At 44.1% G+C, this 72089-nt stretch overlaps 1 protein-coding gene across 1 annotated transcript; it reads left to right on the forward strand.

The window, feature by feature from the left end:
• Positions 1 to 26137: 26137 nt before the first annotated feature.
• LOC125457455 (phospholipid scramblase 1-like) lies at positions 26138 to 58843 on the forward strand. Its single transcript, XM_048541651.2, has 6 exons — positions 26138 to 26221; positions 28101 to 28143; positions 31016 to 31236; positions 34525 to 34686; positions 52887 to 53048; positions 58814 to 58843. The coding sequence occupies exons 1-6, from the start codon at positions 26171 to 26173 to the stop codon at positions 58841 to 58843; spliced, it is 669 nt and encodes a 222-aa protein (XP_048397608.1). The 5' UTR covers positions 26138 to 26170.
• Positions 58844 to 72089: the final 13246 nt, after the last annotated feature.

A 72089-nucleotide genomic window follows, 5' to 3' on the forward strand; every position in this document is an offset into this window, starting at 1 on the left:
GAATTCAAATTCCACCATCTGCTGTAGTGGGATTTGAACCTGGGCCCCCTGAAGATTAACTAGGTCTCTGGATTAACAGTAAACAGTAAACTGGGTGCTCCGGTTTCCTCCCACAGTCCAAAGATGTGCAGGCTAGGTGGATTGGCCGTGCTAAATTACCCATAGTGTTCAGGGGTGTGTGGGTTATAGGGGGATGGGTCTGGGTGGGATACTCCAAGGGGCGGTGTGGACTTGTTGGGCTGAATAGCCTGTGGCTACACTGTAGGGAATCTAATCTAATCTATAATACCACTAAGCTATTGTCTCCCTAATTCACTCCACGTGATATCAGGAAATGGTTGGAGACACTGGATACTACAAAGGCTATGGGCCCTGACTACATTCCGGCAATAGTAGTGAAAGCTTGCGCTCCAGAACTTGCCGCTCCCCTAGCCAAGCTGTTCCGGCACAGTTACAACACTGGTATCTACCCGGCAATGTGGAAAATTGCCCAAGTACGTTCTGTATACAATGAGCAAGACAAATCCAAACCAGCCAATTAACCCCCGCCCCCCCATCAGTCTAATCCCGATCATCAGGAAAGTGATGGAAGGTGTCAGTAACAGTACTATCAAGCAGCTCCTACTCAGCAATAACCTGCCCAGTGACGCCCAGTTTGGGTTCCGCCAGGGCCTCTCAGCTCCTGACCTCATGGTTCAAACATCGACAAAAGAGCTAAACTTCAGAGGTGAGGGAAGAGTGACAGCCCTTGACACCAAGGCTGGCACTGACTGAATATGTCAGCGAGGAGACAGAGTAAAACCGGCCTCAATGGGCATGAGGGTGAAAGCTCCCCACAGGTTGGAGTCTCCTTTCACAATTACTGCCGGACCTGCTGAGCTTTTCCAACACTACCTGTTTTAATTTCGGGTTAGCGTGTCTGACCCGCTAACGCTGGAGTCAAACCTGTGATAGGAATCTCTGGAGTTACTGTCTTGAGTGTTGAACTGAGAGAGAATTTGCTGAGTGAAAAGAATATGCAAACTTAGGCCACTAGAGGGAGTTCATTCCTCAAACTTTTTTGGGCTCAGTGTTCGGAGTCGCGACAAGTTGTTCAAGAGTAAGTGACCAAGTTAAACTTAGATTTAATGTAATAATACTTTGTAAGTGACATTCTGTTACATGAGTTTACCTTTATATATTCTGTACAAAACCCTCAAAGCACAATGATGCTCGAATGTGGAAGGCAAAATAAAACTGAGGATAAAGCCAAGATAATGAAATGTGAGGCTGGATGAACACAGCCGGCCCAGCAGCATCCCAGGAGCACAAAAGCTGACGTTTCGGGCCCAGACCCTTCATCAGAGACAGGGATGGGGTGAGGGTTCTGGAATAAATAGGGAGAGAGGAGGAGGCGGACCGAAGATGGAGAGAAAAGAAGATAGGTGGAGAGGAGAGTATAGGTGGGGAGATGGGGAGGGGATAGGTCAGTCCAGGGAAGACGGACAGGTGAGGGAGGTGGGATGAGGTTAGTAGGTAGGAGATGGAGGTACGGCTTTGGGTGGGAGGAAGGGATAGGTGAGAGGAAGAACAGGTTAGGGAGGCACCCACCCAGCCCTTCCTCCCTAACCAGTTCTTCCTCTCACCTATCCCTTCCTCCCACCCAAAGCCGTACCTCCATCTCCTACCTACTAACCTCATCCCACCTCCCTCACCTGTCCGTCTTCCCTGGACTGACCTATCCCCTCCCTACCTCCCCACCTACACTCTCTCCACCTATCTTCTTTTCTCTCCATCTTCGGTCCGCCTCCCCCTCTCTCCCTATTTATTCCAGAACCCTCTCTCCATCCCCCTCTCTGATGAAGGGTCTAGGCCCGAAACGTCAGCTTTTGTGCTCCTGAGATGCTGCTTGGCCTGCTGTGTTCATCCAGCCTCACGTTTTATTATCTTGGATTCTCCAGCATCTGCAGTTCCCATTATCTCTGAGGATAAAGCCAATTGTTAATGGATTATCCAGTCATCATCATCGCCATTATTTCTCCACTTAATTGTTTTTGATTGACCTTTCATGACAGGCAGTCCCTGGGTTGTGAATGTGACTGTTCTGCGATTTGTTCACAGGCCCTTTTTAACACAATTGGAACTCAATGCAGGGCAATGTAGAGCAACTGTTCAAAAGCATAGCAACTATTTATATAAGAGATAATGGGAACTGCAGGCGCTGGAGAATCCGAGATAACAAAGTGTGGAGCTGGATGAACACAGCAGGCCAAGCAGCACCTTAGGAGCACAAAAGCTGACGTTTCAGTCCTAGACCGGCCTCCCCCTCTCTCCCTATTTATTTCAGAATCTTCTCCCCCTCCCCCATTTCTGTTGAAGGGTCTTGGCCCGAAATGTCAACTTTTGTGCTCCTAAGATACTGCTTGGCCTGCTGTGTTCAGCCAGCTCTACACTTTGTTATCTCAACTGTTTATATGTCAGACCTTTAACCTTACACCTCTTTCATAAGTATGAGCGTTTGTCGGTCAGACATTTGTAAATTGGCGAGATCCTGCATTGCGATTCCTTTTCTTGAACGTAACTATGTCTTAGAGCAGTACTGTTACAGATCCAATCTCTTAGATAAGCCCTGACATTGAGGCAATGTCTGTGATCTCTGAATGCAAGGAGTCGTTAATTTTAACAAGAATTCTGTGCGAGTGATTGTAATAAGCCTTGGTTTGAACTCCCATCCCTTGAGACCAAACTTCGTGCGTCAGAAAACAAATTGTCAGAAAGTACAAAGCATTGAAACAGGAAGTAAACATTGCTAAGAGACAAAGAAAGGAAAGCTCCGGCAGCTTGCACTTGTCAGAATTAAGATGCAAGAAATCAGATTTAGGAAAAAGAGACAGCAATTTGTACAACATGCAGAACATAGCAACAGAAGCAGGCCATTCAGCCCTTTGAGCCTGTTCTACCAACCAATAAGATCATGGCTGATCTGTGGCCTAAATCCATGTACCTGCCTTTGGCCTATTTCCCTGAATACCTTTGCTGAACAAAAGTTAATCAAATTAACCACAGTCCCAGCATCCACTGTTGTTTGTGGAAGACAGTTAGATGAAGGGTCTAGGCCCGAAACATCAGCTTTTGTGCTCCTGAGATGCTGCTGGGCCTGCTGAGTTCATCCAGCCTCACATTTTATTATCTTGCGTTCTCCAACATCTGCAGTTCCCATTATCTCCAAACCTCTCCTGCTTTTTCTGTATCGAAATGCTTCTTAACATCTGTCCTGAATGGTCTGGCCTATTTCTCAGATCATTCCCTCTAGTTCCAGAATCTTCAACCAGTGGAAATATTTTATCTTTATCTGCCATAACAAGACCATAACGCTATTAGAAAAGAGGCCAGAATTGGCCATTCAGCCACTTTGAGGCTGCTCTGCTATTTTACCAGGCTTTGACTGCTCTGACGCTGCTCACATTCACTTACCTGCCCTTTGTCTTGACTCCCGGGCTGATCAACAATCTATCTCAGCCTTAAACACACACAACAACTCTGCCCCCTCAGCTCTCTGTGGTAAGGAGTTCCAAAGGCTCACAACCCTCTCACAAAAGAAATTCCTCCTTATCTCAGTCTTGCATTGGCACCTCTTTAGTCTGAGACTATGGCTTTTGGTCCTGGACTCTCCAACAAGGGGAAACATCACCTCAGCATTTACACTGCCAACCCCTTTACAAATCGTGTATGCTTCGATGAGATCCCTCTCATTCCTCTGAATCCCAGTGAGTACAGTCTCAATCAACGCAGCATGGAGTTGGAGGAACACAGCAGGTCAGGCAGCATCAGAAGAGCAGGAAAGTCGATGTTTCAGGTTCACGCCATTCATCAGGACTAAACACTGAAGGGTGTAAACCTGAAACGTCAGCTTTCCTGCTCCTCTGATGCTGCCTGGCCTGCTGTGTTCATCCAGCTCCACACTGTGTTATCTCTGACTCCAGCATTGGCAGTTCCTGCTATCTCCTTGTGCAATCCCAACCTGTTTAACAGAAATTGCTGGAAAAGTTTGCAGCATCAGTGAAGAGAAATCGGAGTTTCGGTCCAGTGACCCTTCCTCAGAACCCGAGTTCTGGGCCCTAAATGTTAACTCTGATATTTTTCTTCACAGATGCTGCCAGACCTGATGAGCTTTTCCAGGAATCTCTGTTTTTATTTCTGATTGACAGCAGCTGTAGTTCTTTCTATGTTTATTTAGGACCAAACTGTTCTTAAGAAAATCCCTCCAGAGCAGGGGTCACCCTAATGAACCTTTATTGTGCTGCCCCCAATGAAATATTCTACTCTGTCTTTTCCTGTTATTACCTTGAAGACCATGATCAGACCACCCAATAACTTTGTTTAAACAATAAAGAAAAAAGGCCTGATCTTTAAAATCTCTCCTTATCACTTATCCCCATGAAATCCAGGTATCACTCTTGTCAACAAAGCAGTGCCCACCAACAGAGGGTGGCACCTGCATGGAATGAGCTGCCAGAGGAAGTGGTGGAGGCTGGTACAATTACAACATTTAAATGGCATCTGGATGGGTGCATGCATTGGAAACGTTCAGAGGATATGGGCCAAAGCGGGCAAATAGGGCTACTTCAATTCAGGCCATTTGGTCGGTATGGATGAGTTGGGCCGAAGAGTCTCTATTCATGCTGAATGACTCTATGAATCTAAGACTGCTTGGTCTTCAGCCTGCAGATATTGCAAGAACAATTAGCTGTCAATCACAGGTCTCAGGCTCAGAGATAGTAGGAACTGCAGACGCTGGAGAATCTGAGATAACGAGGTGTGGAGCTGGATGAACACAGCAGGCCAAGCAGCATCAGAGGAGCAGGAAGGCTGACATTTCGGGCCTAGACCCTTCTTTAGGGTCTGAAGAAGGGTCGAAGCCTGAAACATCAGCTTCCCTGCTCCTCTGATGCTGCTTCGCCTGCTGTGTTCATCCAGCTCTATACCTTGTTAGCTCAAGTCTCAGACTATTCAGCTCAGTCAGGGTGTTGCCTTGAAAATGCAACCGAGATGGGCAGTCTCCACGACACCCACCTTTTATTTCACCACCAGCTCCTTGTCATCAGGCAGCAGCAGTTTACAAGTTGCAGGGTTTTCGCAGAGGAGATGCTGCTAATTGCAACAGATACTCTGCCTGATTCTCTCTGACTGGACAGGCTGCATTTGCCTGATTGAGAGCAACTGGTGAGAAATGAGGTTCAGCTGTTGTCAAGGGAAATGAAGATTCATTTCACTGCGCAGAGCACAGTGTTAGCAGATCTAAAGTGACTGGTAGACAGAGTGAATGACACACCGTGCATTCCCAGGGAGCAGTGAGTGAGAGAACTGTCTTTAGTATTCTGCCATGCTAAAGGAATCTGATTTAAAACATGTCAGTGGAGCAGAGACATATGGGCCTGGAGAGTATTTTGATCCTACTGCAATATGTAAGCAGCTGATATTAAAAAGGAAAAACAACCAGGCCCACATGAGCAGCGGCTGCAGGGAACCTCTCTGTTTTCATCTCTCTTGAGACAATAACAAGCAAGCATTCTATCTGAACGCATTTCACAATGGCAGATGCAACTAAATATTTGTTTCAGTGAAACTGGCAGATGATGAGGGGCTTCATTCAGTTCCTGGTCATGGAGCTATTGGGTCAGTTCAAATACAGGACAGTCACCCAAGGGTAGAATTGAGCCCAAGCCCCTGGCACTGTGAGGCCGCTGTACTAACCACTGTGCTGCCCTTTTGTGCCTAGAATCCTGAATGAAAAGCTTTCACCTCATCTCTACTCTAACCAGGTGATTCCTGATTTTAAGACAGTGTCCTTTATCCCAGATTCTCTGCATATCGACCCTGTCAACAAATACTTTCACAAGGCAAAGTTACCTTGCACATACTGGACCACAGGGCTACTCTCTCTCAATAGAGAGTGATGACCAGTGGTGGCTTGACCTGAGGGTCACCATGCCTCAGGTGAGGGGAAAGCTCGAGAAGGAGAGCCTTTCATGGTAACCTCAGCCAGTGTGAAGATTGAACCCACACTGTCAGCATCAGGCTACCTTGTTGTCCAGCTTCGCTGAACCAACTGACCCTAACACTGCAGCAACTCCTTTGACAGCACCTTCCAAATCCATGACCACTACTGTCCCCAATGGACAAGAGCAGCAGGCATTAGGGAACATTTGTGACCAAATTGAACTCTACCTCACCTTGAAACTGTGGAACCAATACTTCACTGTTGCTGTGACAACATTGTTGAATTCCCTTCCTTACAGCACCATGGTTACCTAGACCACACAGACTGAAGTAGCTCAGTAAAACAGCCTGTCACCACCTCCACAAGGCCCATTAAGTAAATGCAACCAGTGTCAGCATCAATGATGATGCTCACATCCTGTTATGGACCAGACTAGACCCCCTCAAAATATATTAAGAAGGTAGCCTGGACCCTAACTTTTTCTGATTTTAAAGGCAAATTGAAAGGACTGTGTTACAGATACAATTATATGTGGTCAAACTACTCAACGTTAAGCTAAACACAACTTATTCAAATACTATACTTAAAATACAACAAAGAAATAAGAACTCAGAATAACAACTCTATTGGAAAACTTAACTGAACAGTAGGTAGAGTGCCTATTAATCATTAATTGTTCCAATATAGTAAAATTCAATAAACAAACTCCTTGGCAAAAAGACAAATTCCCCTCTCTGATGAAGGGTCTGGGCCCGAAACGTCAGCTTTTGTGCTCCTGAGATGCTGCTTGGCCTGCTGCGTTCATCCAGCTCCACACTTTGTTATCTTGCATTCTCCAGCATCTGCAGTTCCCATTATCACTAATCCAGTGATCAGGTCTTCTCACAAGCAATGCCGAAAGTAGGAAGAGAAGCCCCAAATTCTACGTGTAACCAAGAGAGGAGAAAAAAAATCAGCTCGACTTCTTTAAAACTCTAGCAGCTTCGGGTTAATCTAAAAGCTTAAAATGAACTAGAAATCTTGGCCTGGGAGAGCTGGCCACACCCATTCAAACTGTCCCTACTGTTCCAACTTAAAAAAAACCCAAAGCCTCAGAAGATGAGTGTGTATAACCACACACTACTCAGTACCTCCCACTCAATCTCTCCCTTAAATGAAACCGGGACAAAATACACTTCTTAAAGCCACAACATCATCATTCCTCACCCTTTAAAGAAAAATGAGCCAGCAATATACAAAGGATGAAGGGTCTAGGCTCGAAACGTCAGCTTTTGTGCTCCTGAGATGCTGCTGGGCCTGCTGTGTTCATCCAGCCTCACATTTTATTATCTAATATACAAAGGTGGCTTCATTTTAAAAGCTTTAATCGTACTCTACTAGTGTACTACAATGCATATACAATACGTTGCTTCTAAGCATGCAAACGTTCATTACTATGGTCTATTTCAGTCTGTTTATTCCCGCCACTAAACGCCTCCATCTTTCAACATCAAAGTTGCGGTAATGTTTCGGTAATTACGTTTTCTCATGCCACCTTGTGTAAAATTTTCAAATTGAATGGCTGCAGTAATAAATTCCACCTAAACAGGCTGGCATTTTTGTCCTTACATTTCTCCAAAAACTTTAAGGGGTTATGATCAGCATGTACGATTGTCTCAGATGCGTTATTGGCAATATAAATGTTGTAATGTTGTAACGTCAACACCAAACTAAAGGTTTCCATTGATTATCATTCAATTTTCTGTAAAAATTCCTAATGGGTCCTTCTAAGTTCTTGTCTTCTTCTTATAAGAGAATAGCACTGACACCCACATCACTCAATTCAAAAGCCACCTTAAATGCCTTGCATAATTTAGTGTGGTTAACACTGGGCATTGGTTTTCAGGCTGTCAAATGCCTTCTGACATTCCTCTGTACACTGAAAATTTCTGCACTTCTTCAATAAGTCAGTCATTGGAGCAACCACATTGCTTTAATTCAGTACAAGCTTTCAATAAAACCTATACAGCCCCAGAATCGTAGTCCTGCCCTCGTCATTGTTGGTAGGGGATACTCCCCAATAACTTTTGTTTTCACATCCCATGGTGTCATTCATGCCTTATAACATGGCCCAGGAACATGACTTGAGTTTTTTCTCTTAGCCAGGCTTATCTGCCTCCCAAAGTCGATCAAAGAATTCCGATAGATGGTTTAAAAAATGTTCCTACCATGTGTAAAAATGCCAGGCTATCAAAGTGCACCGTACAATTGGATAATCCAAAAATGACTTTATTTGTTAGCCTTTAAAATGTGGCGAACATATTTTTCATACCAAATGGCTTGACTTTAAACTGGTACATCATTCGACGTAACGAAAGCCAAAACTGTCTTTGCTCTTTCAGATAAAGGTAGCTGCCAGTATCCTCTGAGTAAGCCTAATTTAGAAATTTAAGTTGGTTGTCCCACCTTCTCAATACAGGCTTCCAAATGTGGAATGGGATAGGAATCATACTTTGTAACTGCATTGACTTTAAATAGTTCACACATAATCATTGCGTACCATCTGGTTTTGGTACCATTACTATAGGTGAGCTCCAGTCGCTACAACTTCAATTATCATAGAATCCCTACAGTGTGGAAATAGGCCATTCAGCCCATCGGTCCATACTGATCCTCCAAAGACCATCCCACAAGGATCCACCCCTTGCCCTAACCCTGCATTTCCCACCCTGGACACTATGGGTAACTTAGCATGGCCAATCCAGCCCAACCTGCACATCTTTAGACTGTGGGCAGAAACCAGAGCACCTGGAGGAAAGCCACACTATTCTTGTAAGCGAATAGCACTGACACCCACAGGGAAAGGGTGAAAACTCCATACAGATAGTCACCCAAGGGTGGCCCCTGGCGCTGTGAGGCAGCACTGCACACCACTGAGACATCATGCTGCCCTAATTGTGGGGTTGTCATTGAGCATGGGTTCGATCTCTTTTTGAACCTATGACCACTTTAGAGGGTTAAGTCTGTAAGGACATTGCTTAATGGAATGCCATTCCTATAGCCACATCAAATTTCCTTTGGAAGGTAACACAATAATTTATCCCAATATTTGAGCACTTCCTCATTCTCCAACTTAATTTGAGGAATGTCCAATTCAGAATCACATGAACTTGGCTCTTCGCTCTGTGTTGTAACCTGTAACACATTTCTCCTTTTGCTTTCTTTCCCTATCAAAATATTGTTTGAGCATATTCTCATGAAACATACTGTGAGATTTCTTTACATCACCATTTCTTATCAAATAATTCACGTTTCAATTTGATAAGGGCCACTAAACCCTGCTTTTAAAGGTTCATCTATCATTGGTCATGAGCCTAACACTTTATTTTCATTAGCAAAATTGTGAATTTTTGATTTTTGTGGCAGCTTCCTTTTTCGTCGTATGCTGTGTTACTTTTAAATGATGTCTAGCCACCTCACCCGCTTTATTTAATTTTTCCCTAAGATGTGACATATAGCCCAATTAGGTGGTCTCTGAATTCTGACTCGTCAGTTTATCATTAATTAATTTCAGTGGTCCTCTCAATTCATGCCCAAAAACTAATTAAAATGAACCGAATTTGATAGATTCATTTGGTGCATCCTTATTGCAAGAGGCACAGATGAAATTCCTTTATCTCAATCCTCTGGATACTCTTGTTTATAAGCCCTCAGCATGGGTTTTTGATGCCACCATTCTAATGCTCCCTGCAATTCTGGACAGTACACAGTGAATTTGAATTATTTTATTCCTAAGCAATCCATAAATTCATTGAATAATTTTGACATAAAATATGATGCTTCGTTTGATTGTAGTCCATATCTAGTAAAAAACTTAAGTAACACTGTGTGGGGCTGGAGGAACACAGCAGGCCAGGCAGCATCAGAGGAGCAGGAAGACTGACATTTCAGTCGGGACCCTTCTTCAGAAGTGGGGAAGGGGACGGGGGCTCTAAAATAAATAGAGAGCCGGGGGTCAGACTGGGGAAGGTAGGTGGGATGGTGATAGGTGAGTGCAGGTAGGCAGTGGTGGGGATTGGTCAGTGAGGTGGGAGGGCGGATAGGTGGGAGCGAAGACAGACAGGTCAAGGAGGTGGGGATGAGAGGGACGGTTGGTCATGGGAGGAGGCCGGAGGTAGGGAGATCTTGAAACTCGTAAAGTCCACATTGAGACATTGAGATTGTAGGCTCCTAAGGCAGAATATTAGGTGCTGCTCCTCCAGTTCCTGGGTGGCTCATAAATAGAGAGGGGTGGGGTTGCCTCCCGAATATCTGAAGAAGGGCGCTGACCCGAAATGTCACCTTTCTTGCTCCTCCGATGCTGCCAGACCTGTTGCGTTCATCCAGCTCAACATCTTGTTATCTCTGACTCCAGCATCTGCAGTTCTTACTGTCTCTGAAAAAAAATTAAGTTAGTCTTCTGCAATCCTTTTAGCCCTGAAACTGTGTCATAGAATGGCCTCTGGAAATTTAGAGGACACATCCACTATTTTCAACAAATACTGATTCCCACTTTTTGTTTTAGGTACTGATTATGCAATTAATTAAGATCCTTGTGAAAGGTTCTTCAAATACAAAAAACGGATATTAAGAGTTCTGGTTTTATTGCTGCCAAAGGTTTTCCAATTACTTGACACAGACATCATGGGGCAGCACGGTGCCTCAGCGGTTAGCACTGCTGCATCACAGCACCAGGGACCCAGGTTTGATTCCAGCCTCAGGTGTCTGTCTGTGTGGAGTTTGCACGTTCTCCCCGTGTCTGTGCGGGTTTCCTACCACAGTCCAAAAATGCCATGTTAAATTACCCATAGTGTTCAGGGATGTATGGATTAGGTGTGTTATGTTGAGATGGGTTTGGGTGGGACGCACTAAGTTTCAGTGTGGACTTGTTGGGCCAAAGGGCCTGTTTCCACACTGTCGGGATTCTATGATTCTTTGACATGTCTGGCAAAATTCAAACACAATTTAACCAGGGTGGCACAGTGGTTAACACTGCTGCATCGCAACACCAGGACACTGGTGTTTGATTCCACCCTCAAGCAACTGTCAGTGTGGAGTTTGCACACCCTCCCCATGTCTGCATGGGTTTCCTCCCACAGTCGATGTGCAGGCTAGGTGGGTAGGCCATGCTTGATTGACCAGTGTCCAGGGATGAGCAGGCTAGGTGGAATTAGCCATGAAAAACTGCAGGGTTGCGGGGATAGGAAAGGGGAGTGACTGTGCGTGGGATGCTCTTCAGAGAATCAGTGTGACCCGATGGATGAATGGTCTGTTTTCTCACTGTAGGGATTCTATGATCCTTATGCAGTTTAGGCCAGTAAAAACATTTCTGTATTTTGGCTTGAGTTTTTCTTAGTGCTGGATGACCTCTTACTAATAATTCATGTACTACCTGCAGCACCTCCTTTCTATAACCCAATGGTAATCCAACTTGATGAACTTCTGTTGATTTCTCACCCACCTGAACAAGTACTAACTTTGAGGTCAGTTTAATCAGCACTAACCAGCTTTCAAACTGTGAGCTAACAAAATGTGAAGCTGGATGAACACAGCAGGCCAAGCAGCGTCTCAGGAGCACAAAAGCTGATGTTTCGGGCCTAGACCCTTCATCTCTTCAAACTGTGAGCTACTGGCTTGGCATTACAGCCACTGCTGCATTTACCCATAATGGACATTACTGATATCAAAGTTCCATTGGGAGATATATTCCAGATCAATCATAGGTTCAAATGGTTCCATGTAAGAATTCTTTCTGAGACAGTTAAACTGCCATTCAGGCAATGCTGAATGTCAATACGTTTGTAAGTTCCCCATCAGTCATATTTTGATTTTATTGTTATTCATTTACCAAACTGCCTACTTCTTACTTTCACCAATATTTAACTTCCTCAGTTAACACTTGTACCTTATCTCTAAACTGGCTCAGGTATTTGAACAGAGAATGTTGCTTTTGTTTGATGGTTATTTTCATTTTAGCTCTGTAATTTGCGAGTGGTGGTGAAGGTCTAGTCGTAACAATCCTGAGATCAGGAACAGTAATCTGAGGTCCATTTCAAGTAATGTTATAAAAGGCAGAACACTGCAGATGTGAGAAATCTGAAACAGAAACAGAAAATGCGGGGAAAATTTCAGATATCAGTCATAGCAAAAGATACAGAGGCATGAATTTAATCAGAAACGGGCTAAGTGATCATGTTTCATACAGAGTTTCTCTCTGTGAGCACCAGCATGGTTTCTCATGTTAGACACTGCAGTTTGTTTCATTAGATACACTCCTCACCGCTACAGTGACCCATTCATGCTGTCTTACTCCCTGCGATGGTATAAGTATTTACCACCAGCAGGTCTTCCTGGGATTCCCAGAACCATTTCTAAAGCCCCCTGTGCACCTGTTCTAGCACTACCGGCCAGGAGCTGTCCTTCATGGTGACCGTCGTAAGAGGGGATCAGCCAAGAATCGGTTCTCTGGGCCGTTGTGGTACAAGTGACATTTCATTGCAAATTACAAGTGCACGTTCATAAATGTGTTGCTTTTTTAAGAACTGACTTGCACACGTTACTTGTACGTCACATCATAAGACCATAAGAAGTAAGAGCACAAAGAGGTCAGTTTGACCCTGGACCCTGCTCAGCCATTCTATAGGATTATGGTGGTCCGATATTCCTCATGCCCACTTTCCTGCCCTTTTCTGTATAGTTTGATTTTCTCACTGATCGCGAACCTACTTCTGCCCTGTCTGTTCAGAACTCAACATTGGCCCTATGCAACAGGCATTCCCCCAGGGCCCTGAGCTATCTCAGGGAAATCCTCCCCGTGCCCTTTGGAATGGCACAGAGGGATTTCCTGTACGGGCTAATGCTACACACTCTCCAATCCCCCAGCTTTGTCTGCTGCTCGGGTACACCTTAGTGTGACGTTTTACCCTCCAGTGATGGAGATCCTCAATGGGCTGTCCATTGCAAATGCGTATTCCTCCTCCTCTCCATCAGGGACCAGGAGTGGAGAGTGGTGCACATGGGGATAATGTCCAGGCAACTTTACTTTCAATGTAAAAGTCTGGAAGAGCAAGCATCAAGCTGGAATCACGAGGACCTTCTCAGAATTCCATGCCAGGTTTTGTTGCTGTCCCATTTCTCACTGATACACGGGAGGATAAGGAAAAATACATCAGTGATGTGAGATTTGATACTAACGTCATGCAAATTGGGTTCTCACTGCTCGTTGCTTGGTAGTATTGTTACTAGAACAAAGAACAAAAGAAAATTACAGCACGGGAACAGGACCCTTCAGCCCTCCAAGCTGTGCCGATGCAATTCTTCTATCTAAGCCTGTTGCCTATTTTCCAAGGATCTGTATCCCTCTGCTCCCTGCCCATTCATATATCCATTGAGATACATTTTAAATGACGCTTTCATGCCTGCCTCTACCACCTCCGCTGGCAACGTGTTCCAGGCACCTACCACCCTCTGTGTAAAGAACTCTCCACACATATCTCCCTTAAACTTTCCTCCTCTCACTTTGAACTCATGACCCCTAGTAATTGAGATCCCACTCCGGGAAAAAACTTTGTGCTATCAGGCCTGTCTATATCCCTCATGATTTTGTAGACCTCAATCAGGTACCCCCTCAACCTCCGTCTTTCCAACATAAATAATTCTAATCTACTCAACCTGTCTTCATAGCTAGCACCCTCCATAGCAGGCAGCATCCTGGTGAACCTCCTCTGCACCATCTCCATCCACATCCTTTTGATAATGTGGTGACCAGAACTGTACGCAGTATTCCAAATGTGGTCAAACCAAAGTCCTATACAACTGCAATATGACCTGCCAACTCTTGTACTCAATACCCCGTCCGATGAATGAAAGCATGCCATATGCCTTCTTGGCCACTCTATCGACCTGCGTTGCTACTTTCAGGATACAATGGACCTGAACACCCAGATCTCTAGTCTCTTAAACTAGAAGCTCAGCTCTTGTTCTGGGGACCATTCAATTTGTACCCTGCCTCCGAGGTGGAACCTTATCGAACGCCTTGCTGTAATCCATATACACCACATCAACCAGTTTACTCTCATCTACCTGTTTGGTCACCTTCTCAAAGAACTCAATAAGGTTTGTGAGGCACGACCTTCCCTTCACAAAACCGTGCTGACTATCCCTAATCAATTTATTCTTTTCTAGATGATTATAAACCCTATCCCTTGTAACCTTTTCCAACACTTTACCAACAACTCAGGTAAGGCTCGCTGGTCTAGAATTACCAGGGTTGTCTCTACTCCCCTTCTTGAACAGGGGAACCACATTTGCTATCCTCCAGTCATCTGGCACTCTTCCTGTAGACAATGACGAGTTAAAGATCAATGCCAAAGGCTCGGAAATCTCCTCCCTGGCTTCCCAAAGGATCCGAGGATAAATCCCATCCGGCCCAGGGGACTTATCTATCTTCACCCTCTGAAGGATTTCTAATACCTCTTCCGTGTGAACCTCAATCCCACCTAGTCTAGTAGCCTGTATCTCAGTATTCTTCTCGACAACATTGCCATTTTCTAGAGTGAATACTGTTGAAAAATATTCATTTAGCGCTTCCCCTATCTCATCTGGCTCCACACACAACTTACCACTAATATCCTTGATTGGGCCTAATCTTACTTTTGTCATTCTTTTATTCCTTAAATACCTATAGAAAGCCTTAGGGTTTACCCTGATCCTATCCGCCAACAACTTCTCATGTCTCCTCCTGGCTCTTCTGAGCTCTCTCTTTAGGTCTTTCCTGGCTACCTCGTAGCCCTCAAGTGCCCTAACTGAGCCTTCACATCTCATCCTAACATAAGCCTTCTTCTTCCTCTTGACCAGAGATTCCACCTCCTTTGTCAACCCTGGCTCCCGCACTCTACATCTTCCTCCCTGCCTGACAGGTACATACTTATCGAGGGCACACAGGAGCTTTTCCTTGAATAAGCTCCACATTTCTAATGTGCCCATCCCCTGTTGTTTCCTTCCCTATCCTATGCTCCCTAAATCTTGCCTAATCTCATCATAATTGCCTTTCTCCCTGCTATAACTCTTGCCCAGTGGTATATACCTATCCCTTTCCATCACTAAAGTAAACATAACAGAATTGTGATCGCTATCACCAAAGTGCTCACCTACTTCCAAATCTAACACCTGGCCAGGCTCAGGCTGATGTTTCAGGTCTTCATTTCTGAAGAAGGGTCCCGACCCAAAATGTCAACTCTCCTCCTTCTCAGATGCTGCCTGGCCTGCTGCTTTCATTCAGCTCCACATCTTTACCTGGCCTGGCCTTTATGTGACTCCAGACAGATAACAATGTGGTTGACTCTTAACTGTCCTCTGGGCAATTAGGAACGGGCAATAAATTTTGGGCCTGGCCAGTGACAATTGCATCCCACGTGCGAATAAAAAGAATTATTAAGCTACTTGTCACACCAATCAAAACTTGCTTTCAGAACTTTTTCCCAATGCTTTTGCCTCAAGAATTGATTCACTGCTGATTATGCCATATTTAGCCAAACCGACTCAACAGTGCCCATGTCTTTGAAGGTCTGGCAGATTCAACTTTACAGCTGGCAACAAACTATCACCAAAGCTGGCTCTATATAAATATCCACAAAGCTTGGTCAATATGATAAAATCGTGCCTGGTTCACCAGTGTCCTTTTGAGGGGAAATCTCATGGACCCCCACCTGATTTGCTTTTAGTGTAATTCAAGTTCCATGACCATGCAATAGACCATTAATTGCCGTCTGAAGAAGAGTTGGGTGGACCAACTACTCAGTGGAGTGTGGGTGATTAGCTGTTGAAGGTCAGCCTTGTCAGCGACCTAATATCTCGAGAATGACAGTCTCAAAATATTTCAGCAGGCCACTTTTGGAATACTGTGTTCAACACTGGGGTCTTCCTGCTGTAGGAAAGATGTTGTGAAACTTGAAAGGGCTCAGAAAAGACTTACAAGGATGTTGCTGGGGTTAGAAGTATAGGGAAAAGTTGAATAGGCTGGTGTTCAGATTAGGTTCTTACAGTGTGGAAACAGGCCCTTTGGCCCAACAAGTCCACACCGCCCCTTGGAGCATCCCCCCAGACCCATCCCCCTATAACCCACGCACCTCCTGAGCACTATGCGCAATTTAGCATGGCCAAACCAGCTAGCCTGCACATCTTTGGACTGTGGGAGGAAGCCGGAGCACCTGGAGGAAAGCCACGCAGACATGGGCAGAACGTGCAAATTCCGCACAGTTATCCGAGGCTGGAATCAAACCCGGGTCCCCAGTGCTGTGAGGCTGCAGTGCTAACCACTGAGCCACCGTGCCGCCCCTGTTATTTCGTTATTTTCCCTGGAATGTCGGAGCAGAGGGTTGAACCTATAGAGGTTTATAAAATCATGAGGGGCATGGGTAGGGTGAATGGCCAAGGGAGGTTCGGTGTGGACTTGTTGAGCCGTAGGGCCTATTTCTACACTCTATGATTCTATGATCTTTTCCCCAGGGTAGGGGCATCTAAAACTAGAGGACATAGGTGAGAGAGGAAATATTTGAAAGGGACCTAAGGGGCAACATTTTCACACAGAGGATGTGCGTGTATGGAATGAGCTATGAGAGGAGGTGGCGGAGGCTGGTACAATCACAACATTTAAAAGGCATCTGGATGGGTATGTGAATAGGAAGGGTTTAGCAGGATATACCGCCAAATGCTGGCAAATGGGGCCAGATTAATTGAGGACATCTTGTTGTCATGAACAATTTGGGCCGTAGGGTCTGTTTCTAAGCTGTATGTCTATATGACTCTATGAGATAAATCTTACTTGATCAGGCTAGAAGCTGTAATTTCTGTTCAGTAACCAATGGGCCAAAAGCATGGGATGTTGTGAGATAGATGGGCTCAAATTGCCACCCAGACTGGAAGACAGTAATTCCTACTGCTTAATTTGCGAACCTTTTCCAACACTGCACTAAACCCACAGCTACAGACCTTGAGTAGGGATAACTATTCAATTTGCTTTGAATCAAACAGAAGTCAGTTGGAATGGTTGATTTAAACAAAAAAAGGGTTCACTTAAAAAGCATCTCCCATGGCCTCAGAATGTTTCAATGGGCTTTGCAAGTCATCAGCCATCTGCAAATAATTTGTGGCAATGATGTCACTTACAGTTATAGCTTTCCTTGGTTTCTATGCCTGTGGTTAGTACCAGCTAACGTGCTGCACACATCACCATGGCCAACATTTTCATTGCATGATAGTGAACCCCAATAATTCCGTTCAAGATTATTTTCGTGCAAAAGGTTCTGACTTGGCATCAAAGAGCTGTCAAAAATCTCTGCCATTGTCACACAGCCACACACAGGATAGATAATTATTGTGTTGTTGAATAAGCTGATTGTCGGGGACATGGACGCAAATATTCCAGCCTCTGGCTAGATAAAGAGTGGAGATAGCTGAGTATATGTGGGCCAGGATCCTGCAGAGGTCAGCGTGCAAGACCTCGATAGGAATGTTCCAGAGATTTGATTTCAGATCGGTAATTCCCTAGGACTCTCTGAAATAGCCTCAGCTCTGAGTTGAAGTTGGATACTTTGCTGGGTAGTGAACCAGCAAGTGTGAGTCAGAAAACATTTAGTGTAACACCTGGGTAACGATACGACTGACTCCTAATCACTTACACTGACTATACTGGCCACTGTACACCACTTGTCCAGACTGCCTTAAAATACCTCCTCGACATGCCGATTGCCCCCGTTAACATCCATCTCTCCCTCACCTGTCCCAAGTCACCTCACCAACTAACCTCAACCCAACCTGGACCCCTATCCAATCCTGACCAGCTACTGATCCAGCTGCATAGCACAACATTAGCAAGCACGGTCAGGTCTGTTCACCAATGCTCATGTCCCAGAAGAGGTTTTTTTTAATATATTGCATTGATTCAACAGTAATTTACAGATTACATATTAACAATAAAGAATAATGAGTTCTGTCCCCTGACATCACTTCTCCTCTACACCATGACTTCACTTCATTCACAAGGAAACTATTAGGTCTCAGCTACCATTTGTATTAGTTGCATTGGGTGCTATCTCTGCATTGTTTTTTAATGAAAAAGTCAAAGTTGTAGATTTCATTGAAATTTCTTTAGAATAGAATTCCCTACAGTGGGGAAACAGGCCCTTTGGCCCAACAAGTCCACACTGACCCTTAGAGCATCCCACCTTGACCCATGCCCTATAATTCACCGAATGCACACATCCCTGAACACTATGAGGCAATTTAGCATGGCCAATCCACCTAGCCTGCATATCTTTGGACTGTGGGAGGAAACCAGAGCACCCGTAGGAAACCTACACAGACACAGGGAGAATGTGAAAACTCCACATAGAGAGCTGCCCAAGGGTGGAATTGAACTTACGTCCCTGGCACTGTGAGGCAGCAGTGCTAACCACTGATCCCCACTTTTTTCACCAACCTAACAGATTTAATTATTCTTCCACAAACAAGCACAGAAGTTGCTGGAAAAACTCAGCAGGCCTGGCAGCGTCTGCAGAGAGAAAGCAGAGTTAAATTCCAATTTTTCTCTACAAATGCTGCCAGAGCCAATGAGCTATTGTCAGCAATTTCTGTTTTGGTTTGTGAATTCCAGCACCTGCAGTCCTTTCAGTTTTTATTTGGGCTTTAATAATTCTTTCCTTTTGCTGACCTGAATTCTCCTGTACTTGCGTGTTTCACATTTTGCGTGTCGCTGTGACACATCTTGAGCAAAGGCGTCATGTTTTCCTATTCTTTTGATGCCTTTTGGTTTTCCAATCTCTTAGTTGACCTTGAACATCTTCACAAAACGAAGCCACTTCCTGGGCCCTACAAAGAACAAGGTGACAGCCACCAATCATCGGTACTGCTCTACAATTGTCTCACTGTATATTCATACTGGAGGGGGTTAGTGAGCTCATTGGGCCTGACATATAATACTTGCTTCAATGCAGCAACAAAAAAAAATCACCCTGCACTGAAAGCAGAAGGCAAGCCCTCATGGTCAAAAGCATACACAGCCAGGACAACAAGAACAGGAGAAAGCATTGGCAGAGAATGAGTCAGTTTTGCTGTTACCCTGAAATTTTCAATGAAAAACGTCATTTTTGGGATGTGAGTGAGAATTGTTACTGTTTATTTGTTGAAGACCCACTGGAATTGAAACTTTAACTCTTTTTGCCTCTCCATTGATGTTACCAAACCTGCAATTATGCTCATGTTCCAGATTATCAGCGTGTGTAGTTCTTTGTTTAATTCATCTCTCATCCCTAATTGCCCTGGAGATGGAGATGGTGAGGGGCTTCATGAACGACTCTGGTCCTGGTGTTCGAGGTGGCCAGACAGTAATTCCAATCTCCTTTAGGCAGAAATGTAGGGGAGGATTGGGAGTCGGATGGTGATTGAAGATTTGAATGTGAATCCCACGATTTAAATTTAAGTAACAAACCTAGAACAAAACGCTTGCCTCTTTGATAGCAACCATTCAGATGATAATACTAGTATGCTGTTTTCACTCTTATTTAATTCCTGGATTTGTTTAATAACCTATACAGTCATAGAAATCCACTTAGAGGATGATGCAGATCAGTTCCTGATGATTGTACATCAATATAAGAGCCCTACACCATTTCCCAAGTACCAATATTCATCAATTGTCAATGTCTAAAGCCCAGCAAAAACTGGGTGTCGCTATGTGCCAGTCTGTGAGCCTGCGTAAGGTGAAAGCATATCAAGTTTATTATCCACTTACTTAACCTATCAACATCTCTCTGTAAGTAGTACATATCCCCTTTGCAACTCACCTTTCCAGTTATTTTTGTCTTTTCTACAAATTTGAGTACAGTACATTCACTTCATTCCTCTAAGTCATGAACATATATTGCAAATAGCATTGATTCCTCTAGAACCCCAATGGCCGCACGTAACCAAACTTGCAAAGAATCCCTTATCCCCCTAGCTGGCCATCGGCCAATTCTCCATTTACACCAATATGCTGCCTTCAACACCCTGGCCTCTTATGACTTACCCTTTTGTCCCTTGCCAAATGCCTTCTGAAAGCCCAAACACACACATCTACAGGTTATCTGCATCCACTCTGGTTGAGGCTTCCTGAAAAAAAACTCAAACGAATTTCATGGAATCCCTAATGCGCAAGAACAAGCCCTTCAGCCCAATAAATCTACACCAACCCTCAGAGCATCCCACCCAGTCCCATCTCCTTAATCTACTCATCCCTGAACAGCACAGTACAGGCAATTCAGCATGGCCAATTCACCTAGCCTGCACATCTTTGAACTGTGTAAAGAAACCAGAGCACCCGAAAGAAACTCACGCAGACACAGAATGTGCAAACTCCACACAGACAGTTGCCCAAGGGTGGAATTGACCCCAGGTTCCTGGTGCTGTGAGGCAGCAGGGCTAAACACTGAGCCACCCTGCTGCCATGCTATTCAGACATGATTTGCATTCATGAAGCTGATTGAATAGATTATGATTTTCCAAATGTCCGGCTCTTATGTCCTTGACAATTGATTCCAACATTTTTCCAACAATAGATGATGGGCTAATTGGCCTATAGTTAGCTGCTTTTTCCCTCCCTCCCTTTTTGAATAACGGTGTCACATTGGCAGTTTTCCAATCCACCGGTACACCTCAAGAATCCAATGATGCTTGGAAAACTGTCACCAATGCATCTACCATCTCTGTAGCTATTTAAGAACATAGAACTATACAGCATGGAAACAAGGTGTAGAGCTGGATGAATGCAGCAGGCTAAGCAGTATCAGAGGAGCAGGAAAGCTGATGTTTTGGGTTTAGACCCTTCTTCAGAAATGGAAACAGCATGGAAGCAGACCCTTCAGCTCAACACATTCATGCTAAACAAGTTTCCTAAACTAAACTAGCTCCACTTGCCTGAGTTTGGTCCATATCCCCTTTAAATTGTTTCTATTCACGTCCGCTGTGTATTTTGTATGTGGAATGAATTGTAAGAGGAAGTGGCAAATGATGGTACTGCTTTTAGGATCCTAAGATGCAAGCCACGAAGCCTGGGGAACTTATCAGACTTAGCCCCATTAGTTTGTCTGATACTACTTCTCTAGTAATGGCAAAGATACTTAATTTCTAGCCCCCACACCCCTTCCCAAGTCTTCCTTATTATTAATAAGATCTTCAAAGTATCTTTCATCATAAAGAGTGATGCAAAATATCTGCTTAATTTCTCTGTCATTTCCTTGTTCCCCAAAATCATCTCCCCAGATTCATTTTCTTACAGACCTTTGTTCACTTTGACCTCTCCTTTCAGTTTTATAAGTTTAAGGAAGCTCCTAGCGTCAGATTTTATATTCCTCATTCGTTTGCCCTCATAGCTCATTTTCTCGCTCTTTATTAACTTTTCAGACCTCCTTTGCTGGATTCATCCTTTTGGGCTATCACTGACCTTTGTCTCCTTATAAGGGGTTTTGTTTCAACTTTACACTCTCCCTAACTTCTTTGATTGTCCATAGTTAATTTATGACCCTCTTAGAATATTTCCTTTTTACCAAGTGTTTTTCTTCTGTCGAGAGTCAAGGATTATCTCCTTAAATGTCTGTCGCTGCTTGCTAACTGTGTTTCCTGTTAACCTATCTCCTCAGCCCAAACTCTGCCCATTTCATTGTAATTCCCTTTATTTCTGCAAAACCCAGATGTTTCTAACCCAAACAAAAACCCAAAGAACTGCAGATGTTAGAAATCAGAGACAAAAACAGAAACCACAGGAGAAACTCAGCAGGCCTGAGAGGATCTATGTATAGAAAGCAGGGTTATTGTTTCTGGCTCAGTGACCTTTCTTCAAAACTGATCATAGCTTGGAAATATTTTGGTACATATGCTTAGGACAATGGGATGAGAGGAAGGGGAGGAATAAAAAATAGATGGAGTTGGAGTCCAGAGAGACAGAAACAATAGTTGGACAAGCAAAAGAATGAGTAAAGGTGAGCGTGGGAAAATGAATAGTTGCTAATAGGGACTGTAAGGAGCTGGCAATGGGCTGTGTATGATGACAAGGCCTGGTGTGAGCATTGGGGTAAGGATATGGCAAATGGTGCTCTAGCCCTAAAATCATTGAACTCGATATCGAGTCCTGAAAGCTGCAGGATTCCCAAATGGAATATGAAATGCTGTTCTTACAGCTTGTGCTGAGCTTCACTGAAGCACTGCAGCAGGCCCGAGACAGAGATGTTGTCAACTCAATTGAATGTTAAATTCTGTCATGGTATAGAACATTACAGCACAGTACAGGCCCTTCAGCCCTCGATGTTGTGCCGGCCTGTCATACCGATCTCAAGCCCATCTAACCTACACTATTCCATGTACTTCCATATGCTTGTCCAACGATGACTTAAATGTACCTAAAGTTGGCGAATCTACTACCGTTGCAGGCAAAGGGTTCCATTCCCTTACTACTCTGAGTAAAGAAACTACCTCTGACATCTGTCCTATATCTTTCACCCCTCAATTTCAAGCTATGCCCCCTCGTGCTCGCCGTCACCATCCTAGGAAAAAGGCTCTCCCTATCCACCCTATCTAACCCTCTGATTATTTTATATGATTGCTACTTCCTAGGAGATCTTTCACTTAGAGGTTGTTTACTAAATCTTCCTCATTGCCCATTACCAGATGCAGGGTTGACTGCTGGGATGGACCAGACCAGACTCTCTCATAATATTTTAAGAAGGTAACCTAAACACTATTTTTTGTTCTTATTTCAAACATAGATATGAAGTGTCATGTTCCAGATGCAATGCAACTGGTCAAACTACTCAATGCTAAACAAAACACAATTTATTTAAAGGCCATAGTAAATATACAAACAAAGAAACGGAGGAATTTCGGACAACTTAGCTATTGGAACAACCCATAAACAACTCTTTGACAAAAGGGCAAATTCAGACACGGAGTTTTACATGTAGTTCTCCAATTCAGGAGGAAAAATCATCAAGAGGAAGTTCAAAGAGAGTAGCAGCTTCACTGAAGCTTTTTTTGTTCCTCTCCTAATAATTAATGGGATGTAGGTGCTGCTGGACAGGCAGCATTTATGGCCATCCCTAACTGCCCAGCGGGCAGTTAAGAGTCAATCACATTGCTGTGGGCCTGGAGTCATACATAGGCCAGACCAGATAATGATGGCAGTTTCTTTCCCTAAAGGACATGAATTAACAAGATAAGGTTTTCCCAATAGTTGACAATGGTTGTCATTAGATTCTTCATTCCAGGTTTTTATTGAATTTAAATTCCACCCTCTGCTGTGATGGGATTTGACCCCCGGCCCCCAGAACATTATTTGGGTCTCTGGATTAACTGCCAATAATACTACTAAATCCATTCAGGCCGTTTATGCAAGTCCTCTTCAGTAGCCAGTTCATTACATTTGCCTTATAACTTCTCTTCAAAATAAACCAGGACAAAATATCCTTCTAACGTGAAAGCTTTGTCAGCCCTGCTCCCTGGTTGACCCCATAGCATATTGTTCTAAGAAATGATCCCTCACACATTCTATTGTCATAGCTACCCTTTCCAATCTGATTGACTCAATCAACAGGCAGATTAAAGTTTTCCATAACTTTCTCTCTATTCTTTTTACATGCTCATGTTGTTTGTTGGTTGATGCCCTCTCCTACAGTATGACCACTGTTTAGGGGTCTCTACAGTACTCCTATCAATGCCTTCTTTCTGTCCTTGCTGATATTTACCTCTACCCACAGGGACTCTACATCATCTGTGCCTACATCATCTCTCACAATTGTCCTCATTTCCCATCTTATTAACAGTGCAACCCCAGCACTCTTACCTTCCCTTCTGGTTTTTTGAAAGTTTAGATATCCCAGAATGTTAGATACTCAGTTCTGATTTCCCTGGAACCATGTCACTGTAATGGCTACAAGACTATGTCTGTTTGCCTCGATTGCACAGTCAGTCCCTCTGCCTTGTTCTAAATGTTTTGTGTATTAATCTACAAAGACTTTAGGCTTGCCTTTTTGCCATCTTTAATCGTCTTGATTTTCTTTAGGGGACCTATATGCTTCTTGCACTTCATCACCCAGACTACCATCGCAGGTGTTTTACTTGTTCTTGCTATTATGAATGCCTTTGCTTCTCTTTCCCTTGTCACTCTGCTTACGTTCCCACTCCCTTGCTGGTTTCGTTTAAACCTGCCCTGTGACTGAAAGAACACTCTTTTTTATCTGCGTGTTTATTTTGGTGCATTGATTGCAAAATACGGTGTTTTTCAAAATAAGTTGTGATGTATGGCTAATGTATTTTCATTGTTGCCATCGGGCTTGCACTCCATAACAAAAAAGGGGATAATTCCACACTCAGCTAGGCAGCAGATCAGGGCCTTGCGTATATAAACATGATTGTTTTGATGCACAGATCTGTAATGTGATAGTACACAGATGTTGTACATTCCCTGATGGATCAATTGTAGGCAGTGGGTAAACATGTTTGCGTTAGATTATTTAAATATTAGTACTGCCTGCGTGAGTGCTGTGTCACAGTATTTCCGAGATATTCTCACCTTTTAGTTTGATTCGATGTGATTTAGGTTTAGATTTATTGTCACATGTATCTAACAATGCACTGAAAAGTGTTTTTTTGTGTGTGTTATATGCCATCTCTGAAGCCACTCTGAAGCACTGAATATATTGCAAGTCTTTACTGCAGGAAATTTCATCTTTCTCTCTTCTTCTTGCTGCCCTGCACTGTTCCTCCAGTCGCTGCTTGACACTGTCCGGTGCCTCTGTAACAGGCTCTGGGGTCTCTGTTATGGGCTCCGGGGTCTTTGTCATGGGCCCTGGGGTGTCGAATATGGTCTCCGCTGCTGCCACCCCTGCGACCGCTGTGCCTGAGCTGGGGCCACCTGCCTGGGGTTGTGTGAGCTCTCTACCCCCTGTTTCAAACCCAACACCCCTGCCCCCCGCCCCGAGGTGCTGCGACTGGTCATCAGAGTGTTCCGTCCTCCCTTTTGTGGACGCTTCTGCTGCTTCAGGCGCTCAGGCCTAGCTGCGGACCAGGAGCCTAGGCTCAGAGTGTGAACCTGAGCCACGGGAGTCAGCTTGGGACGTGAAACCATGCCCGCCTCATACTGGCGTTGCTGCTGGTGTTGCCGCTCCCAGAGGCCTCCTCCTTGATCCTACTCTCGGCCCTAGCTGCCATTACTCCCCTGGCCTGCACTGCCATCTTGTTGATTGAGGAAACATTTGAAGTGATTGTACCTTGTGCAGGCAGAAACCATGTTAACGCTTGTACAGTCACCTCAACTGAGCACAGTTTGGTCCCCTTCCATGAGGAGGGACGGTATTACATTGCAGACAGTTCAGAGAAGGTACTTTAGAGTAGTTCCAGGGATGAAAGGCTTGTCTTAGGAGGAGATTTTGAGCAGCTTAAGCCTATACTTGCTAGTTTTGAAGAATGAGAGTAGATGTAATTGACAAAAATAAGATGCTAAATGGGATTGACAAAGTAGATGTGGAGCGGATGTTTCCCCTTGTGGGGCAATCTAGAACAAGGAGTTATAGTGTTAGACTCAGGGTGTTTAAAACAGAAATGAGAAGGAATTACTTCTCTCAAAGGGTTATGAATCTGTGGAATTCACAGCCCTAGAGTGCAGCAGACACTGGGACATCCAATAAATTTGAAAAGGGAGGAGTTTTAATATGGGTTGAAGCATTATGGAGAGCAGCAGGAAAATGGAGATGAGGCTGATATGATATGAGTCATGATCATGTCAAATGTAGGAGCAATCTCAATGGGCTGAATGACCTGTTCCTGTTTCCAGTTTTTGTGCTCTTAGGTTCTCATTTGCCACATGGGAAACACACAGACACAGATGGGTCTTGCAACACCTCCCGCAAATCATTATCACTACTTTCATTCCTAATTTTCAATCTTATTTCTCATCTTAGTTTTGGGTATAATCATTTGGCCGTTAATCCATGAAAACATTTTAGTTGTATAAAAATTAAGGTGTTCTCCAGTAATGAACATGAGCTGCAACCATTAACACTTCAAAATTTCTGCTTCAATCCAGCTGACTTATGACTGTCCCTCATCAAATTCCCTGGTCTTTGACATCTATGAAGGCAATTTGGAATGTCTAAATATTCTACAGACTGCCCACCAGGGCTGGAGCATCTTTTGGAGGTATGAAAGCACTTGACATATTGCTCATTTTAACTTTTGTCAATGGGATACGAGGTTGGGGGGGTTGGGAGCAATATTGAACTCATCATCTGCTGTGCACCACATCATCAATGAAATAACACATTAGTTAGAGATCACATCAAGCAGCCTAACAATGACCATCCAATCTCAGCCCTGTTGAAGCCTTTTGAAGATAACTCCTTTACACTTCAAAGATCTCTTCCTAAGTCAGAGCAGATGTCTGTTTGATAGCACTTTGGTCAACCAGAGATGGTCATGAATGCCATCATCAAACACTTTGAGATATTGCCTCATTCTGCCTCAGCATAGTCATTTGCCTCTAACCGAAGTGAAGGAATCAGCTCTCTGATCACGCATTTCCCATTATGACCGGCCGTCACAAAGACCATAGAGTTCAAATTTCTAGCACTACATTAAAAATTAATGGAATGAAAATCAAGGGCTGTGGTCCTGCAGTTCCTCAATTGGAAACCGCTATATACTTTGTCTCCTTGACAGGAGAATATGCTTCAGGGACAGAGTCAGTCAGCAGAGAAAGGAAGCCATAAGAATAAGGTTATAATTGCTGACAAGTCTTTTTTTTCCTTTATTCATTCATGGGATGAGGGCATTGCTGGCTAGGCATCATTTATTATCCATCCCAGAGGGCAGTTAAGGGACAACCACATTGCTTTGGATCTGGGGTCACACGTAGGCCAGAACAGATAAGGATGGTAGTTTCCTTCCGTGAGGGACATTCGTGAATCAGATGGGTTTTTACAACAGTCAGTAATGAATTCATGGACATGATTAGTTTCTTAATCCCAGATATTTTTATTGAATTTAAATTCCACTATCTGCTGTGGTGGGATTTGAACCCAGGTCCCCAGAACATTATCTGGGCCTCTGGATTAACAGTCTGCCGATAATACCACTAGGCCATCATCTCCCCTTTCTAGTCAATGCACATACCTATTACAGAGTCTAGTTATGGATTGCAGTTTCTTGTTATCATAACTGGAAGCATGTTGTTCCCATTTCAATCATTGGTGGGGTTAATTTTCGAGCATTATCAGGAATTTCATGAAATCACACTCAGAATGATCTGTCATCAACACTAAAGGAACACCAAGAAAGAAATACAAGAAAAGCAATGTATACATTTTTATTTGTCTGTGCATGTTAACAGCTAGAAGATGGCATGGAGTATCTATCCTCAGCCTTCACATCCATGTCCTATAGGTGAGGCCCTGGCATCTTTTTATTAGTCCATGGGATATGGGCATCACTGGAAAGGCCAGCATTTATTACCTATCCCTAATTACCCTTGAGAAAACAGTGGTGTGCCATCAAGTTGAACGGCTGCAGTTAGGCTACAAGTTCCAAAATTCTGACCCAATGGCAATTTAGAAATGATAATGTAGTTCCAAGAGGAATGGTGTGTGGCTTCAAGTGTTATCCCCTAATTCTTCTCACCTTGTTCTTCCAGGCTGCAGTTGTTGTGGGTTTGGAAGATATAGTCAACAGAATTGGCGTGTAGCTGTAGTGCATCATGGAGATGGTGCACATTACACTGGGGGCCACTGGCGAAGGGAGGGGTGGTCTAGTGGTAGTGAATGGAATGCTTTGGTCTTGAGATCATCACTGGATAGAATTGTCCTATGATGTGCTGAAGGAAAGAAGGTTGGATACAAAGTAATTTTGACCAATGCATTTCGTGACAGGTACAACACATGGAAGATCATCAAAATGCACATGACAACAAGTTCTGCAAAATTACTTTGTATAGCAACCTCCCATTAAAGCAACCCAGTGTATAACAGCAACACTCAGATTTGGGCAAGGTATAGAAAATGAATTAAACTCTGTTGTTCCTTAGGTGGACCGCCTTCTGATTCATCAGCAACTCGAGATATTGGAAGGTAAGTCAGTGTGGGGGCAGAAGGGCTGATGTGAAGACATCAACTCTAACTCCAGCTTGAACTGTGTTTATTGCATTAAACTTTTGCTGTCACTCAATAGCTTGTGGACACAAGTGTTTCCATTGGATTTTTGGCCTTCCTGCTTACTGTTAGGATCTTCCTCCTACCTGCGAGCTTTGGACAGCGTTGACTCCTCAGTCAACAGCAACAAAAAGATTTGTAGCTCATTCATCCCAATGTTGTTTATCAAATGTTACCGTCACACAACACCAAGAAAATTTTCCAAACAACAGCAGTCTCTGATCTCTGCTGTGTGAGGCGCAGTGAAATTATTTTGAGGATGTGAGAAGGCTTTCTCACACCAGCCTTAAATGTATGTAATTGATAGTCAAGTCCATTCGACCGTAGTTGAGAGTGACTTTTCTTTTTATCCTCTCATGCAATTTTGGCAAATCTAGAATTTGAATTTGGAGCAGGATTAGACCATTCAGCCCTGTGAGCCTATCTTGCCATTCAGTATAATCCTGGCTGATTGTCCCACGGCTCCTGCTTTCTCCCTCTCCCTTGAGACTCCTTTAGCCCTAAGAACTGTATGTAACTACTCCTTGAAGACATTCAATGCTTTGGCCTCACCTGTTTTCTGTGGCAGAGAATTCCACAGACTCCCCACTCTCTGGGTGAAGACATTTCTCCTCATCTCTAACCTGAATGGCTGACCTCATTTCCTTAGACTATGGCCCCTGGTTCTGGTTTGTCTCATCACTGGCAACATCCTTCCTGCTTTTACCAGTCTAGTCCTGTTAGAGTTTTAACGATTTCCACAAGGTCCCCTCTCATTTTCTAAACTCCAGTGGATATAGACTAATACAGACTCTTTAATTGCCCTTGAACTGAATGACTTGTTATGCAGCTTTAAAGGGCAGTTGAGAGTCAGTCCTACTGTGAAGCGTTTGGAGTCACAGGAAGGCCAGACCAGGTAAGGATGGCAAATTTCCTTCCATGAAAGATATGAGTGAACCAGATGGATCTTTATGTCAATCAGTATGATGGGAGTGTAAGGTAGTGGTGGAGGTTAGATACATCTTAGGTTTAGAGTAAAATTTTGGCTCAACATCGTGGGCTGAAAGTGCTGTACTGTGCTATGTTCTATGTTTACAGTGGTTTCATGGCCATCTTGTGATTAGCCTTTTAATTCTAAATAATATTAATTGAGTTTAAATTTCACCAGTGACCATGGTGGGATTTGGACCTTCGCCCATTGAAAGCTGCCTTGGGTCTTTAGACAGTCTGCCCAGTGATGTTGCCATTACTCTACAAAGCTAAACCAAAGCTTAAACAAGGTGATCAGTTTCTCCTCAATTTTTACTAAGTCACCAATACAATAGAAAATGACACTTCCGCATAAAAATTGAAATTCTTGTCCCTCTGTGACTGTGTGCAAGACCTCTGATGCTCTAAAGTCTCATTGCTTAAGCAAAGATTCTTCATTTTAATCACCCATCTCACAGTGTTTATATCCCAGTAAGGGTTAAAAGCATATAACGGGGCAGCCAGATCGACATACCAGCGATTTGTTCACACGTCAAGCTTTCCACTCACCAATTCTGGAATGTCACTGATAGCCTGCTGCAACTTGCATTGTTCGAGTTTGTTGAGAAATGGGTTGGCTGGGAGATGTGGTTTTCTGGAACGATGGAAACTATGCATTAACGAGAGGAAGAGCCCCTAGGTGCTCTTTGTCTTAAGAGGAGAAAGCTGTGCCTAGGGCCTTCAGTTCATGGAAAGACGATAAAAACTCAGACAGGTCTAGATGTAGACAGAAAAGTTGTTAATGCTCATGTTATAAGATGGGGAACAAAATTAGCTGAGGTTCCTACTTCCATAACCAGATGTCAAGGGAGAGTGAGTTTGAGCTTAACTGTATTGCCCATCAAAGGATGACCTCACATTCTTTGATATTCCAATGGGCATAGCTCATTCTACTCAACCTCTCTTCTTAAAACCTGGTGTCAGCCTACAGATCCTTTTCTGGACTGCCTCCAGTGTTAGTATAGACACTTTTGGAACATACAAGGTTCTGAGAGGACTTAACCGTGTAGATGCTGAAAGGCTGCATCTCCCTGTGGGAGAATCTAGTATGTGAGGGCATGACCTCAGAATAAACAGCCGAACATTTACGACAGAGATGAGGAACAATTTCTTCTCTCGGGGGTAGTGAATTGGGGGGGACCCGCAGAGAGGTTGAAGCTCGGTTATGTATATTCAAGGCTGAGAGGGACATATTTTTAATCAGTAATGGAATCAAGGGCTATAGGGAAAAGGCAAGAAAGTATGGTTGATGATGAGCAGATCAGTCATGATATCATTGTATGGCAGTGCCAACTTGATGGGCCATATGGCCTATTTTTGCTCGAATGTCTTATGGCCTTATGGTCTTATGGATTCAGAGATAATGGGAGCTGCAGATGCTTCTTGGTCTTATGGATATTGAAAGTGACTGAAAGTACTTACAATCTGCTCGTGATGTTAGAATCAAACAAGGAGATGAGTCAGGTAACAAGAGAAAACTGGCAAACAGATCTTTAAGAACTTGCACTTTTGTTTTTGTCTTTTGAGCACCCTTTACTGTAACTTGCTCCTGAATGCTCCAAGTAACCATATCCATCAACGACCCCCTCCACCATTCCCACCTCACAGCTTCCATACAGTAAATAGGACATGAATTTGTTGGCTTTCCTAAACATGAATGTGACCTCAAGGAGTCTTGACTCCGGGGTCTCGTCAAAAACCCATCATCACCCAATCTTCAAGTGCCATGTTCTCTCGATAGCACACTGCTGTTGGCAGCTGTTGTATGTTCCTGTGTTTTCAGTCGTGTTTGGACATGAGACCGAAAACAAATATGAAGTGAAGAACAAAATTGGCCAACAGATCTACTTTGCCACTGAAAAGTCTAACTTTTGCTGTAAAATAATCTGCGGGTCAAGGCGAGCTTTCGAAATTCATCTCATGGACAATATGGGGACAGAAGTCATCTGCATGAAACGGACCTTGCGATGTCAGAGTTGTTGGTGCCCATGCTGTTTGCAGAAGGTGAGTGATTGATTAAAAAGACACTGATAATTCATCTATTTTCTTACTTGTTTGTCTGCACATGTTAACCCACTCGTTAAAGTCTGCCTGTTCTTGGTTGCTGAAAGTGTCATTGATGTGTGTGTGTTTTTCTCTCTCTCTCTCTCTCTCTCTCTCTCTATCACCCCCTTTTGCATCCCAATGCTCTTTTTGAGTCATTGTGATCACTTTGAAGACGGGTGTTTCAAGTCCCACTCCTGAGATGAGAACAAGATCTGGGCTGATAGCTCAATACAACACAATAACAGTGGTGCATTGTAAAAGGTGCTGCCTTTGATAGTCAAGAGCATATATACTTTCAGAGCTGACTGCAAATGGTCTCAATAGACAATAGACAATAGATGCAGGAGTAGGCCATTCGGCCCTTTGAACCAGCACCACCATTCATTATGATCATGGCTGATCATCCACAATCAGTATCCTGTCCCTGCCTTATCCCCATTACCACTGATTCCACTATCTCCTGGTCCTATTTCGAAGGAAACCCTTCCTGGTGTCACAGCCACTGTTTGTGATCAACCAACAATGCTTTACAATAACCCAATGATATTGCTATGATTTTATTTCTGATTGTGAAACTGCTAATTTGCTGCTGCATTCCATCAGTCATTACGTTTCAATAGAGCATCATTGGCTGTAAAATACTTTGGGGCATCCTGAGAAAGGGTGGTCAATTTTGTTGCGACTTCATAGAATCAGTAAAGTGTGGAGGCAGGCCATTCTGAGGGCCACACTTACCCTCAGAAGAGCATCCAACTGAGACTCACCCCATCCTTTTAACCCTGCATTTCCCGTGACTAATCCACGTAGCCTGCACATTCCTGGAAGCTGTCAGCAATTTAGCATGGCTAATCCATGCACTAACCTGCACTTCTTTGGGCTCCCTCTTTCTGGGCTGGAGGTGACTGAAGAGAGAGCAACCACCTTTAGCATTTTGCTCATTTTCAATGAAATGGGAATATTAACTTGCGTTCTCCAATCTTCAATGACTTATTCTTCCTCCAATTTTTGGGACAGGCATTTTGTCATAGCATCACCAAAGTCAACAACACAGAAAAGAGGCCATTCGAACCTTCATGCTTGTACTGGTCAATAACAAGCCCCTAACTGTTCTACTTAGCATTAATGACTATTAACTGCTCATCTGTACATTTATATTAACTCTTCAAATTTAAGGACAAGATAAGCATCCGGTTGATGGAAAATCCATCTTTGCATAGCTGGTGGGAGAGCAAGCACCTTGGAATTTCTCAATCAGAAATGCAACGAAAATGAGACCAATTGGTAACCATTAGAACTTATTGCTTGAGGCAATTAGCCTGAGTTTTGAAAGAGTAGCAATCATCATCAGGTTGACACTCCACACAAATTTATTGTTAAGAAAGAGCTGCACATTGCTGGCAGAAGGTTCTGATCAGGGATTCTTCATAAATGTGGAGCATGCCTTCAATATAGCTCTGACTTGATAGTGCTGAATAGTCAGGGGCAGGCAATCCACTCCCCTGTTCTGGCAGCAGTATTTGACCTATTCAGAGATTCAAATGATTATCAGCTTCTTTGACAGCTCTGTGAAAGGGTAAGTGTGAGGTTAGAGAGCCAGTTGGGAAGAGTGTCAGGGAGGTAGGGTGCCAGGTAGGAAGGATGCCAATTGGGAAGGGTGCAACGTGAGTAGTGTTCAAGGTGAGTAGGGTTTCAGGTGGAAAGAGTGCCAGGCGGAAAAAGTGCCAGGTGGGAGGGGTACCAGGTGGGAATGATGTCAGGTGAGTAGGGTGTCTGGTGGAAAGGATGCCAGGTGGGAAGTGTATGAGGTGGGAAGAGTGGCACGTAGGAAGCGTTCCAGTAGAGTAGAATTCTGGGTGAGTAGGATGCAAGGTGGATAGGGTGTCAAGTGGGAGGGGCACCTGATGAGAATAGTGCTGGGGGAAAGGCGCCAGTTGTGTAAGGTGCCAAATAGGTAATGTGCCAGGCCATGATGTGTCCCAATGAAATGTTTGTGTGCTTAGGGTGGTTTGGTGTGAGTTAGGGGTGACCAGGTCTGTTGAGGAAAGAGGGAGTGTTGGGTCTAGATGTGAGAGGTGGTGTCAAATCACAGGCAGAGAGGCTGTGTAAGGTCCTTGAGCAAGGGGTTTTCGCAGGTCCCATGGGGAGGGGGAACATCAGGTCCTTGCGGGACAGAGAGTGTTGGGCCAGGCTCCAGTAGTTGTATGGGTAAGGGAAGGAAGTGCTCTGGCGGAATGTGTGTGTATGGGTGTGTGTGTGTGTGTTTGTGTGTGTGTGTCTGTGTGTGTGTGTGTGTGTGTGTGTGTGTGTGTGTGTGTCTGTGTGTGTGTGTGAGTTTTACAGCTCCCCATTAAACAAACTTAGTTTCTGTGTGTCTAACATTTCCGGAGTACTGCCATGAAACTCGCAAGGAATTCCCACTGGAATCTTCAATTTCCTGTCAATTCCCTCTAAGTTGGCTGTACATGGGAATCTCCAACATGTAACTCCCATCAACAAAAAGACTCCCAGGTCATCCAAAATTTACATGTGTTATTAATTTTTTTCATGTAAAATACAAACAGTTTGTCAGTTCTTTCTACGTATGAATGACATACATAGAGTGGTCAATTGTGAAGGTTATTTGACTAAGGTTGGGATCGGGAAAATGCGGTAAGAATTGCTCGTTAAGCTCACATTGACTGATCATCATTTGTTAATTTCAACACTTGAGAAAATAAGTTTGATTCACTTACGTTCCTGTAAACACCATGGGGCAGCACAGTGGCTCAGTGGTTAGCACTGCAGCCTCACAGCACCAGGGACCCGGGTTCGATTCCAACCTTGGGTGACTTTCTGTGCAGAGTTTGCACATTCTCCGCGTGTCTGCGTGGGTTTCCTCTGGGTGCTCCGGGTTCTTCCCACCGTCCAAAGATGTGCAGACTAGGTGGATTGGCCATGCTAAATTGCCTGTAGTGTTCTGGGGTGTGTGGGTTACAGGGGGATGGGTCTGGGTGGGATGCTTCAAGGGGCAGTGTGGACTTGTTGGCCCAAAGGGCCTGTTTCCACACTGTACGGAATCTATTCTAAACAGAACAGTTATATTTTTTAATGGTGATATGTGGCTGTCTGATCGTAATGGAGCTATCAGTGAGGCAATTTTGAACTGAAAACCACTTTAATCACCTGTGCAATGTTAGAGGGGATTGTAATATTCTGTACTTTGCATCATTTTGTTTCCCTTTCTCTGCTCTGATCTCTTTCGTTTAGTTAGAAGTGCAAGCCCCGCCAGGTGAACCAATTGGCTACGTGATCCAGAAATGGCACCCATGCTTACCCAAGTTTGTCATTCAGGATAAAAACAAAGTTGCTATTTTGAAGGTCCGTGGCCCGTGCTGTCTTTCCAGCTGCGGTCAGCCAATTAAGTTCAAGGTAAGCTCTTCAATGAGATGTCAGAAGTGAGTATTTGCATTAGTTGAGCTGGTACAGAGAGGTAGAAATAAGGTGAAAAGCAGGTGCCTTTTTCCTGGGGTGAGGGACTTCAAAACTAGGGGACATGTTTTAACGATGAGAAAGAAAAGATTTTTTAAAAAGTCACGAGGGGCAACTTTTTTGCACAGAGAACGATTCATGGGTGGAATGAACTTCCTGACGAAGTGGTAGATATGGGTACAGTTGCAACGTTTAACAGACAATTGCATAAACACATGAATTGGAAAGATTTGGAGCGATATGGGCCAAGCGCTGGCAGATGGGACTAGTTTAGTTTGGAATTATGTTTGGAATGGTCACGTTGGACCAAAGGGTCTGTTTCCTTGCTGCATGGATCTGTGATTCTATAATAAGTTGAGTACTAGAATTCTCTGCCATAGACTGGGCAAAGTATTGAATATTTTCAACAAAAAGTTAGATCTAGCTCCTAGGACGAAAGGTATTAAAGGGCATGGGAGAGAAAGAAGGAACAGGAGACTGAGTTGCGTGATCAGTCATGATCTGTTTGAATAGTGGAGCAGGCTCAAAGGGCTGAATGGCCTACTCCTGCCCCAATTTCTGTGTTTTTGTGAAAGATTCCCAGCAGCACAATTCTCTTAATGGATGCATTGCCTAAATTAGTCTTCATTGTTCCAGATGATAGCCTTCTCTTGTTAGATGTCAACAATGATCCAAACGTATTTTGTGATTAGGTTTTGGCTGCCCATTGAACATCGAAGATAGATCTCAAATTTTACATTTATTCCACAAATTTTGGTGAACAATAAGTCCGTTTCACAACCGCTGAGCAATAGAGAACACTGCAATTTTTATAGTGTCATTCATAGATTCAGCAGGATCTCCTAAAGCAGTTTTAGAATGCAGTCAGCATCATAGAGGAAGGGCATGCAGAAGTTATTCATGTGTAGCAAGGTCCTATAAAGAGAAATTTAATAAATGACCAGATAATAATGGCTAGCACTTACTTGAATCCTGCCACAACTTCCCACTAGTTTCAAACTGCCCAGTATCAGCTGGGCAATTAGAGTTAAAATTAGCTTATATGGAATATATCACACGTCCTTTACCTCTAATACAAAGGTATTATAAAGGCTCAGGTTCCTAACAACAGCCTGGTAGTATTACTGAATCTGTGTGATCCAGATCTAGCTTGGCCGCCGCTAAGCTGTTCCAGTTCAGCTACAGCACTGGCATCCACCTAATGATGTGGAAAATTTTCTAGGTATGTCCTGCCCACAAAAAGCAAACAATGCCAACCCAGTTGATTACAGCCTGCTCTGGCAACTCTCAATCATGAGCCAAGTGATGGAAAGGATTGTCGACTGTGTTATCAAACAGCACGTGCAAAGTAAATAACCCGCTCGCTGATACTCAGTTGGGTTCATAACTTCTGATCTCATTGCAGCCAAATATGGACAAAAGAGCAGAACTCCAGGGTTCAGGTGAGAATGGCTGCCCTTGTCCTCAAGGCAACATTTGACTGAGGATAGGACATCTGTGTAGGGGTTCCTCAGGGCAGTGTGATGACCCAATAATCATTAACTGCTTCCTCAATGATCTGCCCTCAGTCAGAAGGTCATAAGTTGGCAATGGTTGCACAATGTTCAGCAACCCCTCAGAGGCTGTGCATATGCAGCAAAACCTGGATAATATTCAGGCTTGGGCTGATAAGTATAAAGTAATATTCATGCCACATAAGTGCCAGGCAATCCCAAAAGGAGGTCACCTAACACTGACCTTTAAATACAATAGTATTCCCATCGCTCCAACTATCAATATCCTCAGGTTTATCATTTACCAGAAACTGAACTGGGAGCACCGTATAAGTGAGAATACAAGGTGTAGAGCTGTGATCAGAGATGATGGGAACTGCAGATGCTGGAGAATCCAAGATAACAAAGTGTGAATCTGGATGAACACAGCAGGCCAAGCAGCATCTCAGGACCACAAAAGCTGACATTTTGGGCCTAGACCCTTCATCAGAGAGGGGGATGGGGAGAGGGTTCTGAAATAAACAAGCCCCATCCCCATCTCCTACCTACTAGCCTCATCCCGCCCCCTCGATCTGTCTGTGTCCTCTCCACCCAACTTCTCCTTTATCCATCTTCTATCCTCCTTCCCCCTTTACCTATTTATTTCAGAATCCCCTTCCCCCCCCCCCATTTCTGAAGAAGGGCCTAGGCCCAAAACGTCAGCCTTCCTGCTCCTCTGATGCTGCTTGGCCTGCTGTGTTCATCCAGCTTTGCACCTTGTTATCTCAAATTCTCCAGCATCTGCAGTTCCTACTATCTCAGTGCCTTATAAATGCTGTGGCTGCAAAAGCAGGTCAGGGGCTCAGAATACTGCAGCAAGCAACTCATCTCCTGTCTCCCAAAAGATTGTCCAGCATCCAGTCTGAAATGGAATAGTCCATTATGTCCTGCATGAGTGCAGCTCCAACAACACTGAAGAAACTTGAAACCCTCCAGAACAAAGCATCTTGTTTAAATTGGGCAACCTGTTGATCATAATGAACATTCGCTCTTTTCCTTACTAGTGCACAGATGCAGCAGTGTGTACCAGCTGTGTGTGAACAGCTCAAAAAGCACCTGCAACAAACCTGTGACCTCCAGCAACGGGAAAGTTGATTGCAGCAGATGCGTAAGAACACTATCATCTGCACTGTATCTTCTCTGTATTGTGCCAGTTCCCAAACCAAATGGGTCTATCAGAATTAGTGATGACTTAACATGTCTGGATATGGCAGTACAGTGAGAAATACATTAAATGACAAGAGCGTATTTAAACTTGCCAACAGTTCAATCTTCAACAGGGTGAACAAAGACAATAAATTATGGCAACTTCCAGTAGAGCAGTAGTACACTCTACCAACTATAATCCTCTTGGCTTTAATATTGTTTCAATAGAATGATCTAATTCAGAGGTAGAATATCACCTCCTTAACTTCCCTGAGACAGATGAACTGGGCATTAACCTAATGACTTTTAAGGGCCTGTGCTACATGCAAGTGGGTTCTTGTAATTGTCTAAAATTAATTTAACATTCCTATTAGTTATACTTCATGCATACTTTGTGCGAAGCCTTTTCTGACACCCTGAAGACATGTATGTTTTATGAGCAATCTGTACCGCTGCACATTACGTTGTATGAGCTGTCTGTATTTCTGCTGACTCCAAGGTGGATTTGTTGCCACTATTTTCTTTCAGCGTAGGGATCTACAGGGCTTGCTTAATCTACTGTCGTGGTGGAGAATTATTGGGTAGGCTAATGAGAAGTGACCCTTGTCTGAAACAAGATGAAGTTTATTGTACATTAGATGACTATGTACAAGTTACAATGATACAAGACGCTGTTCCCTAGACTGAGGACAGCCCATAAGGTCGGCATTACTCTTCCAAGGCCCTAAGCTGATCACTCACCAAGTCCAGGGACACAAGTAGAAGGTGTTTAAAGTACTTCCCAATATTAACCCTTTCAGACCCTTACGCACTTCTCATCACAAGCTTTTTTTCATCCCTGTTCTGAATTTGTGTATTTTTGTGTTTATAATTACTTCTACCACTATCTCAACTCTTCCTAGGGCCCTGACTCTGTATGCAGTTTTCACATTCTCCTCGTGTCTGCGTGAGCTTCCTCCGGCTGCTCCAGTTTCCCCCCACAGTCCAAAGATGTGCAGGTTAGGGTGTGATTGGCCACGATAAATTGCCTGTAGTGTTCAAGGATGTGCAGGCTAGGAGAATTAACCATGGGAACGCAGGGTTACAGGGGTAGGGTAAGGATGTGGGTGGGCCTGGGTGGGATCAGTTTGAATGCAATGGGCCAAATGACCTGCTTCCCCGTTGTAGGGATTCGATGACATTATGATTCAATGACTTCACAAATTCAGGCAATTTGAGGGATATTATTCCCAGAACACACTGTCTTTGGGCTTCATAGGGTCTCTGGGTGGAAGACCGTTAGCAATGTATCCCAAGAAGAGAACTGAATCCTTGGAGGATTGTTTTTGTTGTTGAGAGCAAGATGCAGTCTGGCCATGTTTCTCGACTATATCCCCATCTATCAATGCATCATCCCTGAGGCATGAATGCCTTAAGGACTTTGTAGAACATTGGATGTAGTCTGGTGAAAAATCTCTGGAGGGGGGAGGAAATTTTGATGGCCTGTGTATTGAACCAAAACCTCTCAAATGGTGCGTAAATGTATTATGGCCTTGTGTCAGTTTTTGACAAGTATCAAATGTCTAGAACTTGTGCAATAGAAAAGCAAGGACGGATACCTTGCATAGGTTGTGGTAAATGTTATGACTACATTACAACAGGCAATGTTACTGAATACAGGATATTGACAATGAAATTCCATCCTTCTTAGTTATTATGAATAAAGCTCAATCAGACTATTCGCAAGTACAGGCAATGTTTCTCATTTAGGAATTTTTGAGACGGAAATCTGATCAAGTTGCAACAGTGGAAAATGGTCATGCAGCTGGATAATATCTTTTACAAGTTGTTTTTGCCCTTTTTGAAAAGCTTTTGTTCACTGTTTGAACAAGAATTGTGATGATTGCCTGTTTTGTTCTGACAGCGTTCTTTTTGAAAGCGTGTCATTTTGTCAAAGAAAGTGGTGACAAATCTGAACAGATTCAGTGCCCAGAGATAGTAGGAACTGCACATGCTGGAGAATCTGAGATAACAAGCTGTAGAGCTGGATGAAGACAGCAGGTCAAGCAGCATCAGAGGAGCAGGAAGGCTGACGGAAGGGTCTAGGCCCGAAACGTCAGCCTTCCTGCTCCTCTGATGCTGCTTGGCATGCTGTCTTCATCCAGCCCTACAGCTTGTTATCTCAGATTCAGTGTCCAAGCAGGTTCAATGCATTTCCAGAATCCTGGGTTTTATTGTGAGCCCACTTAGCCTAACCGCAACACTTGTCACAGCTTGAATATCTTCAGAGAATTCCCAAACATTCTACATTCAAGAATATTCTGTTGAAACAAAATCAACTTTTATTTCCCATTTTAATCACGTTAAATCTTACAGTGAGGTTATGCTGTGAGAGTTTTCGATGACTTTTTTGAGGTAAAAATGTTTTGCACTAAAGCAAAAATGATTATTTAATTGAATCAAACTCCTAAGAACCACAAATTCTGCTCAGAAGGAGAAAAGTTGAATATTTGAGTGAGGAAAGAGAAAAGAGTTTCGGAATGTGAATACTAGAGATCTGAGTGGTCTTCTTACGACAGCATCAAACCACGGGGATGGAGTTCGATACAAGATCACGTTTTAAGCCCAGATGACTCTTTATCAGAGCTAAAATGTTAGCCTTCTCTCTGTCCCTGGATACTGCTTGATCCACTGAGTCCTCCAGCATTTACTTTCACTGTTCAGTTTTCAGCATCTGCAGTAATTTGCACCTTCAATACAAGGTCGCATGTTGGAAGATTAATCAGCCTGGCTGGATCACATTGCAATTTTAGTTTATCACTTTTCATGTTGTGTTGATATAACTTTAAGGCAACATAAGTTTTGAATTGAGAGGTGATTGATTCATTTAACCTGCTAAAAGAGAATCCTGAGCTGTTCACATAAAACCCATTGCACAAACTAAGCAGAATAGAAACAACTGCACTTTCTAGATAAAATTACTCTACTTCTATCTAGTTTATGTCCGTCTGGGCCAGGAGCAGACAAATGGGGTTAGTTTAGTTTGGGATTATGCTTAACATGGGCTGATTAGGCTGAAGGGTCAGTTTCCATGCTGTGTCACTCTATGACTCAATGGGTCATCCCTTATTTGTCCCTTAAATAAATGATTTGGATGACAATAGAGAAGACATGATTAGTAGGTTTGCGGAACACACCTAAATTATGGCTTATGTTAGGATGAGATGTGAAGGCTCAGTTAGGGTGCTTGAGGGCTACGAGGTAGCCAGGAAAGACCTAAAGAGAGAGCTCAGAAGAGCCAGGAGGAGACATGAGAAGTTGTTGGCGGATAGGATCAGGCTAAACCCCAGGCTTTCTATAGGCATTTAAGGAATAAAAGAATGATGAAAGTAAGATTAGGCCCAATCAAGGATATTCGTGGTAAGTTGTGTGCGGAGTCAGATGAGATAGGGGAAGCGCTAAATGAATATTTTTCAACAGTATTCACTCTACAAAACGACAATGTTGTCGAGGAGAATACTGAGATACAGGCTACTAGACTAGGTGGGATTGAGGTTCACAAGGAAGAGGTATTAGACATCCTACAGAGTGTAAAGATAGATAAGTCCCCTGGGCCGGATGGGATTTATCCTCGGATCCTCTGGGAAGCCAGGGAGGAGATTGCTGAGCCTTTGGCATTGATCTTTAACTCGTCATTGTCTACAGGAATAGTCCAGATGACTGGAGGATAGCAAATGTGGTTCCCCTGTTCAAGAAGGGGAGTAGAGACAACCCTGGTAATTATAGACCAGTGAGCCTTACCTCAGTTGTTGGTAAAGTGTTGGAAAAGGTTATAAGGGATAGGATTTATAATCATCTAGAAAAGAATAAATTGATTAGGGATAGTCAGCACGGTTTTGTGAAGGGAAGGTCGTGCCTCACAAACCTTGTTGAGTTCTTTGAGAAGGTGACCAAACAGGTAGATGAGAATAAATCGGTTTATGTGGTGTATATGGATTTCAGCAAGGCATTCGATAAGGTTCCCCACAGTAGGCTATTGTACAAAATGTGGAGGAATGGAATTGTGGGAGACATAGCAGTTTGGATCAGAAATTGGCTTGCTGAAAGAAGACAGAGGATGGTAGTTGATGGGAAATGTTCATCCTGGAGACCAGTTACTAGTGGTGTACCACAAGGGTCGGTGTTGGGTCCACTGCTGTTTGTCATTTTTATAAATGACTTGGATGAGGGTGTAGAAGGATGGGTTAGCAAATTTGCAGACGACACTGTGGTCAGTGGAGTTGTGGATAGTGATGAAGGATGCTGTAGGTTGCAGAGAGACATAGATAAGCTGCAGAGCTGGGCTGAGAGGTGGCAAATGGAGTTTAATGCAGACAAGTGTGAGATGATGCACTTTGGTAGGAGCAACCGGAAGGCAAAGTACTGGGCTAATGGTAAGATTCTTGATAGTGTAGATGAGCAGAGAGATCTCGGTGTCCATGTACACAGATCCTTGAAAGTTGCCACCCAAGTTGACAGGGCTTTTCAGAAGGCATACAGTGTTTTAGCTTTTATTAATAGAGGGATTGAGTTGTGGAACCAAGAGGTTATGCTGCAGCTGTACAAAACTCTGGTGCGGCCGCACTTGGAGTATTGCGTACAGCTCTGGTCAGCGCATTATAAGAAGGATGCGGAAGCTTTGGAAAGGGTGCAGAGGAGATTTACTAGGATGTTGCCTGGTATGGAGGGAAGGTCTTACGAGGAAACGCTGAGGGGCTTGAGGTTGTTTTCATTAGAGAGAAGAAGGTTGAGAGGTGACTTAATTGAAACATATAAAATAATCAGAGGGTTAGATAGGGTGGATAGGGAGAGCCTTTTTCCTAGGATGGTGATGGCAAGCATGAGGGGGCATAGCTTTAAATTGAGGGGTGAAAGATATAGGACAGATGTCAGAGGTAGTTTCTTTACTCAGAGAGTAGTAAAGGAATGGAACGCTTTGCCTGCAACGGTAGTAGATTCGCCAACTTTAAGTACATTTAAGTCGTCATTGGACAAGCATGTGGACGTACATGGAATAGTGTAGGTTAGATGGGCTTGAGATCGGTATGACAGGTCGGCACAACATCGAGGGCCGAAGGGCCTGTACTGTGCTGTAATGTTCTATGTTCTACAAATTGGTAGCATTGTAGACAGTGAAGAATGTTTTCTAAATATAAAAGGATCTTGATCAAATGGGCCAATGGGCTGAAAAATGGTAGATGGCATTCAATTTGGACAAATGCAAAGTATAGCATTTTGCTACAACAAACAAGGGCACGACTTATACAATTAATGATAGGGCCTTGCGTAACATTGTAGAACAGAGAGATTTGGGGATTCACTTACGTAATTCTTGAAGGTTTGCTTCACAGGCAGTGTAGTTAAAAAGGTGTTTAGCATGCTTACCTTCATTGCTCAATCCTTTAATTGTAGAAATTGGGATGGCACGATAAGATTGTACAGGACATTGTTGATGCCTCTTCTGAAGCACTGTGCCCAGTTCTGTTTGCCTTATTGTAGGAAGAAGATTTTTCAACTAGAAATGGTTCAGAAGAGATTTAGCAGGATGTTGCCGAGTATGGAAGGCTTGTGTTATAAAGATAGGCCGGAACATTTTTGACTAGAACGTATGTGTTTGAGAAGTGACCTGACAGATTTACAAAATCATGAGCATGACTATATCATATTCCTCCCTAAGCGCACTGTGGGTCAACCATAGCACATGGACTGCAGCAGCTCACCGCCACCTTCTCAAGGGGCAACTAGAAATGGGCAATAAATGCTGACCAGCTAATGATGCCCACATCCCACAAATGAATTGGGAAAAAGGGATGTTGTTAGTATTGCGATTTATGAAAGCTCTTATTTTGGTTAATTGAGCTGAGCTCTGATCATTGTGGTTGTGGGATAACTTTCGCTCGCCACTAGCATTTTGAGGTCAACAGAAATTTACTCTGATGAAGGGTCTAGGCCCGAAACATCAGATTTTGTGCTCCTGAGATGCTGCTGGGCCTGCTGTGTTCATCCAGCCTCACATTTTATTATCTCAGAAATTTACTTGGACTTCTGAGGTAACCATGCCCAAGCACCACTCAGTCAGTTTCATTACTCAGGATGTGAAGACCACACCGGCTAGCTCTTCATGTTATTTCTCAATTTGTTTCATTAAATCATGCAGCATCTTCCTCCCTGTATGGATGATATGGAGGTGCCAGTGTTGGACTGCAGAGGACAAAGTTGAAAGTCACGCCACACCAGGTTATAGTACAACAGGTTTATTTAAAATCACAAGCTTTCAGAGGAAAGGAGCAGGAATATATCATTTGGCCCTTCTAGCCTACTCTACCATTCAACTGGATCATGGCTGATCACCCAACTCAGTTTCATGCTTTCTAGTTTCTCCCCATATCCTTTGATCCTTTTAGCGCATGTTAAGATCCTTCTTGAAAATGATAATGCTATTTTTCAGTATTGAGCATCCCAATGCTGCTTAAAAGAACTCTTTATCATTTGATCTTTAATTTCTTCAATCTTTAGGGGAAGTTAAGGGCAAGCCACATGTTCCTGTTAAAGGATCATGATTTTTGAGATGAAGTACATAAATGTTTTATATGATCTGAAAGCCTTTTTTGTTCATAGCATATCTTTAGTTTTAAAGCTGTATCTCCTGGATCATATAGCTGTCAAATGTAGACACGATTTCTCCAAGCATGTACGTTATCTGATAATATTGTGACATTCGCCCTGTGTCAAGATTAGAATTCATAAGAGATGCATTGACAAAAACATCTTCTGGCCAAAGGCTAGGACTGGATCACATGTTTTGCTCTCAGAATACCCTCTGCTGTGCTGCCTCATTAACTTCTTTTTCTCTGCAGATGTTTACCTCTTGCTACATTGTGACTGTGTCCTCTTTTCTGAAATTGGTCGACTCTTTAACAAGTGAAACATTTGTTTAGACACTTGTTATGTTTGTAAGGTTTCCTTGCTGCAAAGTGATGACTAACAATGCTGGCAATGATTCCTAATATCTGGTGTCTCTAACTTACTGTGTTGATTTCTCATGTGTTTCTTCAGGGTTTATATGCCATAAAACTGAATGGATTTTGCCTATGCCCTATGATCCTCCCCTCTTAGAATTAATCTGCATTGTGCCTTAACAACAGTCTCTCTCACCATTTAAATTATTTTCTTCAGAGCGAAATCTTCTTTTGACTGCAATAAATCAAACGAAGATTTATCCTGAGCAATTCCAAAAACAATTTTGTCTTTCATGATCTCTGGCTTTAAATCGTCATAACTACACTTTTCCACTTATCTGCTGGGATCAATAATGGAATCATCTATGGATTTCCTGAATATTAAACTCTTCTGTCAAGTATTGCTATTTCAAGAATTTTATTTATTTTTAGTTTAGAATAGTTGTCAAAGATGTTCAAACTTTTTCAAAGATTATACATTACTTTTACACCAGGCTGAGCTATAATGTCATCAGTTATACTCTAATTGTGTATAGAGACATTTAGGTTGTTCAGCATCTGATTTAGTATCTAAATTTGGAAGCTATCCTTTATTTTAAGAGTTGTTTTCTCTAAGGTGTCTAATCTGTTCTATTTTGTATTCAGGAAATGTCTGAAATTAAAACTTCCTGGCAATATTTATTTCCGATACTGTGTCTCACTAATGTGATCATATATTTTCTTACTTTAAACACTATTTAAACACAGAGAAATTCTACTGCTGTATAAGGAATGTTTCTACAGTCAAAATGGAGGATATTTGAATTCCATAAGAAAAATGAGTGCATCTCCCCAGTGTGAATTAAAAGGAAGACTGTTTTGTTTTTTCTACAGCTTCTATGAGAAAACATAAGAACATATGAAATTGAATCTGAAGTGGATAATTTGACCCCTCAAGCCTGCTGTGTTATCCAATAATTTCTTGGCAGATCTATTTGTGGTTGGAATCTTTAGTGCCCACACCTAACAAGTATCTACCCAACTTAGTTTTAAAGTATTTAATTACCCGGCCTTCTGAGGTAGAGCATTCCAAAGTTGTACAATATCCTTAGAGAGATTTCTCCAATGCCCTGAGTGACATGGTGTTGGGTGTTGAATTTGGGAGACTCCCATGAAAAGTTGAATGAGGCTTTTCCTGATGGCAAAAACAAGTCGCATTTTCCAACTAAATCTAAACAGGATTATCTCCAATGTGCAGTAGGAGACTTGTTATTGGAGATTGTCAGTCATCATTACTCTCATTATTACCTAATCTCAACCCATTACTATGCAGCTTCCCATTCTACAATGCGTCAAAGAGAAACTAGACAATAAGAATTCCAAACATGAGCTGCATACGTGGTGTCTCCAACTCTCTATTTGTTCTACCTTGGATAGAAGGCACTAACATCTCAGAACGCTCTCCGTGTTCATAGAATAAATAGGATACAGATTGGATATCTTGGAGAAAACAATTCTTAAGAGAAAGAATAGCTTCCAAATCAGCCACAAATATTCCATATCCATGGATCTATGACAGTCCCTCTGCGGCATCATGGCTAAACCCTAATGTTCTTTAAAAAAACTTTTTTTTTCAAGTGCACCAACATTTTTCATTGCAATGTTTCTGCAAGGGCAGTTGGTTAATAGTATCATGCACCCAACTCATACAAACAAGGAGCATGAGTAGGTCACTCAGCCCTTTGAGCCTACTCTATCATTGAATAAGAATATGGTTGATCTGCCTCAACTCTATATTCATACATATCACCGATAATCTAGACTGGACTAGGCTGTATCTCAGTGCTGCTCATTCCCTCTTAGCACACACTCACTTAACACCTACCTGGATGCTAATATCATCCCTGCCTTGCCTTGGTTTTTTTTGGCATTTTGCTCTCTCAATCCAGAACTTGGTCACAGGCAGTCAGCCACTCGGGACAGTTAGGGTCAAGATCCATTCCTTGTAGGAGTTGAGGAGCTGAATGTCAAGAACCTAGATGCCCATGTTAGCTCTTTCTGCCCAATGATGGTCCACAGCTGCTGGTGCTGGTTCTAGTGAGAGAAAAATAATTGGTGGCTGCAAGTGAGTGAATCAGCAACAAAGAGGGCATGCAGAGCTTGTGGCTTGGGTGGTTTGGGGGTTAGGAGCAAGCAAGGGAAGATGTTGCATGCAATCATAAGAGTAATAGAGTATGAGCCTTAGTGAGAGGGAGAATTAGTGCAGCAGCAGTGATAGAGTGAGTGTGAGATAGCAGAGAGAAGATGGTAGCACTTAGCTTGGCAGAGCGGAGAGGATCACTGGCCTTTATTTTATAACGGTAGGCATTCCACCAGCTGGCGAACACAGCACTGACCTGGATGATGACCCTGGACCAGGTTGACCAAGGCCTGGTGTCGTGACTTCCTCTTCAGGGTCTTTTTATTTTGCTTTATTCACTCATGAAATGCGAGTGTCACTGACTGGGCAGCATTTATTGTCCATCCCTAGTTGCCCATTAGGTATTGCTGTGGGTTAGAAGTCACATGCAGGCCAGACCAGGTAAGGATGGCAGTTTCCTTCCCTGAAGGACATTAGTGAACCAGATAGGTTTTACCGCCAATCGACAATAGATTCATTAGATTCATAATTCCAGATATTTTATTGAATTCAGATTTCACCATCTGCCATGACGGGATTTGAACCCAGGTCCCCAGAACATTATTTGGGTCTTTGGATTCACAGTCCAATGATAATCTCACGAGGCCATCATCTCCCCCATCTGGAGAAGAGTGCTTCCCTCCTCTGCACAACCTCATCCACCAGAAGCTTCAGGTCCCTGCCTTCAAAGGGAGGCAGAAGTTTCCCCTTCTCTGTCACCTCCAGGGAAAATGTCACAAATTTTGCAGGGCAGCTCTGGACCGATAGTACCTGCCAGGACACACAGCAGCCTTTTGAAGATGACGGGACTGCCCAGAGATCCTAGAGCCAGGCAGTGCCAAGTACTAATAGTGATGGTGAGTAGGAGAATTGAGCTAGTTTCAGGTCAGAAATGCTGTAGATGGTTAGTAAGGCAGGTTTGTGATAATGGTACAGGAAAATTCTTTGTGGCTCATGAACCCTTGGCAAAAATGATATGTTTCCAAAAAATGGCAAAACCCAGCCCCTCATCTCAATCCTGAAATGGTTAGTCCTTAACTTTAAAACCAAATCCCACTCCCATATCCCACTCTGGTTCCAGACTGTCCCAGAAGAAGAAGCATCCTTTCCAAGTCCACCTTAGTAAGACTTATCTTGATCTTATACACTTCAGTTAAGTCACGCCTCAGTCTTCTAAACTCCATTAAAAGCAAACGCAGCTTGTTCAATCTTTCCTCATAAGACAACCCACTCATTCTAGGTATTAATCTAGTAAACCTCCTCTGAACCACTTGCAATTTGTTTACATCCTTCCTCATAGGAAGGGTCCAAGACTGCATAGTGTTTGACACATGGTCTCACCAATGCCCTTAAAACTGAAACATACCATCCTTACTTTTATGTTCAATTCCACTCTTAATAAAAGCCAACGTCTCATTTGCCTTGTTGATTCTGTGTTGTACCTGCATACAAATACTTTGTTACTCTTAAACCAAAACACTTAAATCCCTCTGCTTCTCAGCATTCCGCAGTTGTTCAGAATTTAAGTAATACTTGAATTTGTCATTTGTCCTGCTAAAGCAGGCAACTTTACATTTGTCCATATTACACTTCATCTGTCAGATTTCTGCCCACTCACTCAACCTCACTACATCTGTCTTCAATATCTGTATGTCTTATTCACAGTGTACTTTCCTACCTATCTTGGTGTGATCTGAGATTTGAACTATCATGTCTTCGGTCCACTCATCTAAATCACACATGTAAACTGTAAAAGGCTAAGGCCCTATTAGAGATATCTGTGTTACACCACATGTCACATCCTGTCCATCAGAAAAAGATCCATTTCTGCATGCTGTCTGTTTTCTGCATCCCAGCCAATCTACTTTCTATGCTAATGGGAACTGCTGATGCTGGAGAATCCAAGATAACAAAGTGTGGAGCTGGATGAACACAGCAGGCCAAGCAGCATCTCAGAAGCACAAAAGCTGACATTTTGGACCTAGACCCTTCATCAGAGAGGGAGATGGGGAGAGGGAACCAGAATAAATAGGGAGAGAGGGGGAGGCGGACCGAAGATGGAGAGAAAACAAGCTAGGTAGAGAGGAGAGTATAGGTGAGGAGGTAGGGAGGGGATAGTTCAATCCGGGGAAGATGGACAGGTCAAGGAGGTGGGATGAGGTTAGTAGGTAGGAGGTGGAGGTGCGGCTTGAGGTGGGAGGAAGGGATGGGTGAAAGGAAGAACAGGTTAGGGAAGCAGAGACAGGCTGGGCTGGTTTTGGGATGCATTGGGGGGAGGGGAGGAGCTGGGCTGGTTTTGTGATGCAGTGGGGGGAGGGGAAGAACTGGGCTGGTTTTGGGATGCAGTGGGGGAAGGGGAGATTTTGAAGCTGGTGAAGTCCTGCAGCCCATTGGTATCAATGTGGACTTCACCAGCTTCAAAATCTCCCCTTCCCCCACTGCATCCCAAAACCAGCCGAGTTCTTCCCCTCCCCCCACTGCATCCCAAAACAGCCCAGCCTGTCTCTGCCTCCCTAACCTGTTCTTCCTCTCACCCATCCTTTCCTCCCACCTCAAGCCGCACCTCCAATTCCTACCTACCACCTCATCCCGCCTCCTTGACCTGTCCATCTTCCTTGGACTGACCTATCCCCTCCCTACCTCCTCACCTATACTCTCCTCTCTACCTATCTTGTTTTGTCTCCATCTTCAGTCCGCCTCCCCCTCTCTCCCTATTTATTCCAGTTCCCTCTCCCCATCCCCCTCTCTGCTGAAGGATCTCGGCCCGAAACGTCAGCTTTTGTGCTCCTGAGATGCTGCTTGGCCTGCTGTGTTCATCCAGCTCTATTTTCTATGCTAATTTGTTGCCACGCCCCCATTCCCCAAAATGAGCTTTAATTTACTGCAATTATCTTGATGTAGCAAATTATCAAATTTCATCTGGCCATTCAGGAACAGCATATCTGTCGGCCTCCGTCATCCGAGCATGTTATTTCTTCAAAGAACCTCAACACGATATCCCTTCGTGAAATCTTGCTGTAACTTCCAGATTATCTATTCTAAATTTGCAGCTATAATCTCTTTGTGATTGATCCTGACACATCAAGTTAACTTGCCTGCCTTAAACTCCATTCTTGTCTGGAAGTGTTATATTTGCTACTTTCCAGTCCAATTGAACCTTTGCTGAATCTAAAAAGTTTTATCAAATAAACACCAATGTTATCTCGGATTCTCCAGCATCTGCAGTTCCCATTATCTCTGATTACAATTTTAATCTCACTGCAAAGCCTCTTCAAGGATGCCTAACCTGAAGAAGTTACCCTCCTCCCTCCGGACCAACCTCAGGGGATCTCGCCCCCACTGCAACTCTTTTGTCTATCCATCTTCAGTCTGCCTCCCCCCCTCACCCTATTTATTTCAGAACCCTCTCCCCACCCCCCTTTTCTGATGAAGGGTCCAGGCCCGAATGTCAGCTTTTGTGCTCCTAAGATGCTGCTTGGCCTGCTGTGTTCATCCAGGTCCACACTTTGTTAACTCGGATTCTCCAGCATCTGCAATTCCCGTTATCGCCAATGTATCCATTACATTGTTAGCTCCTTCTTAAAAAGAAGTCCATTTGGGCCTATCAACCCAAGCTCCATTCGTCGCTCTAACTACTCTCCCAATTGTAATTATGTTAAATTCCCCTTTCGGTTCCACCTCCTGATTTATAGTTACTTTGGGAATTTTTTTTTGATCCTTTATAGCGAAGATTGAAGCAAAATTTTTGATCATATCATTCACCATTTCTTTATTACTTATTATCAATTCCCCATTCTCAACATTTAAAGGAGCAACCAAACAGAGTCATAATAAATGATTCCTATTTCTTTAAACAGCTCTGTTCACCAAGTTCCCTTGTCTACGGTTTTAATAAATGATTGATATAAATTTGAATTTTTATGGAGTCACACCTCTACAAATTATTGGCCAGGCCACATTTGGAATATTGTGTTCAGTTCTGGGGACCTTATTTAAGTGAGGATGTGAAAATCCTAGAGAGACTGCAAAGGAGATTTACTTGAATGACACCAGGATTGAAGAGTTTTTGATACAGGGAAAGATTGAAGAGATTAGGCTTATTCTCTTGGAGCAGAGAAGATTAAGAATTGGCCTTATTGAGACGTTCAAAACTATGAACAATTTTGGCAAGGTAAAGGAGAATATTTTGTTTCTCCTAGTTGGTCTGTCAGTAACTAGGGGTCACAATCTCAAGATTGTAGTAACAGAGCGAGGAATGAAATGAGGAGAAATTTATTTACACAGAGAGTTGTTAGTATTTGGAATGCGCTGCCTGGGAGATTGGTGCGAAGGATTCTTTTGGATGTTTCAGAAGAGAGCTGGATATATATTTGAAAGAGATTAATTAGGTAGCTTTGGAGATAGGGCTGGAGAATGGAACTTTCAGCAGCCAATGTAGACACAATGTGTTGAATAGCCTCCTTCTGTACCGTAGCATTCACTATTCTCAGCTTTGAAAAGTGGACTCTGTTCTTTATTGTTTTGCCGGTAATTCCTGCTGACTGTAATTTGAATAAATACCGTGTTTTGACCAATGGATTTTCTGCCTTTTTCTGCAGGCTCTTCTTCAGTTAAATCTTGTCTGCCTGGTATTCTAAAATGCTCCTTTGTTCCCTTCACGCTGGCTTCATGGTGTTCTTAGCTCTGTGACATTGCATTAAATTTCTTTTGTGCCCCTTGATTTCTCTTACAGAGGTCATGTCACTTGTTGACTGCTGTGCTATCGATACTCAACAGGCACAGAAATTACTTCCCTTTTCATTATCCCAGACGATAAAGCTGCTCCAGTCTTGAACAACTCCCAATGACAATGTGATCATCATCGAAAGCTCAGCTCCCATTGGCTCTTATGGTCCATTGGCACTAGCTGCAATCTATAACTGCATTGGAACAATGACCAAACTCAAGCTCCAGGGATTTCAGAACACTTTCACTTATATGGTCTGCAATGCCTTTACTGTCAATTGTAGATTCCGTCTCAATTAATCTTGCCACAAGGGTTTCTTCTGTAGGGCTCATGAATGCTCAGATCTTCCTAAATGCTGACTATGTCCAGGAGCAGCTTTCTTATATTAATCTCTGTTAGAATCTTGCACGTCTAAAGCTGCTAGTATTGAGGGACATCAATGGAATCTGCGCTGATTACTACAATACTATACAGTAATACAGCATGGAAATAAACCGTTCAGTCCAACGCTGACCATGTTCCCAAACTAAAGTAGTCCCATCTGCTTATGTTCAGCCCATATCCCTCCAAAACTTTCTTATTCATATACTTATCCAAATGTTTTTTAAACAGCACCTGCGTCACCATTCCCTCTGTCAGTTCATTCTACACACAAGCCACTCTCTGTCTAAAGAAGTTGCACCTCATCTCCTTTTTAAATCTTTCTCCTCTCAACTTAAAAATATGCCCCCCCTAGTTTGGAGCTCCGCACCTTAGGGGAAAAAAGTCAATGCTATTCATTCTATCAATGCCTCTCATGATTTTATAAACCTCAATAAGGTCACCCATCAACCTCCTATGCTCCAGTGAAAAAATTTCCAAGCATATCCACTCTGTTTTATAAATCAAACTGTCCATCCATGTTGTGTAGTCAATCCAAGGCATTGCTCATCGTAGATAACAAAGTGTGGAGCTGGATGAACACAGCAGGCCAAGCAGTGCTCATCTGTTGCTTACACTGAGTTGGATTTGCTGCCATTAACCTCTTTTCAGTTGGGGACCCATTTAGTCGGTTTGGGCTACTATGATCGAGGAAAGTCATTTGGTAATCTAACAACAAGAGGCTCTTGTTTTAAATAAGATGTATCTTATTGCATGACAGGCATGAGTTGAAAAGTAAGTAGCCACAGTCCCATTAGAGAGAGATGACCGATGGTGCTTTAATCTGAGATGTGGCAAGAGGTTGAGAGAGAGAGAGAGTTCTGCAATGTAATCTCAGCTGGTGCAGGAATTCAACCTGCAGAACAATCAACCAGCCAAATGAACTAAGCAACCACTGTAACATTGAAGCATTAGGCTTTGTTAGAGTCAACGAGGCCAACCCAACTGGTATGACTTATTCCATCGTGATCCGAAGTGGGCCTCCCACCACGTCCCTGTGACACTGTTGTAGTGAACACTGCTCCACACTCCCCTCAACATTCATCCTTTCTGATCCTTCCATCTGTATACAACAGTAAAAGGCGCTACAGAAATGCAATTCCTTTTTTTCAAGTAGAAATATCATTCAATTCCGTTGATCGAGGTCATGTGTTGTTACCATTTTTATTATTTTATTACAGATTCAGGGCTTTGATGCATCAAAAACAATCGGAAAGATAACAAAGAATTGGAGTGGAATTTTTACTGAAGCTTTCACAGATATAGATAACTTTGAGATCGACTTTCCAATGGTGTTGGATGTTAGGATTAAAACAGCCCTGTTGGGTTTATGTTTTTTAATTGTAAGTATAAAGATTTTGATAAAACATGCAACTATAATTGGCCGACAGCAGAGCCGAACAGTCTGTCTTACAAAGAAAGATGACTCGCCCTTGTGTATCTTTACAAACTAAGACATTGAAGAGAAAATTAAATAAATATACACAAAGTAATATATTTTACAAATTGAAGGATTAATTGGAGATAAGAAGAAGAGAAAATCTTCCTTGTTGTTATTGCAGTTTGGAATGTGTTCCCACAAGTGGTGATTTTATTTAAACCAAGCTGTTTTGAAATTGCTGTTAAATTTCTTTGATACCTGTGGGATTTGAACCTGACACTCTTGCTGCAAAGGTAGAGACAGAAACATTGCACCATAACAGCATCTTTTCCACAAGTGGTAATCTTTTCTTAATTGAAGCATAAGAAGAGGAGTGCACTGATACTTGAGCCCAGTTGCATTTTGGTAAGACAAATCAGAGCAGGACTTCTACACTTAACAGTAGGGTCCTAGGGAGTGAGACGAACAATGAGATCTTGGAGTTCAGGTTCTTGGTTCCTTGAAAATGGAATCACAGGGCAGTGAAGAAGGCATTTGGTATGCTTTCCTTTATTGGTCAGTGCATTGAGTAGAGGAGTTGGGTAGCCATGTTGTGGCTATGCAGGACATTTATTAGACCACCTTTGGAATATTGCATTCAGGTCCAGTTTTCCTGCCGTAGGAAGGATGTTGTGAAACTTGAAAGGGTTCAGTAAAGATTTACAAGGATATTGCCCGGGTTGGAGGGTTTGAGCTACAGGGGAAGGCTGAATAGGCTGGGGCTATTTTCCTTGGAGCATCAGAGGCTGAGGGGTGACCTTACAGAGGTTTATAAAATCGTGAAGGCCATGGATAGGGTGAATAGCCAAGATCTCTTCCCCAGGGTAGGGGAGTCCAAAACTAAAGATTATGGAATCAATCACAGGATCCCTACATCGTGGAAACAGGCCCTTCAGACCAACAAGCCCACACTGACCCTCACAGCATCCCACCCAGACCCATCCCCCTCTAACCCACCTAATCTACACATCCCTGAACACTATGGAAGATTTAGCATGGCTAATCCACCTAGCCTGCACCTTTTTGGACAGTGGGAAGAAACTGGAGCACCTGGCAGAAATCCACGCAGACATGGAGAGAATGTGCAAACTCCACACAGACGGTCGCTTGGGGGAGGAATTGAACCTGGGTCCCTGGTGATGTGAGGAAGCAGTGCTAACCACTGAGCCACCATGCCACCCCCAAACTGAAAGTGTTCTTACCTGAAACATCGACTTTCCTGCTCCTCTGATGCTGCCTGGCCTGCTGTGTTCCTTCAGCACCACACTGTGTTATTTGTGAGTCTAGCATTGGCAGTTCTTACTATCTGCAGGCTATGACGGGTGGCGGTTTAACCTGAGTGTCACCCTGCCTCAGGCTAATGGAAAGATTGAGAAGGAGAGCCCTTAATCAACACCTCAGCAGATGTGGGAAGTGAAACCACACTGTTGCTGTTATAGGGGCTGTAGTCCTCTCACATCTGAGTTTTCCAAGGAATTAATAAACTCCATCTCGTCTCACCTTGAAAGTTTTACGTTACTGCTTCTTTGAAGACACTTGATTTCCAGTAAAATTCATTTGAACATTAGTATTCATTAACCCACTGACTCCAAGCACGTGGCACAAGCTCTTCTCAATCCAGGAAGTGTCCAAATAGTCCAAATCTTCCATTTCTTTTCCCAAACAGTTCTTGCGTCCATTTCCAAAATACCGTAAAATTAACAAAAGGGGAAGGTATAATATTTAAAGATGAACTCAAAAGGCTTTGAGGAGAAAGGAGGAGAGTTGGATTAGTCTGAGGATAAAAAAGGAAAAGTGGAGACAATAAGGCAGCTGCTAAGAAAGACCTAACTGCAAGTCACGCAAGAAAGGGAGGCTAGTCTTCTCCCAGTTTAACATTTCTATGGATGGGAGTTTGACACTGTCCAATAACCAAGCTGTATTCTGATGTCTCATAGCCTTAGGTTTTAAGCCAACATTTTGGCTCAGCGGACAGAAGCCAATGAGACTACCATTAAAGTTGAACTATAAAAAACCCAAAGAGCTGCAGATGCTGTAAATCAAGAACAAAACAAGTTGCTGGAAAAGCTCAGCAGGTCTGGGATCATCTGTGAAGGAGAAAATAGAGTTAGCGTGATAATAAAATGTGAGGCTGGATGAACACAGCAGGCCCAGCAGCATCTCAGGAGCACAAAAGCTGACGTTTCAGGCCTAGACCCTTCATCAGAGAGGGGGATGGGGTGAGGGTTCTGGAATAAATAGGGAGAGAGGGGGAGACGGACCGAAAATGGAGAGTAAAGAAGATAGGGGAGAGGAGAGTATAGGTGGGGAGGTAGGGAGGGGATAGGTCAGTCCAGGGAAGACGGACAGGTCAAGGAGGTGGGATGAGGTTAGTAGGTAGGAGATGGAGGTGCGGCTTGGGGTGGGAGGAAGGGATGGGTGAGAGAATGAACAGGTTAGGGAGGCAGAGACAGGTTGGACTGGTTTTGGGATGCAGTGGGTGGAGTGGAAGAGCTGGGCTGGTTGTATGGTGCAGTGGGGGGAGGGGACGAACTGGGCTGGTTTTGGGGTGCGGTGGGGGAAGGGGAGATTTTGAAGCTGGTGAAGTCCACATTGATACCATTGGGCTGCCGCGTTCCCAGGCGGAATATGAGTTGCTGTTCCTGCAATCTTCGGGTGGCATCATTGTGGCACTGCAGGAGGCCCATGATGAACATGTCATCTAAAGAGTGGGAGGGGGAATGGAAATGGTTTGTGACTGGGAGGTGCAGTTGTTTATTGCGAACTGAGCGGAGGGGTTCTGCAAAGCGGTCCCCAAGCCTCCGCTTGGTTTCCCCAATGTAGAGGGAGCCACACCGGGTACAGTGGATGTAGTATACCACATTGGCAGATTTGCAGGTGAACCTCTGCTTAATGTGGAAAGTCATCTTGGGGCCTGGGATTGGGGTGAGGGAGGAGGTGTGGGGGCAAGTGTAGCATTTCCTGCAGTTGCAGGGGAAGGTGCCGGGTGTGGTGGGGTTGGAGGGCAGTGTGGAGCGAACAAGGGAGTCACAGAGAGAGTGGTCTCTCCGGAAAGCAGACAAGGGTGGGGATGGAAAAATGTCTTGGGTGGTGGGGTCAGATTGTAGATGGCGGAAGTGTCAGAGAATGATGCGTTGTATCCGGAGGTTGGTGGGGTGGTGTGTGAGAACGAGGGGGATCCTCTTTGGGCGGTTGTGGCGGGGGCGGGGTGTGAGGGATGTGTTGCGGGAAATGTGGGAGACGCAGTCAAGGGCATTCTCGACCACTGTGGGGGGAAAGTTGCGGTCCTTGAAGAACTTGGACATCTGGGATGTACGGGAGTGGGATGTCTCATCGTGGGAGCAGATGCGGCAGAGGCGGAGGAATTGGGAATAGGGGATGGAATTGTTGCAGGAGGGTGGGTGGGAGGAGGTGTATTCTAGGTAGCTGTGGGAGTCGGTGGGCTTGAAATAGACATCAGTTTCAAGTTGGTTGCCTGAGATGGGGACTGAGAGGTCCAGGAAGGTGAGGGATGTGCTGGAGATGGCCCAGGTGAACTGAAGGTTGGGGTGGAAGGTGTTGGTGAAGTGGATGAACTGTTCAAGCTCCACTGGGGAGCAAGAGGTGGCGGCGATACAGACATCAATGTATAATCATGGAGATACTACTGGGACTTTCCCATCAGGGCAACCACATGGCAAGAGACACCCAGAGATAGCTCAACATCTGTTATTAGCTCAACATCTGTTATTAGCCTTCTCTCAGAGGGTTGAAAGTCTTTGGAGTTCCCCTGATCTAAAAGCAATTGGTGCAGATTCTTTAAATTTTTTATAAGGCAGGACCATGATGACCAAGCGCGTGGAAAATTATTGGGAATGTGTAGGAAAGTAGAGCTTAGGTTGCAATCAGATCAGCCATGATCGTATTGGATTCTGGAGCAGACTCAAAAGGACAGGTGACCTACACTTCTCGCTTGTCTGCATTTTTATACCTGCCTACCCTGAGGTAAAATTCAAATCGCCTCCCTGTCTTTGATGGGTGTGATTAAGAAGATATTTAACTATCCTGTTGTAGAATTAGGAAATAAAACGTGAGGGTAGCAATTTCAACAAAATTAAGGTTATTGAACAAGAATCAGTTTCAACATTTCTACGACATCAATTGCCATAGAACATAGAACATAGAACATAGAACATAGAAAAGTACAGCCCTTTGGCCCACAATGTTGTGCCGTGGAATAATCCTAATCCAAAAATAAAATAATCTACATTCCCCTCAATTCACTGCTGTCTATGTGCATGTCCAGCAGTCGCTTAAATGTCACTAATGACTCCGCTTCCACCACTACCACTGGTAAACTATTCCATGCGCTCGTAACTCTCTGGGTGAAGAACCTCCCTCTGACGTCTCCTCTATACCTTCCTCCTAACACCTTAAAACTATGACCCCTCGTGGCAGTCAATCCTGCCCTGGGGAAAAGTCTCTGGCTATCGACTCTATCCATGCCTCTCATTACCTTGTACACCTCGATCAGGTCACCTCTCTTCCTCTTTCTCGCCAGAGAGAAAAGTCCGAGCTCAGTCAACATCGCCTCGTAAGACAAGCCCTCCAGCCCAGGCAGCATCCTGGTAAACCCCCTTTGCACCCTCTCCAAAGCCTCATCAATGGTAATATTTCCATATGACCTTTTGCATCCCAGGATTGGGAAATAGAGACATAAATCATTTGCAATCCTTGTTCATGTGCAGCTTCCTGCCACCCTTACTGAGAACAGGCAAATATGGGCATTTGGTGAGGGAAGATAAACCATCTTTTCCCACATACTGGGGAGAAACCCCTCTCCATACTGTCATCATTCTGGTTGAGGACACATAATTTCATGCTGCTAGCTGGTACAGCAGTTTACCGTAGCTTCCTCCAACTGATCCTCCTGCTTATTCATTCACAAAATGTGAGTGGAACAAGTTAGGTCAACATTTCTTGACATTTGCTGACATCAGTTGCATCATGATATAAAGGAACATATATGTAACATATATCTGTGTATATTTATAAGATATATAAATATATATAGTTCTTTTCTGAAATGTAAGTAATTTGGTTTGACATGAATCTGTTGGGAGTGACCATAACATCCAGTTTGTCTCTAAGCGAGCTTCCAACTCCAAACGTCTTTATTACAATGACCGCCTCCACGACATAGCCCATCTCTTAACTCTTCCACTTGTATAAGCTTCCACAATATCTTTCCCATGTCCAAATTTGATTGTTCCAATTCTTCTAGCCAACACAAACTCTCTAAGCTACAAAACTCTGTCCTTGAATCCCTGTGATGGAGAAAGTTCAAATTTGGCGCAAAATCCTTTCTGGCTTCCCTAATCCCCCTTTCCACATGGCCTTCTCCAACTCTTACTGTCCAAGAGCTCTGATCTCCAGGGCATCCTGAAAATCTCATTGTGTCATGATGGTGGCCTTCTGCTCTCTGAGCTATCAGAACAAATGTCTTCAGATTTTAGTCTCCTTCCTTTCCTTTAGGAACTTCTGAAAATTTACATCTTTCACCAGGCTTTTTGTCACTTTTCCAGATACCATCTTTGGCTCCATATCAGATTTCTTTGATGATCTTTCTGCAAAGAACGTTAAGGTGTGTTTTTTCCATGCTAAGGGGCACAATGTAGCTGAATATTGAATGAAACTGTTCTCTTGCAGGATTATATGTACTTCGAAACAACACCATGATGAGAAGTGAATAATTGGAATGTGGTAGATAGGAAAAGATATAGCCTAGGTAAGTAGACACATCCCTCTCTCTTCCCTGCACCTCAAATTATAGTATTAATTGTGCTTGATCAGATGGGCCAATGGGCTGAGTGCAGATAGAGTTCGATTTAGGTAAATGTGAGGCACTGTATGTTGGAAAGGTACATCAGGGCAGGGCTTATACACTAAAAGTTAAGGTCCTGGGGAGGGTATACTCTTAATGCCAAGGTCCTGGGAATGTTGCTGAAAAAAGAGACCTTGCAGTGCAGGATCATACTTTTTTGAAAGTAGAGTAGACAGGGTGGTGAAGCCGTGCTGGCCTTTATTGGTCAATTGACTGAGTACAGGGGTTGGAAGGTCATGTTGCGGCTGGGAAGGACACTGGTTAGGTGACTTTCGGAATACTGTGTGCACTTCTGGTCTCCTTGGAAGATTCCTATAGGAAGGATGTTGTTAAACTCGAAAGGGTTCAGAAAAGATTTACAAGGATGTTGCCAGGGTTGGAGGGTTTGAGCTCTAGGGAGAGGCTGAATAGGCTGGGGCTATTTTCCCTGAAATGTCAAAGCCTGAAGGGGATAGGCTGAATAGACAAGGTCTTTCCCTCAGGGTAGGGGAGTCCAAAACCAGAGAGCATAGGTTTAAGGTGAGAGAGAAAAGATTTAAAAGGGACCAAAGGGTTTTCATGCAGAGGGTGGTACGTGTATGGAAGGAGCTGCCAGAGAAAGTGGTGGTGGCTGGTACAGTGACAACATTTAAAAGGCGTCTGAATGGGTATATGGATAGAAAGGGTTTACAGGGATATGAGCCAAATGCTGGCAAATGGGACTGGATTAATTTAGGATATCTGGTTAGCATGGATGAGTTGGACCAAAGGGTTTGTTTCCATGATGTACAGCTTGATGACTCCATGACTGTATATTTACAGGTATCATATGATTGTGAAGCTATTTCAAGACATGTATTCCCACTCTCTATGGATCGCCCCTTCCTAGAAAACGTGTGCCCTTTCTTGTTGAAAATTAATTGGCTTGGCATTGACATCCCCAGTAAGGTGAAGTATCACCATGTTGAGTGTGAGGAAGTGCCTCAGTGGGGAACAAGGAGAACTCGAATGATGGCACGATGGAAAGGATGCCGGTGTGTGGAAACTACGCACTATGGTTTACTTCTAAAACTCACAAGTAATCAATCCTGGAATTATGACATGATTGGCAATGGTTTGCATGCTTAAATAAAAGCAAAAATTTCTGGAATTACTCAATGTCTGCAGAGAGCAAAACTAAATAAAGTTCAAGCATAAAATTGAAAGTTAATTGGTTAAAGCTTAATTACTTCCCTTAAAAACTGGAAGTGGTTAAATGCATGCAAACTGCTTTTAAGCAAGCTCTATAACCAGGGGAAAGAGGAAAAGAGGAAATGAACAGTAGGGAGTTTCTGTGATATGGCAGCAGAGAAAAGAGATTTTAATGACAAAGGGCGGGGCAAAAGAAATGTGATAAGCAGAAACAAGCAAAAATAGGCTTCGAGATGTACGTCATAACAGTAACAACCGTGACCAGCATCTGCAGCTTGATCACAGATTTGTAGAATCTCTACAGTGTGGAAACAGGGCCTTCAGCCCAAGGAGCCCACACTGACCCTTGGAGCATCCCACCCATAGCTAAATCAGGAACAGAAGTTATAATCTGAAATTGTTGGTCTCGATGAATCTAGCGTCCACGTAGATGCATGGAATTCATTCCTTGGTTCTTATAAAGGAAACATTTCACACAGAACAGGTCGAGTGATCGAAGTCTCACGCCCTACACCTTATCTCAAGGCCCAGGTTTCTAAAAGAGAAAGTTACTGTGCGTGATGTTGCAAGTTGATGTTGTTTGATTTTACAGTTTGAAAGAAGATCTTCAGTGAAAATAATCATGTGGCCCCAGGGAAGCTTTAATATACACAATTCATTTTGCTTTGTTCCAGAAGAAATGCAACATGAAGCATTACATCATGAAATGTGTTAGAACCTGGTCCCCTCATCTCACAAAAAGTGGGCTGCAGTGGTTAGCACCGCTGTCTCACAGTGCGGACTTGGGCTTAATTCCTCGGATGATTGTCTGTCTGGAGTTTGCACATTCTCTTGTGTCAGTGTGGGTTTCGTCTGTTATTGACAAGACCTGACGCCCCACAAACTATCTAAAGAAAGTAGCCTAGACCCAAACATTTTCTTATTTTAAAGGTAGATGTGAAGTGCTGTGTTCTAAATGTGATGCAACTGGTGAAACTATTCCAAGTGAAACAAAATGCAGTTTGTTTAAAGGCAACAGTTAAAATGCAAATGAAAGAAAGAGGAATTTAGAATAATTTAACCATTGGAAAACTTAACTGAATAATTGATATAATAACTGTTATTATTAATTAACTGTTCCAATATGGTAACATCCCATAAACACGCCCGTTGGCAAAAAGGAAAATTCAGACACAGAGTCTCAGATGCAGTTCTCCAATCCAGGAGGAAGGAACACCAAGAGATGATTCAGAGAGTGTAGCAATTAGGAGACATTGACTGAAACTGGTAACTCTTTTGAGGCCCCAAAGGCCTCAGCTTAAAACGAAACCTAAAAACTGAAAAAGAAACTCGAAAGCCTAGCCACACCCAGGCTGGTTCCATTGTTCCAACTTCGGGATGCCGGTGAGTCACTGTTTTTGAATCTTTAAAAAGCTTACCTCATGAATAGGCGGAGGTACACTGAGCAGGAGCAGACACGGGACTGGTGAGTGAGTGAGGTAATATATTTGTGTGGTTGCGTTACCCGAAACACTACTCGGGTATTGTCTCCCACCCATCCTCCTCCTCTAACCAAAAAAAAAGGTTCTGTGTGCCTGATTGGTAAGGTAACAGGTTTATTGCTTATTCTTTATTTTTTAAGTCTAGGGAATTTAGAATAATGGGAACGGAGGTCAGGGCAGTTGAATGTTCCTCCTGCAGAATGTGGGAGGTAAGGATCACCACTAGTGTCCCTGCTGACTACATCTGCGGGAAGTGCACCCAACTCCAGCTCCTTGAAAACCGCGTTAGGGAACTGGAGCTGGAGCTGGATGAACTTCGGATCATTCGGGAGGCAGAGGGCGTTATTGAGAGGAGTTACAGGGAGGTAGTCACTCCTCAAGTACAGGAGAAAGGCAGATGGGTTACGGTCAGGGGACGGAAAGGGAACCGGCAGGCAGTGCAGGGATCCCCTGTGGCCATTCCCCTCAACAATAAGTATACCGTTTTGGATACTGTTGGGGGGGGGGTACTTACCAGGGGAAAGCAGTGGGGCACAGGTCTCTAGCACAGAGTCTGTGCCTGCTGCTCAGAAGGGAAGGGGGAAGACGAGCAGAGCAGTAGTCATTGGGGACTCCATAGTTAGGGGGACAGATAGGAGGTTCTGTGGGGACGAGAGAGACTCACGGTTGGTGTGTTGCCTCCCAGGTGCCAGGCTTCGTGATGTCTCTGATCGTGTTTTTGGGATCTTTAAGCGGGAGGGGGAGCAGCCCCAAGTCGTGGTCCACATTGGCAGCAATGACATAGGTAGGAAGAGAGATGGGGATTTAAGGCAGAAATTCAGGGAGCTAGGATGGAAGCTGAGAGCTAGGACGGACAGAGTTGTTGTCTCTGGTTTCTTGCCCGTGCCACGTGCTAGTGAGACGAGGACTAGGGAGAGAGAGGAGTTGAACACGTGGCTACAGGGATGGTGCTGGAGGGAGGGTTTTGGATTCTTGGATAATTGTGGCTGTTTCTGGGGTAGGTGGGACCTCTACAAGCAAGATGGTCCTCACCTGAACCAGAGGGGTACTGATATCCTGGGGGGGAAATTTGCTAAGGCTATTCAGGTGGGTTTAAACTAATTCAGCAGGGGGATAGGCACCAAAATTGTAGATCGACTATAGAAAAGGTTGAGAGTAGGGTTGTCCGAAATAAAGTTTCAGGGAAGCAAGATGGCACCGGCAAGCAAGAAGTTGGTTTGAAGTGTGTCTACTTCAATGCCAGGAGCGTCCGGAATAAGGTGGGTGAACTTGCAGCATGGGTTGGTACCTGGGACTTCGACGTTGTGGCCATTTCGGAGACATGGATAGAGCAGGGATAGGAATGGTTGTTGCAGGTTCTGGGATTTAGATGTTTCAGTAAGAACAGAGAAGATGGTAAAAGGGGCGGAGGTGTGGCATTGTTGGCCAAGGACAGTATTACTGTTGCAGAAAGGATGTTTGGGGACTCGTCAACTGAGGTAGTATGGGCTGAGGTTAGAAACAGGAAAAGAGAGGTCACCCTGTTGGGAGTTTTCTATAGGCCTCCGAATAGTTCCCGAGATGTAGAGGAAAGGATAGCAAAGATGATTCTCGATAGAAGTGAGAGAGACAGGGTAGTTGTCATGGGGGACTTCAACTTTCCAAATATTAACTGAGAACACTATAGTTCGAGTACTGTAGATGGGTCAGTTTTTGTCCAATGTGTGCAGGAGGTCTTCCTGACAAAGTATGTAGATAGGCCAACAAGGGGCGAAGCCACATTAGATTTGGTAATCAGTAATGAGCCTGGCCAGGTGTTAGATTTGGAAGTAGGTGAGCACTTTGGTGATAGCGATCACAATTCTGTTATGTTTACTTTAGTGATGGAAAGGGATAGGTGTATACCACTGGGCAAGAGTTATAGCTGGGAGAAAGGCAATTATGATGAGATTAGGCAAGATTTAGGGAGCATAGGATAGGGAAGGAAACAGCAGGGGATGGACACGTTAGAAATGTGGAGCTTATTCAAGGAAAAGCTCCTGTGTGCCCTCGATAAGTATGTACCTGTCAGGCAGGGAGGAAGCTGTAGAGTGCGGGAGCCAGGGTTTACAAAGGAGGTGGAATCTCTGGTCAAGAGGAAGAAGAAGGCTTATGTTAGGATGAGATGTGAAGGCTCAGTTAGGGCACTTGAGGGCTACGAGGTAGCCAGGAAAGACCTAAAGAGAGAGCTCAGAAGAGCCAGGAGGAGACATGAGAAGTTGTTGGCGGATAGGATCAGGGTAAACCCTAAGGCTTTCTATAGGTATTTAAGGAATAAAAGAATGACAAAAGTAAGATTAGGCCCAATCAAGGATATTAGTGGTAAGTTGTGTGTGGAGTCAGATGAGATAGGGGAAGCGCTAAATGAATATTTTTCAACAGTATTCACTCTAGAAAATGGCAATGTTGTCGAGGAGAATACTGAGATACAGGCTACTAGACTAGGTGGGATTGAGGTTCACAAGGAAGAGGTATTAGAAATCCTTCAGAGGGTGAAGATAGATAAGTCCCCTGGGCCGGATGGGATTTATCCTCGGATCCTCTGGGAAGCCAGGGAGGAGAATTCCGAGCCTTTGGCATTGATCTTTAACTCGTCATTGTCTACAGGAATAGTGCCAGATGACTGGAGGATAGCAAATGTGGTTCCCCTGTTCAAGAGGGGGAGTAGAGACAACCCTGGTAATTATAGACCAGTGAGCCTTACCTCAGTTGTTGGTAAAGTGTTGGAAAAGGTTATAAGGGATAGGATTTATAATCATCTAGAAAAGAATAAATTGATTAGGGATAGTCAGCACGGTTTTGTGAAGGGAAGGTCGTGCCTCACAAACCTTGTTGAGTTCTTTGAGAAGGTGACCAAACAGGTAGATGAGAGTAAACTGGTTGATGTGGTGTATATGGATTTCAGCAAGGCGCTCGATAAGGTTCCCCACAGTAGGCTATTGTACAAAATGTGGAGGAATGGAATTGTGGGAGATATAGCAGTTTGAATCGGAAATTGGCTTGCTGAAAGAAGACAGAGGGTGGTCGTTGATGGGAAATGTTCATCCTGGAGACCAGTTACTAGTGGTGTACCACAAGGGTCGGTGTTGGGTCCACTGCTGTTTGTCATTTTTATAAATGACCTGGATGAGGGCGAGGAAGGATGGGTTAGTAAATTTGCAGACAACACTAAGGTCAGTGGAGTTGTGGATAGTGACAGGGGATGCTGTAGGTTACAGAGAGACATAGATAAGCTACAGAGCTGGGCTGAGAGGTGGCAAATGGAGTTTAATGCAGACAAGTGTGAGGTGATGCACTTTGGCAGGAGTAACCAGAAGGCAAAGTACTGGGCTAATGGTAAGATTCTTGGTAGTGTAGATGAGCAGAGAGAACTCGGTGTCCATGTACACAGATCCTTGAAAGTTGCCACCCAGGTTGACAGGGCTGTTAAGAAGGCATACAGTGTTTTAGCTTTTATTAATAGAGGGATCGAGTTGCAGAACCAAGAGGTTATGGTGAAGCTGTACAAAACTCTGGTGCAGCCGCACTTGGAGTATTGCGTACAGTTCTGGTCACCGCATTATAAGAAGGATGTGGAAGCTTTGGAAAGGGTGCAGAGGAGATTTATTAGGATGTTGCCTGGTATGGAGGGAAGGTCTTACGAGGAAAGGCTGAGGGACTTGAGGCTGTTTTCATTAGAGAGAAGAAGGATGAGAGGTGACTTAATTGAAACATATAAAATAATCAGAGGGTTAGATAGGGTGGATAGGGAGAGCCTTTTTCCGAGGATGGTGACAGCGAGCACGAGGGGACATAGCTTTATTGAGGGGTGAATTGAGGGGTGAAAGATATAGGACAGAGGTAGTTTCTTTACTCAGAGAGTAGTAAGGGAATGGAACGCTTTGCCTGCAACGGTAGTAGATTCGCCAACTTTAGGTACATTTAAGTCGTCATTGGACAAGCATATGGACGTACATGGAATAGTGTACGTTAGATGGGCTTGAGATCGGTATGACAGGTCGGCACAACATCGAGGGCCGAAGGACCTGTACTGTGCTGTAATGTTCTATGTTCTATGCTCTATGTTAAAAAAAAGCCCCAAGGCCTCACAAATTGTTTACTTGTGTAGTGACAGTTTGTTACCTCTACCTTACAATCTTTCTTCAAAAAAAGAGTAAATTAACCTCTTAAAGTGACAGCATTGGCAGACTTCCCATAGTCTGAAGATGCGAAGCCTGTGTGGGAGGCGGGTTAGCCATGCGAAATACAAAGTTACAGGGATAGGTTAGGGCAGTGGGCCTCGGTGACATGTTCTGCAAAGGTCGGGTGTGGACTCAATGATTTGAATGGCCGGCTTCCACACTGTAAATTTTCTATGAAAGATTAAATTTATGCCCTGGTTTTCCTCTTGCTCTACTAGAAAGATCTTTCCTCAGTCAGACATTTTAACAGACACATTCAGAGATAGTAAGAACTGCAGATGCTGGAGTCAGAGATAACACAGTGTGGAGCTGGAGCAGCACAGCATGCCGGGCAGCATCAGAGGAGCAGGAAAGCTGACGTTTTTGGTCGGGACCCTTCTTCAGAAAAAAGTTCTCCAACTCCATGCTGTTTTAACAGACCCTTTCGCGTTGACCCTGTGCATAGAGCATAAATCACTTACCCAGGACAAAGCTCTGCATTATTGTGGCTTAAATCTGATAGCCAATTGGGTTTGTTGGTGGAATAAAGTGAAAACTCACTGCAGCTCATTGGGGCTGAAAGCATATCGATACAGCAGTTTAGATGGAGCTTCTACACTGTAGCAGCAGTATGTACCACTTACACGATGCATTGCGGAAATTCATCAAAAATCCAAGACTGCACCTTCAAAACCTACGAGAAGGACAAGGGCAGAGGAACACCACCACTTCCAAGTTCCCATCCAAGCCACTCACCATCCTGACTTGGAAATATATTGCTGTTCCTTCAGTCTGGCTGAGTCAAAATCCTGGAAATCCCACCCCGAGGGCATTGTGGGTCAACCTACAGCAACATGGACTGCAGTGGTTCAAGAACATAGCTCATCACCATCTTCTCAAGGACAGTGAGGGACAAGTGATAAATGCCCAGTCAGCAACGCCCACAAAACACAAGCAAATAAAGAAAAATCCAATCACAAATGTTCCATTTATTCTTCCTGTCCCTTCCCTCCACTTCATTGGCTTATAGACTCCTACATTTCTATTTCTCACCTGTTCTAATGGAGTTTCACTGACCTTAAATGCCCTCTCTGCTTTTCTGCACAGGTAGTGCCAGGCATAAGATAACAAGGTACAGAGCTGGATGAACACAGCAGGCCAAGCAGCATCGTAGGAGCACAAAAGCTGACGTTTCGGGCCTAGGCCCTTCATCAGAAACCCTAAACCTAACTTGATCGCAGCCCATTTCTGATGAATGGTCTCGGACTGAAACGTCAGCTTTCCGGCTCCTAAGATGTTGCTTGGCCTGCTGTGTTCATCCAGCTCTACACCTTTTGGTGATCTCAAGATTGCGGGATCAGTGCTTGAAAACCAGATGCCCATGATATATATAAGTGGCCTGGATGAAGGAACCACAGGCAGGGATTCTATTTAAAAAAGTACTCCTCAAAACTGACAGTTCCTCCAAGTTTGACTCCTCAATGAATTTGGAAATATAGAGATAACAAAGTGTCGAGCTGGATGAATACAACAGACCGCACAGCATCTTAGAGCAGACTGTTTGGCCTGCTGTGTTCACCCAGCTCTACACTTTGTTATCTCTATATTTCCAAATTCATTGAGGATTCAAACTTGGAGGACCTGTCAGTTTTGAGGTGATAATGGGAACTGCAGATGCTGGAGAATCCAAGATAATAAAATGTGAGGCTGGATGAACACAGCAGGCCAAGCAGCATCAGAGGAGCAGGAAAGCCTCGGATGCTGCCAGCCTTCCTGCTCCTCTGATGCTGTTTGGCCTGCTGTGTTCATCCAGCCTCACATTTTATTATCTTGTATAGATGAGTGTGTTGTTTTTATACGGGGTTGCATTGTGTTCCCAGCTTTGGCAGGGACTGTTGTAGAGAGGTCACAGGGAGCTGTCGAGGATGCAATCATCTGTCTTTAAAAGGCATTAGAAGGCAGTGGTGGGGGGACAGTGCCTCAGGTCGTCACTACCGCAGTGAGATGCTGACAATGGGTCAAACATTCCAACTGCTGGCAGGAAGAATGAGGTGTCTGGCTCATAATTAGCCCTGGCCACTGCCGGGTAAGCACCAGGATCCTGCATGCCCCTCTGGCATTGGCTGGAGCTTGTTTGCCAGCTTAGCCATTGTCTCTGTGCATATGTCTATTTGGTGACCTCCAGAACGCTGCAGCTTGAAGGTCCACACCCATACATGCTAATCCAAACTCCAGACAAGCCTTAACGATACCCATTTTCTAACACCTTTCAAGTTCTGAGATAGTAGGAACTGCTGATGCTGGAGCATCTGAGATAACAAGGTGGAGAGCTGGATGAACACAGCAGGCCAAGCAGCATCAGAGGAGCAGGAAGGCTGGCAGCATCCGAGGCTTTCCTGCTCCTCTGATGCTGCTTGGCCTGCTGTGTTCATCCAGCTCTACACCTTGTTACCCCCTTTCAAGTTCTGAACAAGGAGTGGAAATGATGCCACCTGGAAACTGGAAGAGCAGCACCTCACACTCTGTGTCAGGAGCCTACAGCCCAATGGCCTGAACATGGAGTTTACCAGTTTGAAAATCTTCCCACCTCCGGCCTCATCCCATGACCAACCTCCATTCTCACCCCACTTCCTTGACCTGACACAACCTGTCCATCTCCTTTCCCACCTGACCTAGTCAGGTCGTCCAACCCCACTGACCAACCCCCACCATTCCCTACCTCTACTCACTTATCACCAACCCACCCACCTTCTCCAGCTCCTCCTCCCTCTATTTATTTCCGAGCTCATTTCCCCCACCCCCATTTCTGAAGAAGGGTCCTGACCCAAAACATCAACTTCCGTGCTCCTCTGATGCTGCTGTATTCCTCTAGCTCCATACTTCGTTGTCTCTGGAAATATTAGCTATGCTTCTCTCTCCGCAGATGCTGAGTTTCTCCAGCATTCTCTGTGTGTATTAAAGCTCCATGCCGTGCCAATATCTGGAGCCTGATAACGTCAATGGACAGTGCTGCATTTGTTCCTCTTCTGGTGCGTGCTGTGACCCAAGCAGTTCTGAGCTGCCCGAGAGCAGATTATCAGAGTGGAAATGCTTGGGTGGGGGAAATGAGATTTGAGTTGGAAGGTAGAGTCTCGTGTTGACAGCTTCAGCAGCTTGAGTGTCATCTCCATTAGCAAGATGAGGTGGTAAGGAAGAGGCACGAGGGTAGGCCATCACAAAAAAACAGAAATTTCCAGAGAAACTCAGCAGGTCTGGCAGCAGCTATGGAGAGAGAGAAAGCTGAGTTTTCGTTTCGCGTCCAGCTACCTTTCTTCAGAACAGTCACGCTCAATGTACTCAGAGGCTTCAGGCTGGTGCAGCTCCTCCTATAATGCGGTAATTCAGAGCAGGAAATGTAGCTACTGACACCTCCCACCATACAGTGCAGCCCATCTTCATGACAAGGCGTAGAGCTGGATGAGCACAGCAGGCCAAGCAGCATCAGAGGAGCAGGAAGGATGACGTTTCGGGCCTTGACACTCCATCAGAAGGGTCGAGGCCCGAAATGTCAGCTTTCCTGCTCCTGAGATGCTGCTTGGCCTGCTGTGTTCATCCAGCTCTAACACCTTGTTACCTCTGATTCTCCAGCATCGGCAGTTCCTACTGTCTCTCTTTGTGGCAGTCAGCTTGTCTTTAGTAACAGAAGGTTGACTGGTTTCTGAAGAAGGGTCCAAACCCAAAATGTCAGCTTTCCTGCTCCACTGATGCTGCCTGGCCTGCTGTGGTCGTCCATCTCTACGCCTTGTTGTCTCAGATTCTCCAGCCTCGGCAGCTCCTACTGTCTCTGGTTCAGAACAGTGTTGTCTGCCCTTCTCCTGAGGGCAGGAGCAAGCAGCAGCGCGAGAGCTGCTCAGTCACGGCCGTGTTGATGAGATGACATGCCACGTTCCCTCCACCACCCATGATTCCGTCCTGGGCAGTTATCAGGCCGCAGTCAGAACTCAGTACATACAGATTCTTCTTTGGGACAACCCACAGGGAGGTTTTTATCCTGAATCTGTGCATCCTGCAGAAGCTCAAATGAATCTCAACAAGCCCCGAAGGCATAAACTTCCTCTTGGCAGGAGATCGAGGTCAAGGTTTTTATGGATGGCCATGATCCTTGTGTAGAGGGCCAGGAGTGGGCATGCTGAGGTGCTGGACCAGAAGCAGCATCAGGGGCCCACGGTTTCTGCCCCTGCCTCTCAGGTAAAAAAAATGGCGGCCAGCTTTGCACCATGCTTTGGGCAATAATACAGCTGAAATCCGACAAACACCCATTGACTGGCTGGCAGGTACGGTGAGGGGCCAGGTTAGCCAGTGACGCTCACAGGGAGATCAGTGAGGAGCAAAGGTCACGGCAGAACAATCATCCCTCAAACAGGCACTGAGAGTTTTTCAATGAGGGGCCCAAGATTTCCCTTCTTGGGATTTCTGCAAAACGAGAATCTCCCATGCTCCCATTTTTGGGTGAAAACCAGCAGTGCAAGAATAGAGATAACAAAATGTGGAGCTGGATGAACACAACAGGCCAAGCAGCATCTTTGGAGCACAAAAACTGACGTTTCGGGCCTAGATCCTTCATCAGAAAAAATGAATAGGATACTTATTGGCATTAGGTGTCGAATCGGGGGCATCAATTGGCAAGGGAGGGGTGGCTGCTCATGATCTGTACCCTCTCCAGAACATATTAGATAGTAATCTCCTGACCCCACTTCTTCCTGTGCTCTGTCCCTACCCCCAATCAAATGACAACCCCTGGTCTGCCACAAGCACCTTATAGCATATAACATTAAGTTCATTCACAATGCCGCATCTGAATAACAAACAAATTGATATTTTTGACTCATTGACTTCCTCATTGACCATACTATTGTAGAATATGTACAGCAGTGTTCCATCAGCTGCAGCTTTATTGGGAATATTTATTCTCTACTATGACTCATCCACTCCAAAAGTAAATGTGTTCTGTGAAAAGTATCTCCGCAGTGAGGCAGCACATCAAAGAACATGATCCAATAATTCAATGGTTTTCACATTATCCATTCTTGCCTCCCTTGGAAGTCCGGACAGTCACTTACACCTTGCAACCGAAGGATCATGTTTCAAAGGAACTTTCCAAGGTTGGGGCTGATTCATGATTCATTTTCTTCAAACTCATGAGTTCTGAGAAGCTGGAACTCATGACTCTCGAAGGATGCAATGCAACTTTGATGGTTAGGTGAAAGTGAGCTATGTTGCTAACAATACTCAGCCGTCTCCTGCACTCAGCCTGATCTCTCCTGCAGCAGACTTTTTAATTTCTTGTTCTCTCGAGTTTGCACCCAAACCCCATTTTGTCAGAGTGACTGATGGTGCTGACAATAAGGTTTGTTGGCAATTTGTCAACACCTCTCTCAGGCCCATTAGGGATGGCACGGTGGCTCAGTGGTTAGCACTGCAGCCTCACAGCGCCAGGGACCCGGGTTCGATTCCAGCCTCAGGTAACTGTCTGTGTAGAGTTTGCACATTCTCCCTGTGTCTGCGTGGGTTTCCTTCCGGTTTCCTCCCACAGTCCAAAGATGTGCAGGCTAGGTGGATCGGCCGTGCTAAATTGCCCGTAGTGTTCAGGGGTGTGTGGGTTATAGGGAAATGGGTCTGGGTGGGATGCTTCAAGGGGCAGTGTGGACTTGGTGGGCCGAAAGGCCTGTTTCCACACTGTAGGGAATCTAAGAAGAAAAAAAAACGTTCCTGGCACAGACCCCAGTTAGCTTAACTTATCACGTGTATCGACAGGTTTTGCATTGAAAAATCTACTACTGTTTATTTGAATCAAGTCATGCATACATCCTGTAACTGAGAAATTAATCTGGGAGGGGTTAAATGGATAATAAGCAGTGCTTGAGAAAGGTTTTTGTTTGCTTATCTTGCATTGTCATGGAGTCATAGAGGACAGAAACAGACCCTTCAGTCCAACCTATCCATGACAACCAGAATTAATCTCAATTAATTTCTCTTCTCTTCACCTCCAATATTCTCTTCTTCCTCTTTCCTTTTTTCATCCTCCCCACTTCTCTTCCTCCCCTCACTGCTTCTTCGCCAACCCCACTTTCCCCATGCCCACCCCCCACCCCTCCCAACACAGAGCTCTGCATTTTTGAGTCAAGTTGCAGATAATCCCAATTTGGACATGTATCATCGCCATTACACTAGTGTTTCTATGTCAGTGCCCTGGAGCTCTCTCCCTCACAGCACTCCCTTACATCAGAAGGAAA

The sequence above is a fragment of the Stegostoma tigrinum genome, chromosome 14, assembly GCF_030684315.1.
Source record: "Stegostoma tigrinum isolate sSteTig4 chromosome 14, sSteTig4.hap1, whole genome shotgun sequence".
NCBI classification, from domain to species: Eukaryota; Metazoa; Chordata; class Chondrichthyes; order Orectolobiformes; family Stegostomatidae; genus Stegostoma; species Stegostoma tigrinum.

Coding starts and splice junctions, on each gene's coding strand:
- LOC125457455 (XM_048541651.2), top strand. CDS start 26,171: ATGTCTAAATATTCTACAGACTGCCCACCAGGGCTGGAGCATCTTTTG. Junction 26,222..28,100: donor GGCTGGAGCATCTTTTGGAG/GTATGAAAGCAC, acceptor GTTGTTCCTTAG/GTGGACCGCCTTCTGATTCA. Junction 31,237..34,524: donor GCCCATGCTGTTTGCAGAAG/GTGAGTGATTGA, acceptor TCTTTCGTTTAG/TTAGAAGTGCAAGCCCCGCC.